The 72089-nt window shown below is 46.0% G+C and overlaps 1 protein-coding gene and 1 long non-coding RNA gene across 3 annotated transcripts; one reads left to right on the top strand and one right to left on the bottom strand.

The window, feature by feature from the left end:
- The first annotated feature begins 37077 nt into the window (after positions 1-37077).
- LOC109784748 (cyclin-L1-1) lies at positions 37078-48976 on the top strand. 2 transcript variants are annotated; one of them, XM_073502410.1, is made up of 22 exons: positions 37078-37566; positions 38260-38341; positions 38437-38577; positions 38904-39070; positions 39490-39751; positions 39845-40032; positions 40262-40303; positions 40403-40478; positions 40843-40916; positions 42481-42834; positions 44087-44169; positions 44272-44436; positions 44522-44661; positions 44712-45023; positions 45185-45324; positions 46561-46625; positions 47416-47484; positions 47581-47681; positions 48047-48325; positions 48489-48631; positions 48742-48795; positions 48877-48976. In XM_073502410.1, the coding sequence occupies exons 1-22, from the start codon at positions 37415-37417 to the stop codon at positions 48959-48961; spliced, it is 3174 nt and encodes a 1057-aa protein (XP_073358511.1). In that variant the 5' UTR covers positions 37078-37414; the 3' UTR covers positions 48962-48976. The 2 variants fall into 2 exon arrangements, with proteins under 2 accessions (XP_073358511.1, XP_020198935.1); XM_020343346.4 differs by lacking the exons at positions 40843-40916; positions 42481-42834; positions 44087-44169; ... (9 more) ...; positions 48742-48795; positions 48877-48976 and having other exon boundaries at positions 37101-37566; positions 39845-40175; positions 40403-40841.
- A 12830-nt stretch (positions 48977-61806) lies between these two features.
- Positions 61807-64844, bottom strand: LOC120965917 (uncharacterized). Its single transcript, XR_005758891.3, has 3 exons — positions 64038-64844; positions 62295-62478; positions 61807-62145 (listed from the first exon to the last, which is right to left on the bottom strand). It is a non-coding gene; the product is annotated as an uncharacterized lncRNA (long non-coding RNA).
- Between the last annotated feature and the right edge of the window lie 7245 nt (positions 64845-72089).

Genomic DNA, 72089 nt, shown 5'->3' with positions numbered 1-72089 from the left:
CATCGTCGATGTAGAGCTTGCCGCGACGACTCTTGGTCATCCAGCCCACAGCGTATCCCTTGAGCCCTTCGAAGCTTCCCTTCAAGAACTCAAATCCACCGTGCGTCAGCCCCACGGTGGGCGCCAACTGTCGTGGAATTATCACGGCAGATGTCCTCGTACAAGGACTTAGTCGTGGAGCCATCGCAGCTAGGAAGCTTAAAGGGGTTAAACGGGACAAAGAACACGAGGGTTATACTAGTTCGGCCCCTTACGGTGAAGGTAAAAGCCTACGTCCAGTTGAGGTGGTATTGCTTAGGGTTTCGATGACCAGGGAGCTTAATCGCTATGCCCGGCTCTCGATCTGTTGTCTCTCGTCCTGAACCGCCGCCGGGTCGTCCCTTTATATAGAGAGGTTGACGCCCCGCGGCTCTCAGAGTCCCGGCCGGCTTATAACAGTATCCGGCTCAGACTCTTAACTACTCTTGCCTTTCATTACAAGTCTTGCCATAACGGCGGTTTATCACTACGGGCCTTAAGCCGCCTCCGGGTCTTAAGCCCACTATTGATCCGCCATCCTCTAACCTGGTACTGGGCTTCACGTGATGATCATTATAACATAACCCGGCCCCTCCTGGGCGGGTGACTCTAATGGTTATATCCTCAACACTTCTGGAGGAGGTTGGAAAGAGGCTTTGCAATCTTAGAGAAATTCTCAACGAATCTTCGGCAATAGCTTGCAAGACCAAGAAAACTGCGGACCTGCTTGACATTCTGAGGAGGTTCCCAATTCACAATTGCGGACACCTTCTCGGGATTAACAGCGATGCCCTTGGCAGAGATGATGTGACCAAGGTAAAGAACTTCATCAAGCCAAAACTCACATTTGGAAAACTTCGCATAAAATTGATACTCTTTGAGCTTGTCGAGCACCAATCGCAAATGTTTGGCATGATCCTTCTTATTCTTGGAGAAGACCAAGATATCATCGAGATATATCAGGACGAATTCATTGGTATAGGGGTTGAAGATGAAATTCATCATCCGAGAGAATGTTGGAGGAGCATTGACAAGACCGAAAGACATGACAGTATATTCATAAGAACCAAAGCTTGTTCTGAATGCTGTCTTGGGAATATCCTCTTCACGAATGCGAATCTGATGATAACCCATACGAAGGTCAAGCTTGGAGAATACTTTAGCACCTTGAAGTTGCTCGAATAGCTCATTGATGTTGGGAAGTGGATACTTGTTCTTGATTGTCTTCTTGTTCAATGGACGGTAGTCGACACAAAGTCGGTCCGTGCCATCCTTCTTCTGGACAAAAACAACACCACAACCCCACGGAGATGAACTCGGTCTGATCAAGCCCAGACGCTCTTGTTCATCGAGCTGTTTCTTCAATTCCTTCAGCTCCTTGGGTCCAAGCTTGTATGGACGCTTGCAAACGGGTTCAGTGCCCGGCTCAAGATCGATAACGAACTCAACTGGCCGGTGAGGAGGCATACCCGGAAGCTCTTCTGGAAAGACATCTTGATACTCACAAACGACTGGAATTTGAGAGATGGCATTCAATTCGCCCTTCTCATTGAGAGAAAATAACCGAATGGTTTCATCACGATCGGCATAGATGATGACATCCTTAGAAGAATGTGTCAATTGAATCTCCCTGGCAGCACAATCAAGTTGAGCCTCATGCTTAGAAAGCCAGTCCATCCCGAGAATTAGATCAATATCCGAGTCACCAAGAACAATTGGAGAAGACAAAAATTTATAGTTCCCCATCTTGATGGAAACATCTGGAACCACCAAACTAGAACTCAAAAGTTTACCCAGAGAAACGACATCCATGGGTTTACCCAGATGTGAACAAGTGAATTCATGCTTGGCAAAAAAGGGTCTTGACATGAAACAAAGCGAAGCACCAGTATCAAAAAGAACTTTTGCAGGAATATCATTAACTGAGAGATTACCCATTATCACATCAGTAGATTCCTCCGCTTGAGCTGCATTCATCATGTTCACCTTTGCAGACTTGGGATTATGCTTGACCACTGCATTGCTGGAAGATCTCACAGGAGGAGGAGGCGGAAGGCGCCTTTGGTTGAAGCATTTGTTAGCATAGTGACCTTTCTGCTGACACTTGTTGCAAGTCACCTCTGAGAGTGGACGATGATAAGGAGCATTCGACTTTGGAGCTTGATTCTGAGACTTGTTCTGATAGCCAGGGTTGGAAGAGTGGGAAGATCCATGGCCACCTTTGTTCTTCTGCTGGTAAGGCTGACGAAACGGAGGAGGAGGAGGCAACCAGAACTTCTGTTGCTTAGCAGCCACTAGTGAGGAAGAAGAAGACTGAACTGCGTCTCTGACTCTCTTCTTAGAAGCCTCACACTTGAGCTGAGCAGCCTCTTGCTTCAGTGCCATGTTATAGAATTGATCAAACTGAGTAGGCTCAACAAGAACGAGAGCTAACTGCAGATCCTCTCTAAGGCCACCTCTGAAGTGATAGATCATGCTCTTTTCATCAGGAACGTCTTGTTTAGCGAAGCGAGCAAGTTTCTGAAACTGGATGTTGAATTGATACACATACATGTTACCTTGCTTGAGATTGCGGAACTCCTCACGCTTGCTCTCAACAACACTTTGTGGAATGTGGTGCGCTTTGAAGTCCCGACAGAAGTCAGTCCAAGTGATCACACGACCTCCTCTGGAATCTTTGTATTGTTGATACCAATCAGCAACTTGGTCCTTGAGCTGAAAAGAAGCGAACTTGACATAGTCCTCGGGCCTGACATTGCTACATTCCAAATGCTTGTTGATGTCCACGAGCCAATCATCGGCATCCGTGGCCTCGGCATAGCAGCTGAAAGACTTGGGCTGATTTGCGAGAAACTGGTTCAGGGTAGCGAAGTGAGGCTGATTGTTGCCTTGACCTTGATTTCCTTGATTGCCTTGCCCTTGGGTGCGTTCTTGCAAGAGTTGCAGAATCATCTGAGCATTGGCGTTGGTGGCTGCCATGATAGCTTGCCATGCCTCCGGAGGCGGAGGTGGTGGTGGAGGGTTCGTCTGACTCCCTTCATTGCGTTCCGGATTCTGACGCGTTGGCGGATCCATCCTGAAGAGGGTGACATCCGTTAGCATCTTGATAGACAAATAGACAAGTAGAATCAACGGATAGAAATTGCAACATATAGTCTTCACAATAAACATTCGAACGAGGATGAACGAATGAATTCCATAGTAAATCATCACACTTCCATAAGTTGAGAAGCCACTTAGAAAAAGGTATGGAATCAACATTTGACTTCGAAGCAACTCGAATACCACAATTCAAAACAAAACAAAGTATTGGCTTGCAGAATAAGCCGGAACAAACATATGATAGAGATTTCGTCCGAAGTTTTCGTGGTGGGGCCCAGACGGGCTCGATCGTACAGCACCATCATGTACAAGGCAGTGCACATGACATATGAAGCGTCCCCGAGTCGGCATAGCCAAGGACTCTTTAAGACACTACGAGACCACTGTAAAACCAACCGTGGAAAGGCGGACCACTAGACGTCGAACCCCAATATCATACCAGCGTCTGTCGGAAAGATATCCTAGGAGCTACTTGAATTCCCACTTATAAACTCCCGAAACTTTCTGGTTATGCAATCTGGTGTTGGGGATACAGGGGACACAAAATATATCACCCAAACTAGCAATCCCTAGATCTAGCTGTATCCATCCGTCAACACATAACCAAGAAACCTTCGGAAATCGTTTACCTCAACCTTCGAAAAACATCCGTTATACGAGTTAAGGCAAATACTCCCGAACTCCCGCCCCAGTACTGGGTGGCGTCGAGGTGATCTCACCAACAACTGCATAAAAGAGATTTCGATGTCGGCGAAACTCAGGTATTCCAGAACTGCAACGATAAAATTGTGACGACAACACCTTGGAGCTCAACTCCCCGGGACACTGCCACAACCCCTAAATGTTAGGAGGCACCAAGAACAATGTTCTCGTCACAAAACCATCGGAACGATTCCAAGATACCCGCGTGATCCTAAATTTTTTTTAGTGAAATTTGAGAGAAGACTCAAAACTTCTACGTCAGGAGACCTCACCAGAGCGACGAAAGGACTGAGGAGTAAAAAGAATCCTACTCTCCGATATATATAATCCTAAGACTCAAACCATTTTTGTTCTAGACTCAACAACGCCAGCGATTCGATCAAGCAGGGGGCTCCTAAGTCGGGGATGGCTCTGATTACCAACTTGTAACACCCACGATGCGGCTATATCTCCCACGTGTCGAGGCACAACTTAGAGGCATAACCGCATAGTGGTTTTGTCGCAAGAAGGGTCATCTTCACACAATCCCATGTAATGAACAAGAATGGGATAACGAGAGTTGGCTTACAATCGCCACTTCACACAATACATAAATATGATTCATACATCATCCAAAATCCACACATAGACCGACTACAGTCAAAATCCAAATGAAAATAAGATAACCCCAAATGCTAGATCCCCGATCGTCCCAACTGGGCTCCACTACTGATCAACAGGAAAAGAAACATAGTAACGACCACGTTCCTCATCGAACTCCCACTTGAGGTCGATTGCGTCATCTGCACTGGCATCGTCGGCACCTGCAACTGTTTTGGTAGAATCTGTGAGTCACGAGGACTCAGCAATCTCACACCCGCGAGATCAAGACTATTTGAGCTTATAGGAAAGGATGGTGTAATGAGGTGGAGCTGCAGCAGGCACTAAGCATATATGGTGGCTAACATACGCAAAATGAGAGCGAGAAGAGAAGCAACGGAACGGTCGTCATCTAGTAATGACCAAGAAGTGATCCTGAACTCCTACTTACGTCAAACATAACACAAACCGTGTTCACTTCCCGGACTCCGCCGAGAAGAGACCATCACGGCTACACACACAGTAGATGTATTTTAATTAAGTCAAATGACGAGTTCTCTACAACCGGACATTAACAAATTCCCATCTTCCTCATAACCGCGGGCACGGCTTTCGAAAGATAATACCCTGCAGGGGTGTCCCAACTTAGCCCATTATAAGCTCTCACGGTCAACGAAGGATAAACCTTCTCCCGGAAAGACCCGATCAGTCTCAGAATCCCGGTTTACAAGACATTTCGACAATGGTAAAACAAGACCAGCAAAGCCGCCCGATGCGCCGACAAATCCCGATAGGAGCTGCACATATCTCGTTCTCAGGGCACACCGAATAAGTCAAGCTACGAGTAAAACCAGTCCTCGAGTTTCACCGCGGTGGCCCCGCAGGCTGCTCGGTTCGGACCAACACTCGAAGGAGCACTGGCCCCGGGGGGGGGGTTAAAATAAAGATGACCCTCGGGCTCGCGAAAACCCGGGGGAAAAGGCTTAGGTGGCAAATGGTAAAAATCAAGGTTGGGCCTTGCTGGAGGAGTTTTATTCAAGGCGAACTGTCAAGGGGGTCCCATAAATCACCCAACCGCGTAAGGAACGCAAACTCAAGGAACATAATACCGGTATGACGGAAACTAGGGGGGCAAGAGTGGAACAAAACACCAGGCATAAGGCCGAGCCTTCCACCCTTTACCAAATATATAGATGCATTAATTAAATAAGAGATATTGTGATATTCCAAAAATATCCATGTTCCGACATGGAACCAACTTCAACTTCACATGCAGCTAGCAACGCTATAACAAGGGCTGAGCAAAAGCGGTAACTTAACCAAACAACGGTTTGCTAGGAAAGGATGGTTAGAGGCTTGACATGGCAATATGGGAGGCATGATATAGCAAGTGGTAGGTAGCGCAGCATGGCAAAAGAACGAACAACTAGCAAAGCAAAGATAGAAGTGATTTCGAGGGTATGGTCATCTTGCCTGCAAGGTTCTCAGAGTTGTCGAAAGCTTGATCCTCGTAAGCGTACTCAACAGGTTCCTCGTTCACGAATTCGTCTTCCGGCTCTACCCAACACAAGAACACAAGCAATGGAACCACAATCAATCACGGGGAATGCACAAGCAACATGATGCAATACATGAATGATATGCAAGATATGATATGCGATGCATATGCGTGCTCCGAAAGAAAAATGAGGAACAAGGCAGTAACTTGGAAAACCAAGCATGCCACTGGAAAGATGAGATGATTTCGGTTGAAATCGATATAAAGATCACCGGAAACGGATACACGGTTTGCAAATGGCAAGCAAAACAAGAATGACACGAATCTGCGATTAACAGCATGATAGCACTTAGAATGCAACATGTAACAAAGCTACAGCACTCCAACGTAGCAACAAAGCATATGGGAGTAATCTACAGGAGATGATTGACAAAAGAGGAACACTGAGCTATGGCTAGATCACAACATAACAGGCTCAAACAAGCATGGCAAAAGTGCAAAAGATAACAGGTTCACAGACTTAGTGAAATTACTGGACATGACTGAAACAGCATCAGGTAGCAATGTTCAGAGCACGAAATCAACATGCTACAGGAACTTAACATGGCAAAACAAGGCATGGTATGAATCTACTAAATTCATAGGACAAAAATCCCTTACTGACCATAAGCCAAAAAGGACCAGAAGATATGATGGCAGCCATGTAAACATAGCAAGTTTCGTTAACAGGTTCCAGACTTGGCAGAAAACAGAGCATGGCAGAAACAATAATATGAAGGCATCTTGGTGAGCTTGATGCACTCATCACAAAGCAATGCATGATAAAACAAGCATACCTACAGCAAGATGGCATGTTTATGAAGCTATGCATAGCAAGAGCAAATACATAGCATGTATGAAACAACTGCAACAAGCTTGGCAAAATTGAATATCATGTAAACAATCTGCCAGAAATATTTTATAACAAAAGTAGAGCAATATTGAGTCATGCTATGGCACTCCATAATTGCAAAAAAGGGCAGGAATAGATCAATTACAACAATATCTACAAAACATCCTTACTGAACATCACCAAATAAGCATAGGTCTCTCTGTAGACACATGGATACATAGCAACAAAATAACAGCAGACACACAGTAAATTTACTAGGTCCCTGAAATCAGAAACATCAAGAAGCCAAGTTTGCATGCTTGTGCTAGTCACCACAGAGATCAAAAAAATACATGGCATACACCTCTGTAAAGATGGAATGGCATACAAAAAAACACATGTAAAGCTTATGCCCATAAGATGCACAGATTAAATGCAACAAAAATAACAAAACCCTAAGTTCTGATAAGTAACAGCAGTTAACAGCAACTAGCACTCTTGCACCAGCGATTTGGACATCAAGATGGACTCAAATGAACATGGTGCAATGGAACAAAATGAAGAGCATCTCGAGGCAAACATTTTGATATATTACACGCGCGAAACGGAGCTATATGCAGAGAGTTATGATGCAATGAACATGAGCATGTACTGTCAAATCTCTGGGACTTGGGATTTCGGGGAGAGGAGAAAAGTCAACCGTGGCTTTGACTGGGTCGGGATCGGGCCCGAGCTCGAGGCTCGCCGGAGCGGCTTGCCGGGGCAGAGGACGGGGCGACCGGCGACGGGACGGAGAGGAGGTGGAGGAGGCGCCGCGGGGAGGAGGAAGACGGGGCGCGGCGGAGGACGACGACGGCGGGGTCCGGCGACCCGCGGGCGGCGGCGGCCACGCGCGGCGGCGGCAGGGTCGGCGACGAGCAGCGGCGGCGGTGGCGGCGGAGGGCCGCGGCGGTGCGGGGCCCGGCGGGCGGAGGCGGAGGCGTGCGCTTGTGCGCGGGATCTGGGCCGGGAGGGCCTCCCGCGGGCTCGCGCGGCGTACGGCGCCACGTGGCAGGCGCCCGTTGGTGGGCGCGGCGGCGCTGGTTCGTCCGGCGGCGGCGGACGCGTCCGGCCGCGGAGAGGGGAAGGGGACTAGGGTTAGGGTGGTTTTTGCCCGAGATTTTAGAGGGGGGAGGTATTTTTATAGGTAGAGGGAGCTAGGAGACTTCAAATGGAGTGCGGTTTTCGCCCACACGATCGTGATCGAACGACCTAGAGTATGGAAGAGACTTAGAGGGGTTTTGGGCTGTTTAGAGAGGGGTTTTGCTGCAACACACAAAAGGACTTTGCGGTTGCCCGGTTAACCGTTGGAGTACCAAACGACCTCCAAATGGAACGAAACTTGACCGGTGGTCTACCGGTGGTATACCAAGGTCACTTGACAAGCCTCGGTCCATTCTGAGAACGTTCAACACCCGCTCACGAAAAGAAACGAAAAGGGGTGCGCCGGAGGAGGTGGGAGTGCCGGATTGCAAAACGGACAACGGGGAAAATGCTCGGATGGAAGAGACGGACACGTATGCAAATGCAATGCACATGATGACATGATATGGGATGCATGACAAGAACAAAATGCAAAACGAAAAACAAAACCCAACCACGAAGGGAATATCATAACACATAGCCGAAAATGGCAAGAGTTGGAGTTACAAATATGGAAAGTTACATCCGGGGTGTTACAACACTCCACCACTACGAGAGGATCTCGTCCCGAGATCTAGGACTGAAAGAACTCCGGATATTCGGAACGGAGGTGGTCCTCGCGTTCCCAGGTGGCTTCTCGGTCGGAATGGTGCGACCACTTCACTTTCAGGAATTTGATTGACTTGTTGCGAGTCTTGCGCTCAGTTTCTTCAAGAATAGCAATGGGGTGCTCATGATAAGACAGATCTTCTTGGAGGTCAATCTCTTCGAAGTTGATGGTGCGCTCAGGAGTCTTGAAGCACTTGCGGAGCTGTGACACGTGGAACACATCATGCACGTTCGCGAAGTTGGAAGGAAGCTCAAGTTGATAGGCGAGGTCGCCTCTTTTGCCAATGATCTTGAAAGGACCCACGTATCTAGGGGCAAGCTTCCCTTTGATACCTAAGCGACGAGTGTCTTTCATTGGAGAGACACGGAGGTAGACATGGTCTCCGATCTCGAAAGCCAAATCACGGTGCTTACTATCATAGTAACTCTTCTGGCGCGATTGCGCGGCTTTGAGATTTTCACGGATGACTTTACACATTTCTTCAGCCTCTGTGATTAAGTCATTGCCAAGAAGTTGGCGTTCACCAGTCTCTGACCAATTGAGAGGAGTACGACACTTTCTGCCATAGAGAATCTCAAATGGGGCCTTGCCCGAACTCGCTTGGAAGCTATTGTTGTAGGAGAATTCGGCATATGGAAGACAATCTTCCCATTTCATGCCAAAGGAAATGACACAAGCCCTGAGCATATCTTCAAGAATTTGATTGACTCGCTCGACTTGGCCACTAGTTTGAGGATGGAAAGCTGTGCTGAAGCGATTGTTGGTGCCCATGGCCTTCTGGAAGGAGTCCCAGAACTTAGAAGTGAAGATGCTTCCACGATCCGAAGAAATCAATTGTGGAATGCCGTGCAAGGAGACAATCCTGGAGGTGTATAGCTCTGCCAACTGAGCTGTTGAGATGGATTCTTTGATTGGAAGGAAATGAGCCACTTTAGTAAGCTTGTCAATGACAACGAAGATAGCATCATTTCCACGCTTGGACTTTGGAAATCCTTTCACGAAGTCCATTTCGATATGGTCAAACTTCCATTCTGGGATGGCAAGAGGTTGGAGGAGACCAGCCGGTCGTTGGTGTTCTGCTTTCACTCTTCGACAGACATCACATTCATTCACGAATTGAGCGATTTTTCGCTTCATTCGAGTCCACCAATACGATTGCTTGAGGTCATGGTACATCTTCGTACTTCCAGGATGAATGGAAAGAAGAGAATTGTGCACCTCGTTCATTATGACTTTCCTTAGATCACCTTTAGGAACCCCAATCCGGTCCTCGAAGAATAAAGTGTCTCTGTCATCAATGCGATAGCACTTGTATTTGGAAAGACCCTTGTCAATACCATGTTTCACCTTCTTCACCATGGTATCCAGGAGTTGTGCCTCACGAATTTGATCTTCCAAAGTAGGAGAGACTATGAGGTTGGCAAGAAAGCCTTGAGGAACAACTTGGAGATTCAGCTTGCGGAAAGCTTCACAAAGATCCTGTTGGAATGGCTTGAGAATTAAGCTGTTGCAATAAGCCTTCCTTCTTAAAGCATCTGCAATGACATTAGCCTTACCTGGAGTATATTCAATACTCGGATTGTACTCTTGAATCATTTTGACCCATAGAGTTTGTCTGAGGTTGAGGTTGGGCTGAGTGAAGATGTACTTGAGACTCTTGTGATCGGTGAAAATGTCCACTTGTCTTCCCAACAAGAGATGTCTCCATGTTATTAATGCATGGACAACTGCCGCCAACTCAAGATCGTGAGTGGGGTAGTTCTTTTCATTGGGCTTCAACTGACGAGAGGTATAGGCCACAACTTTCTTCTCTTGCATTAACACAGCACCGAGACCTTGGAGAGAAGCATCACAGAAAACTTCGAATGGCTTGGATTCGTCAGGAGGAGTTAAGACAGGAGCTGTGACGAGTTTCTCTTTGAGAGTGTTGAAAGCAACGTCACACTCAGGAGACCAGACATACTTCACATGCTTCTTGTCGTGGAATTATCACGGCAGATGTCCTCGTACAAGGACTTAGTCGTGGAGCCATCGCAGCTAGGAAGCTTAAAGGGGTTAAATGGGACAAAGAACACGAGGGTTATACTGGTTCGGCCCCTTACGGTGAAGGTAAAAGCCTACGTCCAGTTGAGGTGGTATTGCTTAGGGTTTCGATGACCAGGGAGCTTAATCGCTATGCCCGGCTCTCGATCTGTTGTCTCTCGTCCTGAACCGCCGCCGGGTCGTCCCTTTATATAGAGAGGTTGACGCCCCGCGGCTCTCAGAGTCCCGGCCGGCTTATAACAGTATCCGGCTCGGACTCTTAACTACTCTTGCCTTTCATTACAAGTCTTGCCATAACGGCGGTTTATCACTACGGGCCTTAAGCCGCCTCCGGGTCTTAAGCCCACTATTGATCCGCCATCCTCTAACCTGGTACTGGGCTTCACGTGATGATCATTATAACGTAACCCGGCCCCTCCTGGGCGGGTGACTCTAATGGTTATATCCTCAACATTAGGCCCCAGATTGATTTGAACCAGTTCATGTCAATCTTCAATCCCTTCGAAAGAAAATCTTCCGGCTTCTGCTTGTGCGAAAGTTATAACCCGCCGTGACGTCATCTTCTGGATTCTTGGTAACCCGCCGTGACGTCATCTTCCATTAAATTCATTTTTTATTCTGTCATATCCCAACGGATCTTATCCTTAATGACCATCCCGAAAATCGAGGCGTTTCTGTGGCGAGATAATCACGTCTTGGCCTCCTCGTTTCTCGCGCCCATTTACCAGCCACCCGTATAAATAGGCCCGGCCCATAAGCCTTCATTCACTCCTCTCCTCCATCGTCTTCCTCCTCTGACGCCCGAGAGCTCGAGCTCCGCCGCCGCCGCGCCCCTTGTCTTCCTCAACCTTGGCCGCTGCATCACCCTGAACTGGTCCAGAGAAACGGCGGCGACCTCCGCATCTCATCAGTGCCAGTAAGTCCTTGCACCTCCCTACTGTAGATTCGCATTAGGGTTCTGTCGTTCTTCCCCTGTTCTTCGTAGTTCATCCCAAGTTCTTCACAGTTCCGCCACCGCGACCTCTTTTGATCCGGAAAGCAGGATAGAACTCCTGTGGTAGTGGTTTCGCACCCATTTCCAGTACAAGCAGATCCCTCTTGCTTGCAAAAAGACCTCATTAGAACTTATGAACTTCTCTGTGCCAGTTTTTAGGTCTAGAATTTTTTTCCTTTCTAGACGACCGTTTGATCCAGAATAATTACTGCAATTTGTGAAACCTGTTTGTGCCACACTTAGTCAAAAATTGCATCTGTTAGCTATGGCGCTCATATCTCCGGTTTAAAAGAGGCCATGCGCTGTGAAATTTCCGGCTCATTTATGATAGAGTTTTAAACAACTTGAATTACTCATGATGCCCACAGCGGCTTACCCACAGCGGCTTAGATAACCCGACAATTAGCCATATATCATTAGGCCCCTTCATAAGCCGCCATCTTGAATACTGAACTGGAATCTTCCTCCGGCTTATATTTGAATCGGACATTTCCTTTTGTCATAGGCTTTCGTCTTTCACAATGCCGCCCAAGGCTCCCAAGGCACCCATTACGTGCAACTGGGTGAGGTCCAACGTTACTGATGACACCTTAGATGATTTCGTGAAGACGGGTTACCTGCCTAAGAAGGAGGTCATGTCCTATCGTGCCCCTGACCCGTCGGAAGAAAGACCTCAACCAAGAGATGGAGAAGTTGTGATATTTGCTGATCACATGAGCCGGGGTTTTGCACCTCCCGGCTCAAAATTCTTTAGAGACGTTCTGAACTTCTTCGATCTGCGACCTCAAGACATTGGACCCAATTCCGTGTCGAACATTTGTAACTTTCAAGTGTTCTGCGAAGTATACCTTGGAGAAGAGCCCAGCCTACTGCTCTTTAGGGAGCTGTTTTATCTGAACCGCCAGAACGAGTGCGCCAACGGGCCTAGCTTGGAACTTGGTGGAATTTCAATCCAACGACGGAGAGATTGCCTCTTTCCTTATGCTGAACCACCAAGCCACCCAAAGGACTGGAACCAGACATGGTTCTACTGCCAGGATACTTCTCCGGCCGATGAGAACCCTCTGCCCGGCTTTCGCGCCCTGCATCTGGAGTCAAATCACCCCGTGCCAGACAAATTATCTCAAGCTGAGCGACAACCGCTTATCCCCACCATCAACAAGATTAAAGCTCTTCTGGGAAATGGTCTTAACGGTGTTGATCTGGTCCGGGTCTGGATTGCTTGGCGGGTGATTCCCTTGAGCCGCCGCCCCGGCTTAATGTGTGATTACACGGGCCGGAAGGATGATCCTCTGCGGCACAGCCCCAACGACCTACCTGAGGATGTTGTTGACGACATGACCAAGTCCCTTCTGAACGAGAGCTTAGCAGACTGCGGGAGGACAGGCTTAAGTCCCTTCTGCAAGGCTAACCCGGCTCCGGCGGTAAGCTACTGATCTGAGCACCTTACTTTCCAATTTAACAATTTTCGTCTTAACCTCAGGAAACCTTTGTTGTATTTTTCAGGCTAATGACAAGTTCTGGAAGGTCAAGTATGACCATGAGGCTGCTAAAAAAGCCAGGAAGGTTAAGAAAGCCGCCAGGAGAGCCGCTCCCCGCAAGAAGGGGAGTAAGCCTAGCGCCTCAGACCTGCTTCCGCTGGATGACACCTCCGAGTCAGAGGTAACCCTTCATTCTTATGCTCTTCTCTTGTTTTTTTGTTTGTTCTTAACCATCTTATTGACATTGATTATCAGCAGGAGGACACCGGAGCGAGTAACCCGGTGATTGAAGAGGTAACTATACTTTCCTCCGACTCGGAGCCCTTGCCAAGGCTGAAAGTCCGAAGAGTAACCCGGAAAGTAAGATTTTCCCATCCTTTAGCCTATCAAGATCCTCAATTTCTTTTGAAGCAACAGATTCATGAGAGCCGGAGGCAAACCCGGGCCAGCAAGGATGCAGACCTCTCCTCCGGCTTACCCGAAGCATCAAGGAAGCGCTGGACCGAGGTTATCTCCAACTTATATCCTTTTCATCCTTTGGCGGGCATCACTCGCCAACCACTCAATTCTTCTGATTCAAACTATCAGGAAACTTCACCTTCCTCCGGTGACTCCATGCAATCTAACTTGCCGGCTTTCAAGACTGCACCCGGGTAATGATGATCATCTCATTTTGTGCTTATTTTATTTATGTTTTTCGCACTAACCTTTTGACTTTCAGTGCCCAAGCCAAGCTTAGCAAGAGGGCAAAGAAAAGTAAACCGGTCGAAGAGCCGGACTTAACTGAACCCAACGCCTCTGCCTCTGAGCCGCCATCTGCACCAGCTCCAGAAACCGCCGCTCCAACTGAAGAACAAACCATGGCGGGTTCTGACAACCCGAAGATTCCCAGCTCAGCTCAACCGGCCGATGACCCGGATGTGGTGATTACCCGGACCGAATATCTTGAGCCGGGAAGACCCACTGTGCTGGCCAGATGATTTGCCAAAGAAGAACTGCTGGAGCGTCGTAGGGCCAGACTTGATATCACTGACTATGCTAACTTGAGCATTGGAGACATTGTTTCTGGTTACATTGGTCAAGTGCACAATAGCTGGGACCTGGAGATTGACATGGTGAAGCAGATACAGCAAAAATCTGAGGTACAACTCTCTTGCTTACTCCATAGTCATCCTTACCATGCTAGCCCCCAAGTCTATTACTTATGATAGAATATGTTGTAGACTTAACTTCCGGCTTACCTTCATAAACCGGCAATTATAAATAGAATCTTTCAGCATACATTAGCCCCCAAGTGCCAAGTGTCTTTGCTTGCAAAGTGCTTGGGACTTTAATGTTGCATGATAATTACTCAAACTGTAACCCAGAATTTGTACAGGCTGCCTGCAAGAAATTTTGATCTAAAATCTCTGAGCTGAAGAACCGCCTGAAGACCCAGGAAACTGAGACCCGGAAGGCCAATGCCAAATTTGAGTTTAGTGTTGCCGCACAAGAAAAACTGAAGAACAAATTTGAAACAGAAAGAAAGACTTGGGCCGAGGAGAAGACTGCCTTGCTCAGCCGGGCCGAACAGCAGAGGCTGCTCTGACTGAGAGAACCGCCGAACTCTCCGGTTTAAAACGCCATGTGTCACAGATGGTCTCCGCAATCTTCGGTAAGTCATTCTGCAAGCTTTTAACAAGTTTACATTCTTTATTTCTCATAAGTCCCACCATTGCCATCAGCTCACCTGACTTTGTTATACAGGTCCCAGAAGCTCCAATCTTAATCAGAATGTTCTCACCAACCTGATGGCTGTTTACACCTTGGTGGAGCAACTCTACACCGGGTCACAGCGTGCTTTAGCCGTTGTGGCTCTGTCCAACGAGGTTCCGACTCACCTGGCGGACGTACTCAGGCGGCTTGCCGTTCTTCCTCAACGCTTCCAAGAGCTGAGACGGGCTTCTGCAAGAGCCGGAGCTATAGCTGCTCTGAGCCGGGCCAAGGCTTTTCTCCCGGAGCTAGACCTAGCCGACATCGCTCTTGGATACCCCAGCCTGAAGGAAGACGGGACCCCCTTCGACCAAAAAGACTTCGCCGCCTGTGTGAAAAGCGTGCGCCCGGTGGCTACCTTGATTGGGAATGACACAGATCTTGCCAAGTATCAGCCGGGCTATGACGCGGAGAATCAGAGGATCCCAACTCCACGCTATGAAGCAGTCAGCCTGATCTCGCCGACTCGTAAGCACACCTTTGCCCCAGAAGTTGACCCGGCCGGGTTAATTGATGACGAGGCTCAATTTGAAGCTTTGAGCGGCATTGACTGGAAATCATCAACCTTCCAGGTCATGGGAACAGCCGGAGGAGTGGAGACGGATGAGCCGGGAGCTTCAACCCAACAAGCATCTTGATTTCTTAGGCGGCTCATGGTTATACCTTAAAAACAATGCCTCACCTTTTGGACTCGGGGAGTCTTGTAATAGAGTAGGATAAACACTTAATTTTGTCGTGCCATCGTGCACGTGTAGAGTGCTTAACTCCGTTGAAGCTGCTTCTTTATATTCCTCCGGGTTATGTTCGATCATCTACTTTCCTTAAGTTAAAGAGCTGTTTTTAACTGTCCTGCATAGAAAACAAATCACAAGTCTCTGGGCGGCTTACCGCACCGAGAGTCATATATTTTACGTATAACCCGGAATATGTACCAAAGTCATCAAAGACCGGCTCTCAATTATATTCTTGAGGTAACCATAATAGCATACTTGCAAGCCTTCAAGTATACTTCCGGTTTATGTAACCCAAATAATGAAGTTGAGAACTCAACTCCGGTTCACCAGCATCGATAATGCTTACTGTAAGCTTATCAACATTGTTAATCAAAGTTAAGCCGGCGGAGTAAGAATCGCCCTTGCACACTGTTGATACGATCAAAAGAACTTGTTGCAAACCAAAAGATCAAAACTTAAGGGCTTCTGATTCGAATACGACCAGAGAACCGTCCCAAAGGGGTTAAGCTAAGATTCGAATGCGATCATATAGCCCCCAGTAGCGTTGGCGTTGCCGATCAAGAGGGTACCGACAGCTATGTTCTCTTTGGTTCGAATACGACCTATGTGTGAACAGGAAGCCCCCAAATGACCTTGAGAGTTGTTTAACGACGCTGATTCGAATACGATCCACGTCGGTTCCCAAAGGGGGTTGAGCTATGATTCAAATATGATCAAGAAAAACTCCCCAATGAGCTCGGCACTTTGCCAATCAAGTGGGTATCGACAGCTATGTTCTCTTTGGTTCGAATACGACCTATGTTTGACAGGAAGCCCCCAGGTGATCATATTGTTAACGGCTAGATTCGAATACGATCGTAAGCCGGATCCACCTCCAAGTGACCATGTAATGTTGTAATGGAAATAACGCATTTACCTTTGGAGGAGGAAAGGACAGAGGTCCTGCTTTATTATTTATCATAATATATACATGGCTATAGAAATATGTACATTATGAGAGCCGGTGGCTCAAGTGTAATAAGGCCGACGCTGAGCTATGTTCCACGGCCGACGGGTCTCTTCCTCCGACTTACGTGAATCTTTGTGCTCCCTAACATCGATAAGGTAGTATGACCCGTTGTACAAGTTCTTGCTGACCACAAAGGGCCCTTCCCAAGGTGGGGATAACTTGTGTGCATCTGTTTGATCTTGGATGAGCCGGAGCACCAGATCACCTTCCTGGAAGACCCTGGACTTAACCCGGCGGCTGTGATAGCGGCGTAGGTCTTGTTGGTAAATCACCGAGCGAGCTGCTGCCACATCACGCTGTTCGTCCAACAAGTCAAGAGCATCTTGGCGCGCCCGTTCATTATCCGCCTCAACATAAGCCGCCACTCGAGGCGAGTCATGACGGATGTCGCTAGGGAGGACCGCCTCTGCTCCATAAACCATGAAGAAAGGCGTGTAACCCGTAGACCTGTTAGGAGTAGTATTGATGCTCCATAACACGGAGGGTAACTCCTCCACCCAACAACCCGGCGTCCGTTGCAAAGGGACCAAAAGCCGGGGCTTGATGCCCTTCAAGATCTCCTGATTAGCTCTCTCAGCTTGACCATTGGATTGAGGGTGAGCCACTGATGAAACATCAAGTCGAATATGCTCTTGTCGACAAAACTCCTCCATGGCGCCCTTAGACAGATTGGTACCATTGTCAGTTATAATGCTGTGTGGAAAAACAAAGCGAGATATCACCCTTTTCATGAACTGAACCGCTGTGGCCGTGTCACACTTGCTAACTGGCTCTGTCTCAACCCACTTTGTGAACTTGTCAACCGCCACCAAGAGGTGGGTCTTCTTATCCTTGGACCTTTTAAAAGGCCCGACCATATCAAGCCCCCAGACCGCAAATGGCCAAGTAATTGGAATCATCCTCAATTCTTGAGCCGGCACATGAGCCCGTCGCGAGAACCTTTGGCAACCGTCACATTTACTGACCAAATCCTCTGCATCAGCATGAGCCGCCAGCCAATAGAAACCATGACGAAAAGCCTTAGCCACAAGGGATTTTGAGCTGGCATGATGGCCACAATCCCCCTCATGAATTTCACGTAAAATCTCTTGACCTTCCTCAGGGGAAACACAACACTGGAAAGTTCCAGTGACACTGCGATGATGTAGCTCGCCATTGATAATTATCATTGACTTAGACCGCCGGGTTATTTGTCTGGCCAAAGTTTCATCCTCAGGCAATTCTCCCCGGGTCATGTAAGCCAAGTATGGTACTGTCCAGTCTGGGGTAATGCGGAGAGCCGCCACCAACTGTGCCTCCGGGTCAGGAACAGCCAGGTCTTCCTCTGTAGGCAACTTGACAGAAGGGTTATGCAAGATGTCCAGGAAAGTATTAGGCGGCACCGGCTTTCGCTGAGAGCCTAGCCGGCTTAATGCATCAGCCGCCTCGTTCTTCCTGCGATCGATGTGCTCTACTTGGTAACCCTGAAAATGTCCAGCAATGGCATCGACCTCGCGGCGATAAGCCGCCATGAGAGGGTCCTTGGAATCCCACTTTCCTGACACTTGTTGAGCCACTAAATCTGAGTCGCCAAAGCACCTTACCCGGCTCAAGCTCATCTCCTTAGCCATCCGAAGACCATGGAGCAAGGCCTCGTACTCAGCCGCATTGTTAGTACAGGGAAACATCAACTGTAGCACATAGCAAAATCTGTCACCTCGGGGGGAAGTTAATACAACTCCAGCCCCCGAGCCCTCCAATTGCCTAGACCCGTCGAAGTGAATAGTCCAGTATGTATTATCCGGTTTCTCTTCAGGCACCTGCAGCTCTGTCCAATCGTTGATGAAATCCACCAATGCTTGAGATTTGATAGCAGTGCGTGGCACATATTTCAGACCATGAGGCCCAAGCTCTATAGCCCACTTAGCCACTCTTCCTGTGGCTTCTCTGTTTTGGATGATATCTCCTAGGGGAGCAGAACTAACCACAATGATAGGGTGACCCTGGAAATAATGCTTAAGCTTCCGGCTTGCCATGAACACCCCGTAAACAAGCTTCTGCCAATGTGGATACCGTTGTTTGGACTCAACGAGCACTTCACTGACGTAGTAAACCGGCCACTGAACCGGATACTCCTTACCCTCTTCCTTGCGCTCCACCACCACAGCCACACTGACGGCTCGTGTGTTAGCGGCTACATACAGCAATAAGGGCTCCTTGTCAATCGGAGCAGCAAGAACTGGGGGCTCAGCCAGCTGTCGCTTCAAATCCTCAAAAGCAGCATTAGCAACATCATTCCAGACAAAGTCATCTGTTTTCTTCATCAACTGGTACAGTGGCATGGCCTTTTCACCCAAACGGCTTATAAACCGGCTCAAAGCAGCGATGCGGCCCGCCAGACGCTGGACGTCGTTTATGCACGCCGGCTTAGCCAGAGAGGTGATTGCCTTGATCTTTTCCAGGTTAGCTTCAATGCCTCTGTGAGAAACCAGAAAACCCAAGAGTTTGCCTGCGGGAACACCAAAAACACACTTGGCCGGGTTAAGCATTATCTTGTAAACCCGAAGATTATCAAAGGTTTCTCTAAGATCATCTACCAGGGTCTCCTTCTCCCTGGATTTAACCACGATATCATCCACATAGGCATGAACATTGCGCCCAATCTGGTTATGAAGACAATTCTGCACACAACGTTGGTAAGTCGCCTGTGCACTCTTGAGCCCAAAAGGCATAGACACATAACAAAAGGCTCCAAAGGGAGTGATGAACGTCGTCTTCTCCTGGTCTTTAACTGCCATTTTAATCTGGTGGTATCCAGAATAAGCGTCCAAAAAACTTAAGCGCTCACAACCCGCCGTAGCATCAATAATTTGATCAATACGGGGGAGAGCAAAAGGATCAGCCGGACAAGCTTTGTTTAAATCCGTGTAGTCCACACACATCCGCCAGGTGCCGTTCTTCTTGAGCACGAGCACCGGGTTAGCTAACCATTCTGGATGAAAAACTTCAACAATAAACCCGGCCGCCAAGAGCCGGGCCACCTCCTCACCAATGGCTTTCCGCCTCTCCTTATTAAACGGCTGAAGGAATTGCCTGACCGGCTTAAATTTCGGATCAATATTGAGAGTGTGCTCAGCGAGTTCTCTAGGTACACCTGGCATGTCAGAAGGTTTCCATGCAAAAATGTCCCTGTTCTCACGGATGAACTCGATGAGCGCGCCTTCCTATTTCGGATCCAGATTGGCACTGATGCTGAACTGCTGAGATGAGTCACCTGGAACAAAGTCAACAAGTTTAGTCTCATCAGCTGACTTAAATTTCATTGCCGGCTCGTGCTCCGTGGTCGGCTTTTTCAAAGACGTCATATCTGCCGGGTCAACATTGTCCTTGTAAAACTTCAACTCCTCTGTCGCACAAACAGATTCAGCGTAAGCCGCGTCACCTTCCTCACACTCCAAGGCTATCTTTCGGCTGCCATGAACCGTAATGGTCCCATTGTGACCTGGCATCTTGAGCTGCAAATACACGTAACACGGCGTGCCATGAACTTGGCGTAAGCCGGCCGCCCAAATAAAGCATGATACGGACTTCTTATCTTAACCACCTCGAAGGTTAATTTTTCCGCCCTGTAGTTGTACTCATCTCCAAAAGCCACTTCCAGCTCAATCTTACCAACTGGATATGCCGACTTACCAGGCACCACACCATGGAAAACAGTATTGGATTGGCTGAGGTTCTTATCGATCAACCCCATACGACGGAAGGTCTCATAATAGAGGATGTTGATGCTGCTGCCTCCGTCCATGAGCACTTTAGTGAATTTATATCCCCCCACCTAAGGGGCCACCACCAGGGCCAGGTGACCCGGATTATCAACCCGGGGAGGGTGATCTTCCCTACTCCACACAATAGGCTGCTCAGACCATCTTAAATAGCGTGGAACCGCCGGCTCAACAGCATTCACAGCCCTTTTATGAAGCTTCTGATCTCGCTTGCACAGACTGGTGGTAAACACATGATACTGTCCACCATTGAGCTGCTTTGGATTGGTCTGGTATCCCCCCTGCTGCTGCTGATGACCCTGGCCGGACTGCTGATTAAAGCCCCCTTGAACATTCTGAGAATTGGAATTTGAACCGCCGCCCGGGCCATGGAAGCCGCCAGCGCCTGAGCCGCCGCCCGGGCCACTGTTGCCATTGAAAGCATTGGAATTTTTAAAGGCCTTCATGATTGCACAGTCCTTCCACAGATGAGTGGCCGGCTTTTCCCTAGAGCCATGCCTTGGACAAGGCTCATTCAACAACTGCTCAAGCATCGGGCCTGACACGCCGGCGCGGGGAGGTGGTCTCCCCTTGCGCCGGTGGTTGTTACACTGTGAACTGGCGTTGGCCACAAACTCCATACTGCCATCAGCCTTACGCTTGTTACCTCCCTGGTTCGCCGGGTTATGCTGGGGGCCCTTGTCATTGCCATTCCGTTTTCCCTTCCCTGTCCTTTCATCATCCGACGCGGGATCCTTGGTACTATCAAAGTCGGCGTACTTAACCAGAGCCGCCATCAGCGTACCCATATCATTGCAATCGCGCTTGAGCCGCCCGAGCTTCATCTTCAGGGGCGCAAAGCGACAATTCTGCTCTAACATTAAGACTGCAGAGCCGGCATCCATCTTATCAGATGAATGTATTATCTCTTTGACCCGGCGAACCCAATGGGTTGTAGACTCACCCTCCTGCTGCTTACAGTTAGTCAAATCCACAATTGACATAGACTGCCTACAGGTATCTTTGAAGTTTTGGATGAACCGGGCTTTTAGCTCAGCCCAAGACCCGATAGAATTCGGTGGCAGCCCTTTCAACCAAGTGCGGGCAGTCCCATCTAACATCATGGTGAAGTACTTGGCCATTGCCGCTTCACTGACCTCCAGCAACTCCATAGCCATCTCGTAACTCTCGATCCATGCTCCGGGGTTGTAAATCAGCTGTGTAATTAGGTACCTTCCTCGGCCCTTTGAAATCCTTGGGCAGACGTTCGTTACGGAGAGCCGGCACCAGACAAGGAACACCCCCAGTCCTCGTAGGTATACCCGCGTCGATAGAAGCCGTCGGATAAGCCGGGAGTGGCTGGTAAGCCGTCAACTAAGCCGCCTGCTCCGCCTCTCGTCGTGCTCTGTCTTGGTCTACCACGTTAAAAGCTCCGTTATGAGCCGGGCCGTGGCCAGGAGGCAAGTCATGGCGTTGGACATTGCTTGAGCCGGTCACTGAGACCATGTGTCTGCTATAACTCGGGCTCCGGCCTAGACGAGGGGTTGAATGAATCCTGTCCCGGCTATAAGAATATGCCTCCTGCTGCGCCAGAGCCGTCTGAAGGAGTTCTCTGACCCGGCGGGTTTCAACCGCCGCTGGAGAGTCGCCATCGATTGGGAGAGCCGCCAGTTGCGCCGCCGCGGCGACCATGTTTTCCAACGGGTTGGCATAATGACCCGATGGTATTGGCACGTACTGAGGCGGGGTAGCGTTCACCCGGGGAGGCCCCATCACTTGGGGCTGAATTGGTGTTCCAGCCCCGGGCGCCGTGATCTCTGGCGGGTTACTGGGCCCGGCACCAGGCGTGTTGAAGAGGTTTCGAGGATCGTAAACCAGAGGGAGTCGAGATTGGGCCTTTTGATGCCTCCTTCTCATGACCTCATTGGACGCGTTTTGATCCATCGTGAGCCGGAAAGACTGTGCCTGAATCAGCTGAGTCTGGGCGTCGAGAGTCGCCCTCTCTGCAACCATCCTGATCCCTTCCGCCGCCAGATCCTCCTTGGCTTTTGCTAGATCCAACTTTAACTGTGCCACCTCCGCATCATGTTGCGCTTGATCCGCTGGGGCGACCGTAGCGGTTAACAGGGCCGTCATCTTGTCTGTGAGATCCATCAGCACCTGAGCCGGCGAGGGCACAGGGCTTCCTGCCCCGGCGGTGGGGTTTTGAACAGGTTGTGTGCCAGCCATGAAGATTCCAACCCGGTCGGCGGCTCAAAGGGGTCCGGAACACTATCGCCATCGGAACAACCCCTGAGCCTACCATCTTGAAGTTGGTATAACGAATCGGTGTCCTCTGTGGATGACTTGCCGTCAGAGCGAGCGGCCGTCTCATCACCAGATCCAGATCCTTCAGAGAACTCTCCATGGACGCATCCCACGAAAGCACGCTTCAAGGCAGGCAAAGCCCGGGCGGGTCGTGCATGTTGAGCCGTATCGATGAGATCGGCGCAGAGGTCCGGCTCACCAATCTTGCCAATAAAGACATGGATTCCGCCGAAGGGGACCCGGTACCCGTACTCAATTGAGCCGGCGTCGGGGCCCCAGTTTGCATCGTCGATGTAGAGCTTGCCGCGACGACTCTTGGTCATCCAGCCCACAGCGTATCCCTTGAGCCCTTCGAAGCTTCCCTTCAAGAACTCAAATCCACCGTGCGTCAGCCCCACGGTGGGCGCCAACTGTCGTGGAATTATCACGGCAGATGTCCTCGTACAAGGACTTAGTCGTGGAGCCATCGCAGCTAGGAAGCTTAAAGGGGTTAAACGGGACAAAGAACACGAGGGTTATACTAGTTCGGCCCCTTACGGTGAAGGTAAAAGCCTACGTCCAGTTGAGGTGGTATTGCTTAGGGTTTCGATGACCAGGGAGCTTAATCGCTATGCTCGGCTCTCGATCTGTTGTCTCTCGTCCTGAACCGCCGCCGGGTCGTCCCTTTATATAGAGAGGTTGATGCCCCGCGGCTCTCAGAGTCCCGGCCGGCTTATAACAGTATCCGGCTCAGACTCTTAACTACTCTTGCCTTTCATTACAAGTCTTGCCATAACGGCGGTTTATCACTACGGGCCTTAAGCCGCCTCCGGGTCTTAAGCCCACTATTGATCCGCCATCCTCTAACCTGGTACTGGGCTTCACGTGATGATCATTATAACATAACCCGGCCCCTCCTGGGCAGGTGACTCTAATGGTTATATCCTCAACACTTCTGGAGGAGGTTGGAAAGAGGCTTTGCAATCTTAGAGAAATTCTCAACGAATCTTCGGCAATAGCTTGCAAGACCAAGAAAACTGCGGACCTGCTTGACATTCTGAGGAGGTTCCCAATTCACAATTGCGGACACCTTCTCGGGATTAACAGCGATGCCCTTGGCAGAGATGATGTGACCAAGGTAAAGAACTTCATCAAGCCAAAACTCACATTTGGAAAACTTCGCATAAAATTGATACTCTTTGAGCTTGTCGAGCACCAATCGCAAATGTTTGGCATGATCCTTCTTATTCTTGGAGAAGACCAAGATATCATCGAGATATATCAGGACGAATTCATTGGTATAGGGGTTGAAGATGAAATTCATCATCCGAGAGAATGTTGGAGGAGCATTGACAAGACCGAAAGACATGACAGTATATTCATAAGAACCAAAGCTTGTTCTGAATGCTGTCTTGGGAATATCCTCTTCACGAATGCGAATCTGATGATAACCCATACGAAGGTCAAGCTTGGAGAATACTTTAGCACCTTTAAGTTGCTCGAATAGCTCATTGATGTTGGGAAGTGGATACTTGTTCTTGATTGTCTTCTTGTTCAATGGACGGTAGTCGACACAAAGTCGGTCCGTGCCATCCTTCTTCTGGACAAAAACAACACCACAACCCCACGGAGATGAACTCGGTCTGATCAAGCCCAGACGCTCTTGTTCATCGAGCTGTTTCTTCAATTCCTTCAGCTCCTTGGGTCCAAGCTTGTATGGACGCTTGCAAACGGGTTCAGTGCCCGGCTCAAGATCGATAACGAACTCAACTGGCCGGTGAGGAGGCATACCCGGAAGCTCTTCTGGAAAGACATCTTGATACTCACAAACGACTGGAATTTGAGAGATGGCATTCAATTCGCCCTTCTCATTGAGAGAAAATAACCAAATGGTTTCATCACGATCGGCATAGATGATGACATCCTTAGAAGAATGTGTCAATTGAATCTCCCTGGCAGCACAATCAAGTTGAGCCTCATGCTTAGAAAGCCAGTCCATCCCGAGAATTAGATCAATATCCGAGTCACCAAGAACAATTGGAGAAGACAAAAATTTATAGTTCCCCATCTTGATGGAAACATCTGGAACCACCAAACTAGAACTCAAAAGTTTACCCAGAGAAACGACATCCATGGGTTTACCCAGATGTGAACAAGTGAATTCATGCTTGGCAAAAAACGGTCTTGACATGAAACAAAGCGAAGCACCAGTATCAAAAAGAACTTTTGCAGGAATATCATTAACTGAGAGATTACCCATTATCACATCAGTAGATTCCTCCGCTTGAGCTGCATTCATCATGTTCACCTTTGCAGACTTGGGATTATGCTTGACCACTGCATTGCTGGAAGATCTCACAGGAGGAGGAGGCGAAAGGCGCCTTTGGTTGAAGCATTTGTTAGCATAGTGACCTTTCTGCTGACACTTGTTGCAAGTCACCTCTGAGAGTGGACGATGATAAGGAGCATTCGACTTTGGAGCTTGATTCTGAGACTTGTTCTGATAGCCAGGGTTGGAAGAGTGGGAAGATCCATGGCCACCTTTGTTCTTCTGCTGGTAAGGCTGACGAAACGGAGGAGGAGGAGGCAACCAGAACTTCTGTTGCTTAGCAGCCACTAGTGAGGAAGAAGAAGACTGAACTGCGTCTCTGACTCTCTTCTTAGAAGCCTCACACTTGAGCTGAGCAGCCTCTTGCTTCAGTGCCATGTTATAGAATTGATCGAACTGAGTAGGCTCAACAAGAACGAGAGCTAACTGCAGATCCTCTCTAAGGCCACCTCTGAAGTGATAGATCATGCTCTTTTCATCAGGAACGTCTTGTTTAGCGAAGCGAGCAAGTTTCTGAAACTGGATGTTGAATTGATACACAGACATGTTACCTTGCTTGAGATTGCGGAACTCCTCACGCTTGCTCTCAACAACACTTTGTGGAATGTGGTGCGCTTTGAAGTCCCGACAGAAGTCAGTCCAAGTGATCACACGACCTCCTCTGGAATCTTTGTATTGTTGATACCAATCAGCAACTTGGTCCTTGAGCTGAAAAGAAGCGAACTTGACATAGTCCTCAGGCTTGACATTGCTACATTCAAAATGCTTGTTGATGTCCACGAGCCTATCATCGGCATCCGTGGCCTCGGCATAGCAGCTGAAAGACTTGGGCTGATTTGCGAGAAACTGGTTCAGGGTAGCGAAGTGAGGCTGATTGTTGCCTTGACCTTGATTTCCTTGATTGCCTTGCCCTTGGGTGCGTTCTTGCAAGAGTTGCAGAATCATCTGAGCATTGGCGTTGGTGGCTGCCATGATAGCTTGTCATGCCTCCGGAGGCGGAGGTGGTGGTGGAGGGTTCGTCTGACTCCCTTCATTGCGTTCCGGATTCTGACGCGTTGGCGGATCCATCCTGAAGAGGGTGACATCCGTTAGCATCTTGATAGACAAATAGACAAGTAGAATCAACGGATAGAAATTGCAACATATAGTCTTCACAATAAACATTCGAACGAGGATGAACGAATGAATTCCATAGTAAATCATCACACTTCCATAAGTTGAGAAGCCACTTAGAAAAAGGTATGGAATCAACATTTGACTTCGAAGCAACTCGAATACCACAATTCAAAACAAAACAAAGTATTGGCTTGCAGAATAAGCCGGAACAAACATATGATAGAGATTTCGTCCGAAGTTTTCGTGGTGGGGCCCAGACGGGCTCGATCGTACAGCACCATCATGTACAAGGCAGTGCACATGACATATGAAGCGTCCCCGAGTCGGCATAGCCAAGGACTCTTTAAGACACTACGAGACCACTGTAAAACCAACCGTGGAAAGGCGGACCACTAGACGTCGAACCCCAATATCATATCAGCGTCTGTCGGAAAGATATCCTAGGAGCTACTTGAATTCCCACTTATAAACTCCCGAAACTTTCTGGTTATGCAATCTGGTGTTGGGGATACAGGGGACACAAAATATATCACCCAAACTAGCAATCCCTAGATCTAGCTGTATCCATCCGTCAACACATAACCAAGAAACCTTCGGAAATCGTTTACCTCAACCTTCGAAAAACATTCGTTATACGAGTTATGGCAATACTCCCGAACTCCCGCCCCAGTACTGGGTGGCGTCGAGGTGATCTCACCAACAACTGCATAAAAGAGATTTCGATGTCGGCGAAACTCAGGTATTCCAGAACTGCAACGATAAAATTGTGACGACAACACCTTGGAGCTCAACTCCCCAGGACACTGCCACAACCCCTAAATGTCAGGAGGCACCAAGAACAATGTTCTCGTCACAAAACCATCGGAACGATTCCAAGATACCCGCGTGATCCTAAATTTCTTTTAGTGAAATTTGAGAGAAGAGTCAAAACTTCTACGTCAGGAGACCTCACCAGAGCGACGAAAGGACTGAGGAGTAAAAAGAATCCTACTCTCCGATATATATAATCCTAAGACTCAAACCATTTTTGTTCTAGACTCAACAACGCCAGCGATTCGATCAAGCGGGGGCTCCTAAGTCGGGGATGGCTCTGATTACCAACTTGTAACACCCACGATGCGGCTATATCTCCCACGTGTCGAGGCACAACTTAGAGGCATAACCGCATAGTGGTTTTGTCGCAAGAAGGGTCATCTTCACACAATCCCATGTAATGAACAAGAATGGGATAACGAGAGTTGGCTTACAATCGCCACTTCACACAATACATAAATATGATTCATACATCATCCAAAATCCACACATAGACCGACTACAGTCAAAATCCAAATGAAAATAAGATAACCCCAAATGCTAGATCCCCGATCGTCCCAACTGGGCTCCACTACTGATCAACAGGAAAAGAAACATAGTAACGACCACGTTCCTCATCGAACTCCCACTTGAGGTCGATTGCGTCATCTGCACTGGCATCGTCGGCACCTGCAACTGTTTTGGTAGAATCTGTGAGTCACGAGGACTCAGCAATCTCACACCCGCGAGATCAAGACTATTTGAGCTTATAGGAAAGGATGGTGTAATGAGGTGGAGCTGCAGCAGGCACTAAGCATATATGGTGGCTAACATACGCAAAATGAGAGCGAGAAGAGAAGCAACGGAACGGTCGTCATCTAGTAATGACCAAGAAGTGATCCTGAACTCCTACTTACGTCAAACATAACACAAACCGTGTTCACTTCCCGGACTCCGCCGAGAAGAGACCATCACGGCTACACACACAGTAGATGTATTTTAATTAAGTCAAATGACGAGTTCTCTACAACCGGACATTAACAAATTCCCATCTTCCTCATAACCGCGGGCACGGCTTTCGAAAGATAATACCCTGCAGGGGTGTCCCAACTTAGCCCATTATAAGCTCTCACGGTCAACGAAGGATAAACCTTCTCCCGGAAAGACCCGATCAGTCTCGGAATCCCGGTTTACAAGACATTTCGACAATGGTAAAACAAGACCAGCAAAGCCGCCCGATGCGCCGACAAATCCCGATAGGAGCTGCACATATCTCGTTCTCAGGGCACACCGAATAAGTCAAGCTACGAGTAAAACCAGTCCTCGAGTTTCACCGCGGTGGCCCCGCAGGCTGCTCGGTTCGGACCAACACTCGAAGGAGCACTGGCCCGGGGGGGTTAAAATAAAGATGACCCTCGGGCTCGCGAAAACCCGGGGAAAAAGGCTTAGGTGGCAAATGGTAAAAATCAAGGTTGGGCCTTGCTGGAGGAGTTTTATTCAAGGCGAACTGTCAAGGGGGTCCCATAAATCACCCAACCGCGTAAGGAACGCAAACTCAAGGAACATAATACCGGTATGACGGAAACTAGGGGGGCAAGAGTGGAACAAAAAACCAGGCATAAGGCCGAGCCTTCCACCCTTTACCAAATATATAGATGCATTAATTAAATAAGAGATATTGTGATATTCCAAAAATATCCATGTTCCGACATGGAACCAACTTCAACTTCACATGCAGCTAGCAACGCTATAACAAGGGCTGAGCAAAAGCGGTAACTTAACCAAACAACGGTTTGCTAGGAAAGGATGGTTAGAGGCTTGACATGGCAATATGGGAGGCATGATATAGCAAGTGGTAGGTAGCGCAGCATGGCAAAAGAACGAACAACTAGCAAAGCAAAGATAGAAGTGATTTCGAGGGTATGGTCATCTTGCCTGCAAGGTTCTCAGAGTTGTCGAAAGCTTGATCCTCGTAAGCGTACTCAACAGGTTCCTCGTTCACGAATTCGTCTTCCGGCTCTACCCAACACAAGAACACAAGCAATGGAACCACAATCAATCACGGGGAATGCACAAGCAACATGATGCAATACATGAATGATATGCAAGATATGATATGCGATGCATATGCGTGCTCCGGAAGAAAAATGAGGAACAAGGCAGTAACTTGGAAAACCAAGCATGCCACTGGAAAGATGAGATGATTTCGGTTGAAATCGATATAAAGATCACCGGAAACGGATACACGGTTTGCAAATGGCAAGCAAAACAAGAATGACACGAATCTGCGATTAACAGCATGATAGCACTTAGAATGCAACATGTAACAAAGCTACAGCACTCCAACGTAGCAACAAAGCATATGGGAGTAATCTACAGGAGATGATTGACAAAAGAGGAACACTGAGCTATGGCTAGATCACAACATAACAGGCTCAAACAAGCATGGCAAAAGTGCAAAAGATAACAGGTTCACAGACTTAGTGAAATTACTGGACATGACTGAAACAGCATCAGGTAGCAATGTTCAGAGCACGAAATCAACATGCTACAGGAACTTAACATGGCAAAACAAGGCATGGTATGAATCTACTAAATTCATAGGACAAAAATCCCTTACTGACCATAAGCCAAAAAGGACCAGAAGATATGATGGCAGCCATGTAAACATAGCAAGTTTCGTTAACAGGTTCCAGACTTGGCAGAAAACAGAGCATGGCAGAAACAATAATATGAAGGCATCTTGGTGAGCTTGACGCACTCATCACAAAGCAATGCATGATAAAACAAGTATACCTACAGCAAGATGGCATGTTTATGAAGCTATGCATAGCAAGAGCAAATACATAGCATGTATGAAACAACTGCAACAAGCTTGGCAAAATTGAATATCATGTAAACAATCTGCCAGAAATATTTTAAAGCAAAAGTAGAGCAATATTGAGTCATGCTATGGCACTCCATAATTGCAAAAAAGAGCAGGAATAGATCAATTACAACAATATCTACAAAACATCCTTACTGAACATCACCAAAATAAGCATAGGTCTCTCTGTAGACACATGGATACATAGCAACAAAATAACAGCAGACAGACAGTAAATTTACTAGGTCCCTGAAATCAGAAACATCAAGAAGCCAAGTTTGCATGCTTGTGCTAGTCACCACAGAGATCAAAAAAATACATGGCATACACCTCTGTAAAGATGGCATGGCATACAAAAAAACACATGTAAAGCTTATGCCCATAAGATGCACAGATTAAATGCAACAAAAATAACAAAACCCTAAGTTCTGATAAGTAACAGCAGTTAACAGCAACTAGCACTCTTGCACCAGCGATTTGAACATCAAGATGGACTCAAATGAACATGGTGCAATGGAACAAAATGAAGAGCATCTCGAGGCGAACATTTTGATATATTACACGCGCGAAAGGGAGCTATATGCAGAGAGTTATGATGCAATGAACATGAGCATGTACTGTCAAATCTCTGGGACTTGGGATTTCGGGGAGAGGAGAAAAGTCAACCGTGGCTTTGACTGGGTCGGGATCGGGCCCGAGCTCGAGGCTCGCCGGAGCGGCTTGCCGGGGCAGAGGACGGGGCGACCGGCGACGGGACGGAGAGGAGGTGGAGGAGGCGCCGCGGGGAGGAGGAAGACGGGGCGCAGCGGAGGACGACGACGGCGGGGTCCGGCGACCCGCGGGCGGCGGCGGCCACGCGCGGCGGCGGCAGGGTCAGCGACGAGCCGCGGCGGCGGTGGCGGCGGAGGGCGGCGGCGGCGCGGGGCCCGGCGGGCGGAGGCGGAGGCGTGCGCGGGCGCGCGGGTGCGCGGGATCTGGGCCGGGAGGGCCTCCCGCGAGCGGAGGCGGAGGCGGAGGCGCGCGCGGGGGCGCGGGATCTGGGCCGGGAGGGCCTCCCGCGGGCCTCGCGGGCTCGCGCGGCGGCGCAGCGTACGGCGCCACGTGGCAGGCGCCCGTTGGCCGGGCGCGGCGGCGCTGGTTCGTCCGGCGGCGGCGGACGCGTCCGGCCGCGGAGAGGGGAAGGGGACTAGCGTTAGGGTGGTTTTTGCCCGAGATTTTAGAAGGGGGAGGTATTTTTATAGGTAGAGGGAGCTAGGAGGCTCCAAATGGAGTGCGGTTTTCGCCCACACGATCGTGATCGAACGACCTAGAGCATGGAAGAGACTTAGAGGGGTTTTGGGCTGTTTAGAGAGGGGTTTTGCTGCAACACACAAAAGGACTTTGCGGTTGCCCGGTTAACCATTGGAGTACCAAACGACCTCCAAATGGAACGAAACTTGACCGGTGGTCTACCGGTGGTATACCAAGGCCACTTGACAAGCCTCGGTCCATTCCGAGAACGTTCAACACCCGCTCACGAAAAGAAACGAAAAGGGTTGCGCCGGAGGAGGTGGGAGTGCCGGATTGCAAAACGGACAACGGGAAAATGCTCGGATGCAAGGGACGGACACGTATGCAAATGCAATGCACAAATGACATGATATGGGATGCATGACAAGAACAAAATGCAAAACGAAATACAAAACCCGACCACGAAGGGAATATCATAACACATAGCCGAAAATGGCAAGAGTTGGAGTTACAAATATGGAAAGTTACACCCGGGGTGTTACAGATTGTGTGGAGAGTGGCGAAAGAACAGACGAGCTCGCTTGCTCTTGGTACGTAGACCAACGGCTGAACGACGCGTCGCTAGAAGAATTAAATGTGACAGTATAGGCTGAGAAGGATACATAGGGCCGGCCCTGAGGGGGGGGGGGCAGCAGGGGCGGCCGCCCCAGGCCCCCGAAAACCAGGGGCCCCCTCCCACGTACATACACAGTAGTTAATTAGCCCAAGGCTGCCTCCAGAAAAATAGTTAATTAGCCCAGGAAGACGCAAGGCCTGAGATGCGCACATAGTCAGATAGCCCACGAGGCCACGAGTACGTTATCAATCCCTTCTGATTGAGAATTCATTGACTGCTTCCCAATAATTTCGGCTGATTCCTTTCCGCCCAGATCGTGAGCCGCAAGCCGGCGATTCCGGCCTCATCTAGGTCGTCCTCACCATCACCCCAAGTCCGGTCTCCGGTGGACCGTCGAACTCCACTCTACGACAGATCCGCTGACGCTGTCGCTTAGCTTGGAGGCCAGGCAATGGGGAGATCGATCCATGCTTGTTGTTTCAGTCTAAAGCCTGATAACTTTTTGATTTTTCAGTTAACTGGTAATTTTTGTTCATGGCAGGCAGAGGCAACTTAGAATACTATCATGAGGATTATGAGAGTCAAGGGTGAAGGGCCTCACGATCTACCATCTAAAGAGTCATCTTCAGGTGTGTATGCATCGGTACAATTAGGTTTAGTTTGAGTACTCTCTTTCTCTCTCTCTTCCTCTCCTAATGTGTGGTTTGATTTGTGATTGTATTTATCTTATAATAAAATCATAAATTTCATGCATGGAAGCAGCAGCAAGAGTTCTGTGATCACTCGGTCAAGGATGGTAAAATGATAATATCTAGTGCACATTCTTGCATTTTTTATATCATCTTAGTTCAAATTGTTGGATGAAACCATCATAATTTTATTTTCTTTAGAATCATATTTGCTTTATTGAAGTAGACATTATTATGAAAGCGAAGAGCACACTAGCATGTGCGCCTCTTTATTTGAAGATATTCTCTCGTAAATGAAGGAGATATCTTTGAACGCCTTGCTTCTTGCCATAATCTCATTGATGGTTTGCCCATAATGCCACACCGAACCATCATGGGTGTATCGATGACCCGGAACCAGTACTAACGGTTATCCCCTTACCACTGAGCAAATTCACCACCATCAAAAGTGCTTCCTTTGTCCGAGGGTCCAAGATGCCAGCATGGTGAGTTGGTGACACTTGCTGCTCCCATGAAATCACACTGATGGCTCCTTGCGATTGACATAATCACAACCTTGCCATCGCATCATCTACGTCCAGCTTCACACAACCAGCAGGAGGATGGATCCAAGATGAGATCGTAACAAGTGACTTTGGGTCGAAAAATGCTAGAAGAAAATTTTCAAGGGGCCCCGAATTTTAGTTTCGCCCCGGGCCCCCAAAATGTCATGACCGGCCTGAGGATACAACCGGCCGAACACTACTGTACGGTGACGGCTCCATCCAACATGACGACGCGATGACGGTACATTTCGGACATGTTCTGTTGGTACATGTATCGATACGTCGTTACATAATGATTTGAGGCTATGGATTCAAGTTCTCATCAGGTGCGGTTGATAGCTCTGTTCCTCGCGCCGCTTTTTGCTGCTAATGACAACCGCTGTTACTAGATGCGCAGCCTCATAATCTTTTCCTACGTTTGAGCAGATTCCCGCTGCAGGATCTTCGAGGTGCCGAAGCTACGACTGAGGGCGAACGCAGCCAAACTCTAGTTTTCCCGGCCGCCGAGTCAAGCATTAGCGATGTTGGTGATGCGGCGCTGACAGTTAGGGACTCAGCTTGGCGGCGCCGAACTCAGAAGACTCGGCGTTTCTGCGGATGCCGGGCTACTTGCTGCTATGTAGTATTTCCTTTGGTTCTGAATTCTGCTGGTTGTTACTACGCTAGTAAATTTGCTGCTCAGGTCATCGACTTGCTGGGGCTGACCAAGCATATATTGAAGCCACGGGCCAAAACTGCAACCAGCATGGGTTGTACTACCAGCGCACTTGCTGCACTTGCAAAAGGATCAGCTCTTGGGTGAGTCAACGCAGCACCGGAGGAACACTTGGGGCAATCCTATTTGTCGTGCTTGACAAGGTGCTGCGTGAAGCTGATCTAGTTGATACTGCAGCTTGAAGATTGTACAAAAAAAATTGTATCTGAATAAGCGAATTTTTCTGTACACTGGGATGTACTGATTTTTTTCCTGTAAGAGTATACTATGTCATAGTGAGCTGACTGAATAAAATTGTAGGAGTTTGTGTACTGGCAGGGGAACCGGGAACTCATTCAGATTTCGAATGTTTTGATTTTCAAAGCTGTTTGTGAGGGCAACCGGTCGATGCTTGTACAGGATGGGTGGCATTGGAAGGATAAAAGGACTACCGCCTGACCAGCTGAAGTGTTGAGTGGGTTACATGTAGCAGAAGACGCGGCGAGCGACGGAACGATGTTTCCCAGCGAAGGACCGATCAATGGGCAGTTATGTGTGCTCTTTATACACGTGCTGCACCTACCGAAGCGTACAAGTACAATGGATTATTATAATTGGGTGTGGCCGTCAGGTCTCGGTCAGAATCCAAACGACGTCAAGGTGCCCTTGTCCAACCTGTTACATTATCATAATTGGCTATGTTTCACAAATCCTTCAGAGGCCGTGCGCTCAGGCATTCAGAGGTCCCAATAAATAATAACAAGAAAATCCGGAGATCGAAGATTCCACTGAAAGTTAAGATCTTCATGTGATACCTTCGAAAAGGAGTGATGCTAACCAAAGATAACTTCGCTCGTCGCAACTGGCATGGAAGCAAGAAGTGTGGCTTTTGTACTCATGACGAGACAATCAGACACCTCTTTTTCCAGTGCAAGTTTGCACGTTCTACATGGTCAATCATTCAAATAGCGTCTAATCTTTGTCCGCCCATAGGTGTTGCCAATATTTTTGGTCACTGGCTGGATGGTATTCCTTATAGATTGAAAACGCTAATAAGGGTGGGAGCGTATGCCTTATTATGGTCGCTTTGGCTATGTAGAAATGATCTGATTTTTAATGACAAACACTCTTCTCCTTTGCAGGTTATTTTCCGTGTACGCAATCTCTTCGTACGTGGTCTATGCTTCACTGTACGGAGTTCCAACCGCTGTTCAAGGCGGTGTGTACGCAATTGGAGCGAGTGACCATGGAGGTTTTTTCCCAACATGGGTGGCAGCATAACCTCCGTATCGGCCCATCACATCCTTCAACATAGGCATAGTGACGGTCTTATTTGACTCTACTAGTGCCGATATGCTATCTTTTTATTTTCTTTCAGACTATTTGTGTTTGGCCGTGTGCATCCTAGCTATGCAGAGGTCGGGTGTTACTTATCATGATTTGTATCTTCTTGATGCTACGTTTTGAGTTAATAAAGACGCCCTTTATCGGAAAAAAAATGTCCCACAAATCCTTGCTGTGTCAGATCTGCATGAAACGTGAACGGTGAATGATTCCGTGACCAGGCAAGGACGAGCGCGCCTACGAATTTTCGGAGATTGTGTGGTTATATTAAATATGGTATTGTTGTTAATGTTTGTGAGATGGTTTTGTGAACTTAGTTTATTTGCACTGGACTTGTCTTGATTTCCATGAATATTACATCCGACTTCTTTTTTTATTTTTTATTTCTATTTACCTAGTTGTAGCGTGGGGAGAAAATAGGGCGCTACTACTACGTTATGATAGTAGTAGCGTTGGTGGAGAAAGATGCGCTACTACTAAGTATTTTAGCTGTAGCGCTTGTTTAGAAACACGCTACTGCTAAATAATAGCTGTAGCGCCCTAGCAGTAGCGCGGGTGTGTAAAAAACCAGCGCCACTAATAAGGTTTTCTCTAGTAGTGCTGCGTCAACATATATCCTGAAACAAGTTTTACTCCGATGTACATTGGCTTCCAATAACTTGACAACCAGGCTAATTTTATCTAATAAGTAGATGACTAATAACCTGGCAAGCAAGTGATAGTAATCTGGCAAGTACTGATGGAAAAAGGTTATCAAAACATACTGACACAAGATCTAGTTTTGAATACCTCACGATAAGAAAGCAATTGGTGAAAATGAAAAGAATAAACCAATGTGTATTCGATGACAAAGAAAGGATGTCACACGTGAGTTGCGCCATTGCGATTGCGGTGCAAGGATGACAAAAGTGAGCGCCTAATCTTCTTGGTGCGGTGGTGTGCGGCAAGATGAGGTTGGGAGGGGATTAGGGCATCTCCGACGTGGATCCTCAAAACGTCCGCAAACGTCCGAATCAAGGTGTCTAGACGATGTAAGATATCCAACACATTGCCACATCGGTCTGCAAACACCTTCGCATGTCCGAATTCGGATTCCCGTAAATCGGAAGCAAACCAGTGGGCTTTGCGAGAGTCCGGATATCTGTCTGACCAAATCTAAAGCCATCATGTACGCCTCTCCACTTCATTCGCGCAGGATTTGGCGGGAAGTTGTTATTGTTTGGCCAAAGAAGAATGATTAGCAGATGCATTTGGCGGAAGACTGTTTAGCATGTGACCACTTTAGCACGTATTAATCAAGCTACACAATTTAGCGGAAGGCTACTAAGACCAAAGTATCAAATGGCGGAAGATTACTAATCATGTTACTCCACAATTTGGCTTGGCAAAATACTACTAAGACCGAAGTGCTAAATGACAGAAGGCTACTAATCATGCTGCTAAACAAAATGCATAATTTGGCGGAAGACTGCTAAGACCAGAGTACATAATTTGACGGAGGTACTAATCATGTCTACTAAACAAAATGCATAATTTGACTCAAGGCTACTAAAACCAAAGTGCACAATTTATTATGGCTACTAAATGAAATGCACAATTTAGCGGAAGATCACTAATCTAGGTTTCTTAAAATTAATACAAAATGGACATTTAAGATGCAACGTTGGATGGCCATCTGACATCATATGAGACACAAATAGCGTGTCCGCTTTAAGGGCCGGTGTTGAAGATGCCCTTAGTTGCTAGGAGGGGAAAGCTACCTAGACGAGGGCGAGGCTGTTGTAGCAACACCCAACGGTTGCAATGCTCGGTGCTCAGGAGACGCGAAGATCAGGGAGCACGAGTGGATGTAGTGATTGGTTCTTCAGATTAGTAAGAGGGCGGCGGATCGTCATGAGGCAGAGTTGACCTATTCCTAAAACTTCAAGGCAAAGCGAACCGGATCTCAAAATATCCTAAGAAAGACCCTTTTCTATGACACCTCGGGCTAGGGTGCTGTGCTAGATAACACGACCACTTAGGTAGAGGTAGTTGTCTCGTGTTCAACGTGATGCTTCAGGCAGACATCATGAAAAATGGCCATTTTTAAAAAATATTTTTATTCCGTATTTTTGTGCGTTGAAGTTTCGAAAAAGTTAAGGCTGTCAATTTTTTTTGAGTGGTCTCAATTTTTTTACTCAACCGACCGACGTGTAGTGTGACTGCGTGAAGGCAATTCAGCAAGCCCGAAGTATCCCTGGCAATTCAGCAAAATTACCGCAAAATTGCCATCCCAGCCGATCCCATCCCCTTTCCTCCAGGGGCGAGGATTCCACCCCGCTTCTCCCTATCGCGCGACGCCGCCGCCGCCAACCCCCCGCTCGCACGCCGTCGCCTCCTTCCCTCCCCGAGCTCCTCCAGCCTCCAGCCTCCTCCCTGCCCCCCTGCAACGCCGCCACCACCTGCCCCCTCCTCCGTCGCCGACTCACCTCGCCTCCCCTCCCCTCAGCAGCCGGCCACCACTCCGCGCCTCTCCCCACCCCCAGCCGCCACGGCGCGCCGCCCCGGCCGGGCGGTTCCTGCCCCGATTGGACGCCGTGCGCAGGGGGGGACATGATTTACACGGCGATCGACACGTTCTACCTGACGGACGAGCAGCTGCGCGACTCGCCGTCGCGGAAGGATGGGATCGACGAGGCCGCCGAGACGACCCTCCGCGTCTACGGCTGCGACCTCATCCAGGAGAGCGGCATCCTCCTCAGGCTGTATCCTTTTGCACCCCCTCTCCCCCCCGCCTCCCTTTGTTCCCGAATTTTGCAAGTTCATAAGTTTTCTAGGGTTTGGTGGTAAACTTCCATGGGAAATCGAGCACATTCAAATGCAAGTTTTGCGTGCATTAGGGGGATTCGCTTAGGGTTGCATAGATGAAACACAGCTCATTTTGAGACCTTCAAATAGGTTAGCGCGAAAACAAGGTTTTTTTATTACTTCAGTGGATTAACAATTAATTACAATAGATCGGATAGCATAGAGAGTTGATGTCATCTGCAATGTGATTTGGCTACGAAAGCAGTAAAGACGTGGCTCCATCATACTCCCTCCGTTCCTAAATATAAGTCTTTGTATAGATTTCACTATAGACTACATACGGAGCAAAATGAATGAATCTATACTCTAAAATGCATTTACATACATCCGAATGTAGTCTATAGTGGAATCTCTACAAAGACTTATATTTAGGAACGGAGGGAGTAGTTGATAATACACTAAAGTAAAAACTTTGTTTTCATAATAACCTATTTGAAGATAGCACAGTGAATTATATCGCAAAACTTCACATATATCAGTTTGTTAATCTTATTGACGAGTTATGATTAAACAGACATAATTATTGCACTATTGTGTTTTGTTCTTCTACATTTGATTATGTGTGTTGTCGATTCCTTCACTCAGCAAAGACCTCAAGCAGTGATGGCCACAGCACAAGTACTGTTCCATCGGTTTTACTGCAAGAAATCATTTGCACGATTTAGCGCTAAGGTAAATAGGATTGTCTCCAGTTTACTACAGCCTAACCATTCTCGGACTTTTACGAGCTGAGCTAATGAGCCTCTTCGATTTTCTTCTTCTTGCAGAGAGTTGCTGCTAGTTGTGTTTGGTTGGCTGGGAAGTTGGAGGAGAGTCCAAGAAGATCAAAGCATATTATATTTGTCTTCCATAGAATGGAATGCAGGAGAGAAAACCTACCAATAGAATTCTTGGATGTATTTTCAACGGTATGTTTTGTTCAAGTAACCAGAACTTTAGTCCCCATATCCTATTTTCCTGGAAACTTTTGTACCTTCAGATTTCTTAATATTTGTGGCAGAAAAAAACTTGAAACTTAGAATGGTATCTCTATGCAACAACAAGTTATTTTCCTCCAACTTGCCAATAAGATTAACATAATGACATCTGCTGAATCATATGTTGTTGTTGTTGGAGGATAGTTAATTGAAAGCTGCTACTCTCATCTTAGTTTTTGCATTATTGCTGCTGTATCATATGTTGTTGTTGTTGGAGGATAGTTAATTGAAAGCTGCTACTCTCATCTTTGTTGCAGAAATATACAGAGCTGAGGCATGATCTGATAAGGACTGAACGACATCTGCTGAAGGAGATGGGGTTTATTTGCCACGTTGAACACCCGCACAAGTTCATTTCGAACTACCTTGCAACACTCGAAGCCCCTGAGCTGACACAAGAAGCGTGGAACCTTGCCAATGATAGGTACTATGTTCGATCATGGATTATCTATATTCATGTTGCGTGTCTGATCTGCAAATTATTTATCCTAATATGTTAATCGATGCTCCTGCTACAAGCTGTGATGTGGTACTGCTGCAGCCTGGTCTGGGCCCCAGGTGCACGTGCACTTGTTCGTAGGGAATGTACTTGCTAAATCTTTCTTTAAGGGAGATGAAATTATAGTGATCTAAAACGTCTTATATTAGTTTACGGAGGGAGTAGTTCATTAGATGCTTTCCTGTTTTCTTGGTATAATGCTTGCTCATTAAACCTTGCATTTTACTTGATATCAAGTTTCATTGTTCATCTGCCTTTTCTTCTTTTGAGGGATGTTTGCATCTGCCGTTTCATTTGTACTTAGTTATCCACTCTTACTAACAAGTCTTTGTTTGTTATATCAGCTTGCGGACAACTCTTTGTGTACGGTTTAAGAGTGAAGTAGTAGCATGCGGAGTTGTGTATGCTGCAGCTAGGAGGCACCGGGTTCCCCTCCCAGAAGAGCCTCCTTGGTGGACAGTCTTTGATGCCGATGAGGCAGCAATTCAGGAAGTTTGCAGGGTTCTTGCTCACCTCTACAGCCTCCCAAAGGCACAATATATACCAGTGTATAAAGATAATGATTCCTTCAGTGTTAGAAGGGCCTTGGATACACACGCGTCTAAGGTAAGGAGCATCACTACAAATTATGTTGTTTCTTTTGAAGTTATTTTCTAAGGTAAGGTAATGATTACTGGATTCATTTGCACTTCTATACAGGAGAGTCCAGCAAGTGCCGTTGCTAGTGATAGGGGTACTCCTGTACCTTCGAGTTCTAGCCAGGAGAAGAATTCACTGGCCAAGGCAGGACGAGAGAAAGTGAAGGAAAACAGTGATACCAAGGATAAGCTGTTGCCTGCTGAGCTAAATGGAAAAGGAGACCAGGCAGCGAATTCGAAGAGTGACAGGTCAGAGCCTAATGTCGACCGTGCAGAGGAAAGAGAAAGAAGTAGATCAAGAGGCCGTGACCGTGATATTAGGGGTAGAGATTCTGATCACGAGAGGGAGCGTGATAGAGCCAAGAGACACCGTTCGAGAGACAAAAGTTCAGGTACTATCATGAACATTTCTGTTGGGACTACACTGTTTGAGATGTAATGCGTTGTACTCATATTGCATTATCCCCCTCCAATGCAGGATACTCGGACAAGGAGAAATCAAGGCACCGTTCGTCACGCGGTATGTACATTTGCTCTGCAAGCCTCACTTCAGCAACCCCATAGTGTCCCCCACTAAAAAAATCATGTTTCTCATCTGTCTTGTTTGTTGCCTCTCCAGACCGTGCCGGCTACTACTCGTCTGGAGACAAAGATCATCGGCACAGGCGCCATTGATCCAGCCGAGCTTCCCTGTTGTAAGAACATCCGCAGAGCGAGAGAGCACGAAGCTCCTGACGAAGCGTGAGAAGAATTTGGTTTCATCTGGTGTTACACTGTCTGTGCCATTAGCAAATCAGGGCCAATATGTATCACTTTGCAACAGATAAACAGAGCGCTTGTCCATAATTTACCTGTAGTTTATCAGAGGGAACAAAGACAAGGTGTCTCCCTGCCACTTTTGACATGAATGGCTTTTGTGAGTGAGTGATTGTCACGGCATGATAACTTGGTTTCTTGTTGCCTGGGGCCGCATGAAGAACTTCCTAGCTGATATGCATTGATATTGTTGTACTTTGTTTCTGGATTAATGTGGATATGTTGTAATTCTTGTGTTTGAAGATGCCATGTGATCTCTTGGCTAATTTATACTCCCTCCGTCCTAAATTACTTGTCTTAGATTTGCCTGGTCGGAGGTAATACTAATATAAATTTCATGTAGGAATTAAGATGTCTATTTTAACCTAATTACACATTCGCTGCTATGGTTTTGAAACGGGGTTGTGCATGATTATAATTGTTGTAGTAGATTGCATGAGAATTATGTTGCCAAGCGTTTGAATTAAAGTCTAAGTTGGTTTTGCAAATGCCTAACCGCAAGAAGAGAGTCCATTTTAGAAAGATGAGGAAAGGATAAGGCGCCATCCGGCTGTAGCAACTACGGCGGCCTCTGAGTTTTGCAGTGGATAGACCAAGCAAATCAGCGTCACGCAGCTTGCCCATGACTGCCGGCCGTAATCTGTCCCCGCCAAAGAAAAGAGAGATCTAATCTGTCCTAGGTGTTGTAAGTCGGCAGTTGTTGAAAGTTCAGGTTCAGATGTGGAAAGTTCAGGTTCAGATATGGAAAGTTCACATTCACAAACGGGAATAAGAAGCCACAGCAAGTCCGTGATTCCCCTCAAGCCTAATTCTTTCCTCAAATCCATCGTCTCCTACTCGGCTGCTTCATCTCGCCGCCAGCTCTTCACAGAAGATCCACCCCCGGCCGGCGCATCCCGTCCCCGTTGTGGATCGGCGCGTGGAACCAAATTACGCGGCTGTAAGCGTCTATTTCCTCAGTTGCTAGTACAGTATTTCATCGATCTCTGTGACTCCAAATATATCCTCTTCATCTTCTTTTAGATCTCGTCTACTTCTCGTAGACCCTTTCTCGCTAACCAGTAGTGACCGCCAGTAATTCGACCTCCTTTTTATTTTGACATAAGACACTGCATTTTATTGATTCCCAATTTGGTGTTCCATACTACTCCCTCCGTTCCATAATTCTTGTCGTGGTTTTAGTTTAATAGTTCAAATTTGAACTAATACCACGACAAGAATTATGGAACGGAGGGAGTACTTACGACACAATTTTTGTAATTAAACAAAAGGGGGAACTTTCATTCAGAAATCAGTTAACCCAACAACTCTCTCACCTCCTCCGGAGATTTTCTGAAACAAGCCCCTCTCCCTCCTTTTCTTTATACGTTTCCTCTCTCCAGCCGCAGCGAAAATCCTAATAGCCGACCTTCTCAATTTCCTGAACCGATTAGATTGTACCCCTTATGTAACCACATGCAAGCAAGTTGGTTATTCCTGTGAGTAGTGACTATGGCATCACAAGGAGAACTTGTTGAAGTCCAATCTGTCTTCACAAGAAAGACTGGATATGCATTGGCTGCAATAGCACTAGAAAAATATATTTTGGAGAACATTGCATGCCAAGATATTTGAAGTTTTTATATCAAGTATGAGACATTTTATCAAAAAGTTGGATTCATACTTATGATCAAGTTCTCGTATATTCGTTTTAGCAAAGATCTAATTCTTAGAAGGGGCAAAAAATTATATTAATGATGTATGAAAAAAGCTTGTTTCTAGAAGTGTTTCTTTTTCTACGCATAGCACCTACTTTTAAATTTTGCTTTGGGCCTCCAGTATCTTACTAGGAATATGGCGCTCTACTAAACATTTCTATCCATTTATTATTATTTTCTCCAGGACTGCAAAGATGCAGAAAGAGAAGAGGAAGAGGGGCCATGAAGCCAGTCGCGACTCATTGGTTTCAAGGGCTACGCCTCGCGAAACACGCATTATAGAGCGAGAGAAGAGGAAGAGGGATCAAGAATTCAGTCGTGGCTCATTGGTTTCAAGTGCTACTCCTAGCGAAATACGCATTATAGAGCGGGAGAAGAGGAAGAGGAACCAAGAATCCAGTCGTGGCCCATTGGTTTCAAGTGCTACTCCTCGCGGAACACGCATTATAGAGCGAAAGAAGAGAAAGAGGGTCCAAGAAGCCAGTCGTGGCTCATTGCTTTCAACTGTTACTCCTGACGGGGAACCATTATTTCAGCTGTAAGCATCTATTTTAACTTGCTATTCCCTCCGTCCCATAATATAAGAGCGTTTTTTACACTACACTAGTGTAAAAAACGCTCTTATAACATGAGACGGAGGAAGTAATATTTAGTGGTAGTTGTGCATGGATCAGTTCGAGTCGAGTATTTGATTGATCTCTGCCACTCGAAATATTTTCTTCTTCCTCTCCTTTTGAGATCTCACCTACTTCTCGACTCTCTCCCACTACCTTTCCATCATAACCAGTAGTGCTAGGAACTGGCTGCAAGTAATTCCACAAACACATGCAGATAGTACTCCCTCCGTTTTTATTTACTCTGCATATTAGAGTTGACTGAAGTCAAACTTCGTAAAGTTTGACCAAGTTTATAGAAAAAAAATATAAACATTTACAGTAACAAATCTATATGATGTGAAAGTACATTTAATAATAAATCTAATAGTATTGATTTGTTATTGTATAATTTAATATTTTTGTTTATAAACTTGGTCAAAGTTTATAAAGCTTGACTTTGACCAAAGCTAATATGCGGACTAAATAAAAATGGAGGGAGTACTTCTGTTTTGGTTTCCAACTGACGCTGGGGAAAGGCCCTTAATTTTGTCTTCGATACTGGTAACTAGTATTAGTAATAATTGAAAATTTATTATACAGATTATGAACAAAAATGAGAATTTTCTTTTGGAAATCAGTTAACCCAACAGCTCTAACCTCACTCTCTTTGGAGATTTCCTCAAACAAGCCCTTACTCAATGCATTGGCTGCAATTGCACTAGGAAATGATATTTTAGGGACCATTGCATACTAAGATATTCCATGTTTTTATATCAAGGAAAGTTAGAAGGATGAGGCGTTTTATCAAAAAGTTACTCCCTCCTTTCGGAATTATAAGATGTTCTAACTTTTTTATGAATCAGATGTATATAGACGTGTTTTAGTATGTATGTTCACTCATTTCAGTCCGCATGCAATTCATATTGAAATTTTCGAAACATCTTATATTGGTGAAAGGAGGGAGTATTTTAGTACTTATGAGTTCTCATATGTATCTTTTAGCAAAGATGAAATTCTTGCAAGGGACAAAAAGTTATATTAATGATGTGATAAAAAAACTTGTTTATATAATTTTTTTTCCATGCGTAGGGCCTATTTTTCAATTGGCCTTTTTAATGTCGCTTTGGGCCTCTAATATTTACCAGGGATACGATTCTCTACTAAGCATTTCTGGCCAATTATATTTTGCTTCAGGCCGACAGAGAAGAGCAAGATGGACTATGTGCTTTCAACTGTTACTCCTCGCCAAAGACGCAATATAGAACGAATGGTGCAACGTGAGTCAGTGATTTCATGTTTGTTGGTTCTTCCTTCTCTTGCATATATTGCTTTACTATTATAGAGAGCTCTGGTCGTGGTTTACCATGTTCTTTAATTAGTCAACAAGACCATGGACAAGTGCAATGAAGATTATTTGGAACGATTTGGATGTCCTGATCCACCTGTTCCAAGCCGGAGTTTTGTAGAGAAGCCATTTGGCTATACAGATGCAGTTTCTGATGATTCATTGACTTCCAAGGTTGTCTCGCTTGCTTTATATGATGGTAATTATGCGTCTTTCTGCTTCCCATTTTTCTAATTTGTATTTAATCATCACTAGTTCATGATCTAAATGACGATTTTATACAGGAGATAAGATGTTATTTGCATGCTCGGGCTTAGCTTTACAACACAAGGGAACTACGTTTCCAGTTGTGTCAAGATTTGTGACTTCAAAACGTTTGGTTTCAGAATTTGAAAAAAACAGAAACAGAGCGGATAATTTGAGGGTTGGTGCTGCTAATCGCCGTGTTCTCAGTTTTTGCCTTTGTTTTTCAAGGTAAATGTGATCGTTTGGGCTGATCCACTACCCTTTTCAATACAGATTAATGTGCGCCTTCCCAACAAAGCAAGTTTCGATGGGTTCTTGGGGCTATATGATAGTCATATTGCGATTGTCACGTCCTTCCGCTTCGCAAAAGTACTTCCTGTAGATCTGCACTCTCATATAGATTGGCAGCATGATCTAGTAGCTGTTGGGCGAGCCTTTAGCTCGGGCACTTTGATGAGCACTGCCAGGAAGCCTATTGATATCCTATCACAGCAGCAAGCTACAGATGCTCTGATCCCTTTCCCTTGTCCTATCACAGAGGTAAGCTGTTTGCTATTTCCTACTTTTTTGGCATGATGAAAAAATGTGGAACAAAATTATTGCGCCGTAATTCCAACTCCATTTATTTTGTCATTCTAACTTTGGGCACCAAAGTCATTTTTCCTTTGCGATCCTTACTGCTTTATTCTTTTTGGCTCTAGGCTGGACTTGGAGGGCCAGTTATTAATCTAGCCGGGGACGTTGTGGGATTGAGCATTGAGGTTGACATCGATAAGGAAACTACCTGGTTCCTACCACGTGTGGCGCTTCGCGTACACTTGGAATATTTGGAGAAGCTCACGTATGTCTCCTTTGCTTCTAGTACTTATGATTATGAGCTACATCATCCCCAATTTGCGTATCTATATTTGTTTTGTTCAAAACACACCTCCTGTTCTAGTTCCTCCCTTGTAAGGCGAACCATATTTTGATACAAGCATTGAAGGGATTTTAAGCGTTCTCACAAATATCATATAAAGAGTTGAATAAGATAACATATTATATGCAACTATCGTAAGAAATAGACCTCACACTTAGCAAAATATTAACTATTTTGTATTTGCCCTACAACCATACGAGTGATCACAACATGACAGAAAATTAGGGGAGTACTCTTCATAAATAATTGTCCACGAATAAGCATATCCTCACAAATTAACATTATTCATTCTTATCTAAGTTGTCAACTAAAACCTGGCAACTGAATAATGGAATCACTTGTCAACCCTCAAACACTTGAAAAAATACAAGTGAAAAAACCCATGACCAATTAATTAGATCTCAATAACGAAGTGGTAATACGAAAAACAGCTCCCTGTTGATACTACATACACTGCTGCCTACATTTTGGTGCTTCAAGAGGTCATAGAAAAAGCCAGTAGGGCTTTGGGAGTTCATAAATCTAAAATAACAAAAAATAGATACAAATGTACAGCACCTCTAATCTTACCTACTATTTATCTAATAATTTGATAGACCGACATTGTAAATGTGTTGCACATTTCTCGGAAAAAAATGTGTTGCACTTAGCTTGTCTGCCACATCCATCCATTGATTTATGGATCCATGGGTGGGTAACACATACTCCCTCCGTTCCAAATTACTCGTCGTGGTTTTAGTTCAAATTTGAACTAAAACCACGACGAGTAATTTGGAACGGAGGGAGTATATATGTGCCTCATAGAACTGGGAGCGGATTTACCTTGCTGTGGCAGCAGAGCTTTTGATTACAAACAAAAGATAGGAGAAGAATATTGTCTTAGTGTTGAAGTTGGTAAATATTCTTTCAAATGAGGAAGAGAGAGTCATTTGTTCAAACTAAAACATGGACAATGTGGCTCATATTTTTGACCTATGTATCTGCTCTATCCTCTTGACTTCTGTTTAGTATTGATAAGCCTGATTTCCATGTCTTCTTTCATACCTAGTTTCCTTCTCTACGATTTGGCTCACGTGTTGGTTTTTGCTGTTTTGCTGTTGGACTGGCACTTCTGTGCATCTATTTATTTCGTGAAAACTCAACATTGTTCTATTGCAGCCCAAACTCTACGAACTTCCGTGAATATACCTTGCCTGATGGTGTTTACAGCATAGTCCCATCAGGTATGAATCAATCTTCTAAAATGCTATCTGTTGATGATATGCAGAGAATGATATGTTGATGTTAAAGAGAAGTGCATATTTCAACCTCCAGCTCTTGCCCTAGTCTAATCTACAGCCCTCTACTGTAATACCGTCTAAGAATCAACTCCGAACTCTTAAAACCGGCCAAGATTCAACCCTCCCCTCCCCACACCCTGGTTTTGACTTTGTTGACCATCCAGTCAGCAAGCCACATCAGCAATTTTTTTTCCAGGAAACAAATCTGTGAAATGAAAAAAAATCTAGAAAATGAAATATTTATAAAAAAATCTATAATATAAAAAAATCAACTTTCCCAGAATGCTTAGTATTGTTTTCTTGACTCTACATTTTTTTTCAATTTTTTTGGAATTTTTTACAACATTTTTCAAAAAATTGGGCAGAGCATCATGGGAAAAAGTTATTTAAAAAAATGATTTTACAGTTTTTAAATTTTCTAGATTTTTTTGATATTACAGTTATTTTAATCTTTTAAATTTTCTAGATATTTTTTTCTGGAATTTTTGATTTTTTTGCTGACTGGATGGTCAATGGGTCAAAACCGGTCAATTGGGTCAAAGGCAGGATGTGGGGAGGGGAGGGGAGGTTGAATGCTGGCCGGTTTTAATAGTCGGGGTTGATTCTTACACGGTACTATTGTTGAGGGTTGTAGATTAGACTAGGGTAAGAGTTGGGGCTTGAAATATGCACATCTCTCGATTTTATTGTACACATCTCTTGAGTACTCATATTGATCATTTTATTGCTTCAGGATTTATGGCAGATGTGAACTATTTAAAATCATGTGGATATCCTCAGCCACCACCACTTGTGCTCGAAGGTAAGTCATTGCTTTCTATATTGGCGACTTATATCTTCTATAGCTTTTTTCTAGCTATTGCAGTGATATAACTTCCCTTCTTGTTTCCATAACCAGGCGGTGGGAGATTGTTTAATACATTTGAAGAGGAATTTGGTCAATTATATGGTTATAAGGACTACGATTGCAATCTTGATCATCGTAGCTCTGGGGAGCAGGTCTGGGCTAAACTTCCAAAAAAAGTTGTTACAAATATTGGCCGGCGTGTTGTCTCACTCTCTTCATATGATGGTGATTTTATAGTCATATGTTGATCATTTATTTATTCTATTATCTGTTTCCACTGAAGAATGGCCAAAGTTATTTGTGTGTAGGAGATGGGAGATCTTTTTCATGTACAGGCCTACTTATAAAGTGGCATAAAAATGGTAAGCCTGTTATCCTTACTTCGGCCAGTTTGGTTAGAAGTCGGGTTGATGAAGACAAGATTGATGAGAAACTGAAGGTTGCTGCTCCTAGTTACTTTCCTTGTTATCTGGAGTGAGATGATGGCTAATTGAGTTGACTTTATCTACCGTTTCAGATTAAAGTACTTCTCCCACCGAAACAGGTCGTTGATGGGACACTGGAACTGTACCATTCAGATTATAACATTGCTGTCATCAGTCTAAAGAAGCCTCTATATGGTATTCGTCCAGAATATATTTTCAGCACGGCGAAAAGGCCACCAATAGTAGTAGCTATAGGGCGGGAGGCTCAGGATGGATTATTGATGGGGACAATCGGTAAAGCGGTCAAGAAGTTTGCGGATGAGAAACTTCCTTGCGAAGACCTTAAGCTGTCTACTTGTAAAATCAAGAAGGTACACTGGTGAATATCTCCCCTCACCCCTTTTAAATGGTAACCGATATAGATAGGTGCAACAGAATCTATGCGTGTTTTCCCTGTAATCTACTGATACATTTACCTAGTTATGGTAATCTACCCAAGCCATTACAACTTCTCCATTCTGTTTCTTGTACCAGGTTGGGATTGGAGGGCCCCTTGTTAATATTGTTAATGGATTGTTTGCTGGCATGAACTTCTATGGTGAAACTGATGTAACTCCTTACCTGCCGAGGGCAATCATCGTGGAAGTTTTAAGCGGGATTGATCTCCCATCTCAAAGGTACATCTTTCCCTGTTTTGTCGTCTCATTTATATCCATCTCGGGTTCTTGTTGTCTAGATATATATCCATTCGGCGTGCTTACATTAATATTCTCTTTCTATGATGAAGAGGAATGGACCATGCCACTGACATAATGGGTGACGCGGCAGTTAAGAAAAACAGGTATTTGTGCTGTTTCGCACTGCAATTTCATTTAGTATTTGTTTTAACATGAATTTGCACTGAAAAGAATTTGGACGACAGGTGGCCGGTGCCTAAGCCATATTGGTACCATCCCCTATTCGATGATGATGCTCCGTTGCACTTTTATGGAAGGCAACTCCAGTAGTGCTATACTCATCTCGTTATCCCAGTTCCACTTGCCTAGCAAGTATTTTAAGGTGATACTTTGTAGATTTATTACTCCGCCGATCAGAGGGAGTATATTATTATGGTGTTCTGATGGTTTTGCATAATTAAGAATTAGAACAAAGAAGCTGCAGACACTCGTCTCGATTGTTGTCACCTTCACTTTGTTTGACATGGAATTCTAGTTATTATTTTTGTGCATGTGGTGGTGCCAACTGTGGAAATATGCTTGAATGATCAAATACTGAAGACAAGATATTTTTCTTTTTAATTTATTTAGTGAGCACCCCAAATCGTGTCTTAACTTTCTAGAAGGCAGAGGGTAAAACTCAAGAATATAGGCAAGCTCCCACCACATGCCGATGAGTAGCGAACAACACTCCAACTCGAACGCACACAATACAACTCCAACGCATAAGGGCATGTCCTACACTGGCCAACAAGGATGCGTCCCGACCGAAGTTAGTCACCTCCAAAGAGCAACAACTCGAAGCAAAATCTCTTTGCCAATGCACCAACCACTCTTGATTGCTAAAAAGAGTTGGCAGGTGGGTGGCAAACTAGGGCGACCTCAAGAAAGTCGCCGTACTCGACTTACCCGTGACATCGTACATAGTGTCCTTGACGAACAATGCAGAACCGCGGCGTACACCAAAGGAACGCAAACAAAGACCTCCCTCCCAACAGAGGAAAGATGTCAAGGACATCGCCATCGCTGATGTGAATCAGAATCTAGACTTTTGCGTAGAGATAACCAAACAAGTGAGAGAGAGCAAGATGCCGACACACCACATCGTCGCCTCCAAGAAAGGGAAACGACACCCACAGTTGTTGTCGTCGATGGCATCGACCAAAGACGAGTAGGACATTCATCCAAATCGTCTCACCTACATCCCTGCCCACCGAAATGGGGTGGACCATCCATGTTAGTTCACTCTGCCGCCATTGCCGCAACACCTAGAAGATGAAGCTGCATCGCCTCGCCCCAGCAACACCACCGTAAAAAAAACAACCAACACCTCCACACCTAGCCACCACTGCAACAATCTACATCACCATGGCACCAAGCAGCCGTCGAGGCCCGACGACTCCACAACGCGATCTGCACCAAGGTCACCTCGAAGACGCCCCACAAGGCAAGATCGAACCCACCGCACCGCCCAGAGTTGCGGCCAACCACCAACAAGCCCTTGCAAGAAACACCACATGTTGTGCCAACGGTGGCCCCAAGACCCTACAAACGTCGGAGCACCAGGCCACACCCACGGCCAAGCCAGTGACACACTATAGCTGGCCAAATGGGCCGGGCCAACCAGGCCAGCCCGCGAGCACGCTGGCACGGCCCGCCATGGGTCAGGCACGGCACGGGCTAAATGGGTCGGACCCGGCACGCGGCACGCCCTAGGCCGTGCTTGGGTTGCTAGGCTAAGCACGCGGGCCGGCACGACACGGTCCGATTATCTTTTTATTTTTTATTTTTTATATATATCTCTATGCCCAACTGGTAAAAATAGGCTAAGAAATACTCGGTGCGCCAAATAGCAGGCAGACTAGTGGGCCTGGCGTGCCAGTGGGCCGGCCCGATTAGAAGCTGGGCCATGCCTGGGCTGCAGCACGCGGGCTGGGACGACACGGCCCGTATAATAATCGTGCCTCGGTGGGCCGGGCCGAGCCGACCCGTCTGGCCAGCTATGAGCGACACCGCACGCCAATAGGCCCGCCCAAGCCTAGATTAGGCCCGGTCGTCCAGCCACCACGAAACGCGCGGCCACCGGCCTTTGCGCTCTGTCGCGTCACACCTGCGAGCTCCCTGCACCATATTATGCTTGCCTCCGCACCACGCCAACTCAGCGAAGAAGCAGCCCCTCACGGCCCCTACTTCGGGTGAGAGGAAAATGATCCGGCCGCCGCCGACACAGCCCAGCGCGGCGAGGGGAGGAGTGGTGGGGAAGGGCGGCACCCGACGACTAGGGTTGTGCACCCGGGTCGCCCATCGAACGCGGGGCCTTTTTTTTTTACTTCGTCTATTTGATGGACCTTTGTGTTTCAAGACAAGATATCCACGTTCAGTTGTTTCTAAAACAACTAGGGTGCGAATAAGCAAGGCGTGACTTTCTCTTATTTAGAAAACCAGAGATAACGAACACTGCAAAGATTTGGAACTGTAGAGCAAAAATTGTAACTCATGTACTGCAAAGTTGGCTTATTGACACTTACTTTGGCCATTTTTACTCTTAAAATTGTCGTGTTGTTTTCACCCTTTTAATTCGTACCAATGGTCTTATGAGGCCACCTTGAAAGTGACCTAACAATTAAGCTAACCCACTGGTGAGATCTTGATTGCGAGATACCCCTTCTTCTCGTGGCATCCAGGAGAGAACGCGATTAGGGTTACCTCACTAACGTAGGCACCGCCATCGGTGTGCCCCGTCTCCAGCAGCCTTAGGAGCATGGAGGCGCAATGGAGCTTGGTCCTTGCTGGTGGGAGGGATCTTGCTCCGTTTTAGCGAGAGTTTTGAGTTTGGTTAGGATTTGTGTCCTGCTCATGGTGACAGGGCGGAGGCAGCTCCCTGAAGATGGAATAAGGTCCTCCCCGCCTGGCCTTCGTCCCAACAGTATGTCTAGCATTGTTGGAAGCCATATGGAGGTGTGTCTTCGGCGGATCTCACAGGATTCATTTGGTGTTGGTCTATGGTGGGTCTGTTTGGATCCAGTTTTTTGTACATGTGTTTTGAGGTTGGATCCTTCTGATCTATATTTCTCTTCATCGGTGATGATTGTTGTTCTGGTGTGCCAGTCCTATGGGCCCTTAGTATGACGACTTCCTGATTGGCTAGTACAACAAGGTTCACTTAGCTCCAGTGAGGATGGGGCGATGACGATGGCGCGCCTTTGGCTCGCTTCAGTGCGTATGGTTGCCGCTAGGTGGTCTACGTATCTAGATGTGATTTTTTTTACTTCTAGTGTTCTATGTACTGCCATGCATGGTTAAGGATGAATAGATCGAAGCTTTTCCCGCAAAAAAACCCATCGACATGTTTGGTTGGCTACCTCAATGTATTGACAGTACCCCCCCACACAAAAAAAATCCTCAATACATTGGAATGCTAACATTCAATGGCTTCAAAAAATAATTGGAGTTTTGAAAGAGAGTTTGTCATCTTGCATAGTGTCCGGTGAAACTCATCAATTAGTTCATAATTGACACTGCATTGGTACTGTGGTATTATCCGCTAGCCCGTCTAGTTTGCATCCCTACTTGGGCCCTACATAGAAGCTTTTTGGAAAAGGTGAAATTGGCTATTTATCCAGATACCGACTTAGATAATATATCCAAAGTTGGTTGTCTATGGGGTGTGATGAGATCGAAAGGAATGCATGAACACATGGGGGTAGGTGTGGAGAAGATAATGTAGGCCTGCTGATTGGAGCAGGAACACTTTATGTTTAGGGGACCTAGAGAAACATATTGAGAAGATTAGAAGGAGCCCCATTGATGTTGTAGATGGAAGCAGGAGGAGAAGCCTGCTGACGCCATGGTGGACTAGTGTTCGGGAGTGGGAGTTGGGGCCGGTGGTGGTTCTGCTCGAAGGAAGTGAGCCTCCTATGAGGATAAAGCAGAGATGGAGTTGCAATGCCCGTGACCCACTGCCACATGTTGTTCGTGGGAGGCGGCGGAAAAGACCGCAAGATCACCCGGATGAAGGGAATCAATTTCCTTGCTAAAACTTGCCCACTCTTAATTTCGTTAGTTGCTAGATCTTGATACAATTTCAATTAATTAAATATAACTTGTCAACAGTGTGAGTGCCTTGGGGATTCTTCCTCGTGGATGATATTGTTGGAAATATGAGCAATTTACCATATGATTTTATTAACGGAAATCCTAGATAAAGCATGACTAAAGTAGCAGAGATAAAGCAAGTCATGCGATCTGACAAAGAGAAGGTAGATAACATCTGCAAATATAAACTAGAACCGAACATCTGTAGAGTAGACAGTAGACCAAGTAGCATATATGAAGTAAAACCTATCATGTGTAGGGCAAGGACTAGAACAAGGAACTGCGGCAGAACCTCTAACAGGAAAAACAAGAACACGTACGGGACAGCAGCTGCAACAGTAGCACTGGACTTGGGGTCGGTGTCCTCGGTAGCCATGTCGTGGAGGAGGTTGTCGACGTCGGGGAAGTAGTCGTCGTCGGGGAAGTAGTTGTCGGAGTCCGGGGTGTCCGTGACGAAGAAGTCAGTAGTCGCGCAGAGCGCTCCCCAAAAACCTTATCACCCTTCTCCCGTACAGGACTCAAAGAGGTGCGGTTTCGGAGGCCTACTGTCCCGACCTGCGGTGCACGCCGCAAGCCGGGATGAGGAAGATCGTAGCAGCAGCGCAGTGTTCAGGAACCGGTGGCGAGAGGAAGAATGAGTTCTGGTACGTCTCTCTGAGAGGAGCGACCTCCCTTTTATAGGCGCAAGAGAAGGAGGCGAGAGGCTGCGTCGGGAGCTGAAGGGAACGAGGGAGATGAAACAAACAGATAGCAGCCGAAGGGTGCAACATTCGTATTTAATATCCACTACAGCAAAAACTTTCCAGCTCCCGAGTGACCTTTCGTATACCCGTAGTGCGTGGCAAAAATTTAGACATCGGCTCGGCTCATTCCCGCAACCCGCGGCGCAGCGCGGCGTGACGAGGCGGGCAGCGGAGGAGGAGCGTGCGTGGATGCCCCTCTTGTTCTCATGCTCATACATATGGGGAAAGAACCTCCCTTATAAAGAGGTCCAACTCCCTCTAAACTAGCAATGTGGGACTAAACTTTAGTAGTGTCCCTTTCCTTGCACGAATGGGCTAAGTGGGCCTCTAGGATTTATTAGGAATTTTTGAAATTTTTATTGGGCTAGGCCCATAAATAGATAAAATTCCAGCAATCCCCCACCAGATCCTAGAGGCACATAGAATTTGCCTTTAGTTCCAAAACACTGTTTTATATACCGGTACTGCAGTGGAGACTGTTAAGTTGAACTTCCACCTAGAACTCTATGCTACACTAGTAAGCAACTTGAACAGTGGACTGGGCCTTGATCTGCAAGTTTTCTGCGAATCTAGCTTCACATAAAGCCTTGACCGATACGTGGCTACCGTGGGTCTTCCCCGCGAGTGGAGCTTATGCGTCATACTCCGAAACCTTTCATGAGTTTACTAGAGAGAACCCTACTCTCATAGATTGAGACGTTTAACAATCAGACTCATATAGGTGTGTTCTTCAAAAGATGTTCTGCAGGACAACATCTCTGCTTAAATGAGCCACTTAGAACACATTAAGATATACATCAACCTGCCATACAGTTTTAGGAGAGTATTGCATCTTCATGGAGTGGTATTGTTAATAGTAAGGATACTCTCCTCTCAGTTGATCAACAACTTGTCTTCCACATCTAATTCACGGGATCTCCGATCACAAAGAATAGGTTACCACTGTGAACAACTCATATTGTGGGTCTCATACCCATCTCCCTCGATGCATTATCTATCACATTACGTGATAGACCCTTAGTAAAAGGATCTGCCAGATTTTTAGACGTTTGGATATAATCCAATGCAATAACGCCGGAGTTTCTCATTTTCCTGACAGACTTTAACCTTCTCTGAACGTGTCTTGATGACTTCATGTTATCCTTTGAGCTGCTCACTTTCGTGATCACAGTTTGATTGCCGCAGTTCATAAGGATACCCGGTACAGGTTTCTCAACAACTGGCAAGTCATTCAAGAGCCGGCGAAGCCAATCTGCTTCGACCGTAGCTGTATCTAGTGTTGTGAGTTCTGCTTCCATTGTTGACCTCGTTAAGATGGTCTGCTTACAAGACTTCCAAGAAACAGCGCCACCTCCATGAGTGAATACATAACCGCTCGTGGCCTTTATCTCATCAGCATCTGAGATCCAGTTTGAGTCACTATACCATTCAAGCACCTTTGGGTGCCCAGTGTAGTGAATTCCATAATTCGCAGTGCCTTTCAAATAACGCAAAACTCTCTCTAGAGCTTTCCAATGCATATCTCCTGGTTTTGAGACAAACCGACTCAGTTTGCTAACAGCAAAAGAGATGTCAGGTCTTGTAGCACTGGCTAAGTACATAAGCGAGCCAATAATCTGAGAATATTTCAATTGATCTCTAGCAATTCTTCGATTCTTTCGAAGTAACACACTCGCATCATATGGTGTTGGAGAGGGCTTGCAGTCACTATAGCCAAAGCGACTCAAGATCTTTTCCACATGGTGAGATTGAAGCAATGTAATCCCACCATCATCGTCTCTCAACAACTTGATGTTCAAAATGACATCAGCCACTCCTAAATCCTTCATCTCAAAACAACGAGATAGGAAATCCTTGACCTCCTTAATAACATTCAGATTTGTTCCGAAAATCAGTATGTCATCAACATACAAGCAAAGAATAACTCCTTCGCCCCCACCATGGCGATAGTACACACATTTATCAGCTTCGTTTACAACGAAGCCTGCAGCGGTTAAAGTTCTTTCAAACTTCTCATGCCACTGTTTGGGTGCTTGCTTGAGTCCATACAAGGACTTCAGCAACTTGCACACTTTTCCTTCCTGACCATCTAGTACAAACCCATCTGGTTGTTCCATATAAATTTCCTCGTCCAACTCTCCATTTAGGAAAGCAGTCTTAACATCCATTTGATGAACAAGAAGACCATGTGAGGCAGCTAGTGAAAGTAGAACTCGAATAGTGGTCAGTCGAGCCACAGGTGAGTAAGTATCGAAGAAGTCTTCACCTTCCTTTTGGGTATAACCCTTAGCCACGAGCCGAGCCTTGTACTTTTCAATAGTACCATCAGGCCTAAGCTTCTTCTTGAATACCCATTTGCATCCTATAGGTTTGCACCCATAAGGACGATCAGTTATCTCCCAAGTTTCATTCGCCAAGATGGAATCCATCTCGCTACGAACCGCTCAGATGCATAGGCCTCTGAAATAGAACTGGGAGTGTCATCTATGAGATACACAAGAAAATCATCACCAAAGGACTTTGCAATCCTCTGTCTCTTGCTCCTAGTAGGAACTTCATTGTTCTCCTCCACAGAATTTCCAAAGTGTTCCATCGAAATGGCAGGTTCGGTAATTGTAACTAGTTCCTGATTCGATGAACTAGGTATCTCCTGATTAGACGAGGTAGACATATCCTTCATGGGAAAGATATCTTCAAAGAAAGTCGCATCATTCGACTCCATGATCGTACCGACATGCATGTCAGGTACCTCAGATTTTACAACCAAGAATCTATAGCCAATGCTATGAAAATCATATCCCAGGAAAACACAATCCACAGTCTTTGGTCCAAGCTTCCGCTTCTTCGGAATTGGAACATTGACTTTCGCCAAACAACCCCATATTCGCAGATAAGAGAGTTTTAACCTTTTCTTCTCCCATTCCTCGAATGGAGTTATCTCTTTGTTCTTTGTGGGGACTCGGTTTAGGATATGACATGCCGTCAATATCGCCTCCCCCCACCATGCCTTGGAGAGACCCGATGTGTCTAACATGGCGTTAACCAAATCAGTTAGAGTACGGTTCTTTCTTTAGGCCACCCCATTTGACTGAGGTGAGTAGGGAGGCATCCTCTCATGGATTATACCATGTTCCGCACAAAAAGCATCAAATTCATTGGAAAAATACTCTCCACCACGGTCGGACCTAAGCCTCTTGATTTTTCAATCAAGTTGGTTTTCCACTTCAGCTTTATAGATCTTGAAAAAGTTCAAAGCCTCATCCTTAGATTTCAGAAGATACACACGGCAGTATCTAGTGGAGTCGTCAATTAATGTCATGAAATATTTCTTTCCACCTTTTGTCAAAACACCATTCATTTCACATAGATCTGAATGTATGAGCTTGAGTGGTGCAAGATTTCTCGTTTCCGCAGTCGTGTGAGACTTACGAGGTAGCTTAGCTTGCACACACACTTGACACTTAGATCCCTTGAGAGTGGTGAAACTAGGGATTAAGTTCAACTTCGCTAGTCGCGACATGCAACCAAAGTTAACATGACAAAGACGTGAATGCCACACATTTGATTCACTATTGTTGCAAATATGATTAACAACTTTATTGCAAACGTCTGATAAGGATAAACGAAATAGGCCTCCTGACTCATAGCCTTTACCAACGAAGGTTCCATACTTGGATATTACAAATTTATTCGACTCAAAGACAAGCTTGTAGCCATATCTACACAGAAGAGATCCGCTAACAAGATTTTTATTGACGGAGGGGACATAATGCACGTTCTTCAGCCGCACGATCTTCCCCGAAGTAAACTTCAGATCGACCGTGCCAACACCATGAACAGAAGCACTTGAACCGTTGCCCATCAGCACGGTTGAAGTCCCTGCGGTCCAGCATCCTTTATGTCAGTGTCTCCAATGACAACATTAGCGGTCTTGCCGCCTTTCCCAGGATGACGCTTGTCATAGCGATTAGGGCAACTAGGAGCCCAATGATCAGGATCCCCACACACATGACAAGCACCTTTCTTCTTGTCATTCTTCTTCTTGAAGTTCGTGTGTTGCACAGCCTTGTTCTTCCCATCAAACTTTGCTTTACCATCAAACTTGCCCTTGTTCTTGAACTTGTGGGGCTGGAAGTTCTTCTTCTGTACCAGATTGGCACTAGATCCTCCCTCAATACCTCGAGCACGTGTGTCCTTTGCTCTCGCCTTTTCTTCCACATCAAGAGTGCCAATGAGATCTGGAACGGAAAACTCCTGCCTCTTATGCTTCAGTAAGGTAGCAAAGTTCCTCCATGAAGGAGGAAGCTCATTGATGATACCTCCGGCAACAAACTTGTCCGGTAGCATACAACTAAAGTGCTCAAGTTCTCTAGCAAATGACTGTATCTCATGAGCTTGCTCAACCACGGAGCACTCTTCAGTCATCCTGTAATCATAGAATTGCTCCATGATGTACAGCTCAGTGCCAGCATCCGAGACCCCAAACTTGGCCTCGAGTGCATCCCACATATCTTTTCCATTATCAATTGACGCATAAGCATCAACTATGTTCTCACCAAGAACACTCAAGAGAGCAGCCTTAAACAGAGTATCCATTTTCTGAAAAGCTTGTGCCTGTTGAGCATCAAGCTCTCCGTCAGGTTTGCCAAGAGTGGCGTCATAGCAACTCATGGTTTGAAACCATAAGACTACTCTCACGCACCACCTCTTATAGTGGATACCCTCAAACATAGGAGGTCTCATGGAAGCAGCAAAACCACTTGGTGTAAATTGCCTATAATAAGGTTTTTGGATTGTTGGAAATATGAGCAATTTACCATATGATTTTATTAACGGAAATACTAGATAAAGCATGACTAAAGTAGTAGAGATAAAGCAAGTCATGCGATCTGACAAAGAGAAGGTAGATAACATCTGCAAATATAAACTAGAACCGAACATCTCTAGAGTAGACAGTAGACCAAGTAGCATATATGAAGTAGAACCTATCATGTGTAGGGCAAGGACTAGAACAAGGAACTGTGGCAGAACCTCTAACAGGAAAAACAAGAACATGTACGGGACAACAGCTGCAACAGTAGCACTGGACTTGGGGTCGGTGTCCTCGGTAGCCATGTCGTGGAGGAGGTTGTCGACGTTGGGGAAGTAGTCGTCGTCGGGGAAGTAGTCGTCGGAGTCCGGGGTGTCCGTGACGAAGAAGTCAGTAGTCGCGCAGAGCGCTCCCCAAAAACCTTATCACCCTTCTCCCGTACAAGACTCAAAGAGGTGCGGTTTCGGAGGCCTACTGTCCCGACCTGCGGTGCACGCCGCAAGCCGGGATGAGGAAGATCGTAGCAGCAGCGCAGTGTTCAGGAACCGGTGGTGAGAGGAAGAATGAGTTCTGGTACGTCTCTCTGAGAGGAGCGACCTCCCTTTTATAGGCGCAAGAGAAGGAGGCGAGAGGCTATGTCGGGAGCTGAAGGGAACGAGGGAGATGAAACGAACAGATAGCAGCCGAAGGGTGCAGCATTCGTATTCAATATCCACTACAGCAAAAACTTTCCGGCTCCCGAGTGACCTTTCGTATACCCGGCGCGTCGTGACGAGGCGTGGCGAGGCGGGCGGCGGAGGAGGAGCGCGCGTGGATGTCCCTCTTGTTCTCATGCTCATACATATGGGGAAATAACCTCCCTTATAAAGAGGTCCAACTCCCTCTAAACTAGCAATGTGGGACTAAACTTTAGTAGTGTCCCTTGCCTTGCACGAATGGGCTAAGTGGGCCTCTAAGATTTATTAGGAATTTCTGAAATTGTTATTGGGCTAGGCCCATAAATAGATAAAATTCCAGCAGATATGTGGGGGAATAAAGGCGTATTGATTGATGGATATGATAGGTGGTTCTTTTACGCGCTCTCTTACCTTATTTTTGGTAGACGCAAGTTGTAGCGTGTTTTTATAGAATGCTTAGTGTCGCTCACGTGATATATCCCTTTTTCCATCATTCCTTGAGAATGATGCATAAGTAGATAGATCTGATGTAAGTCTTGCAGAGCATGTCATGTATCCAACTTGTTTTATTTATTTCTCTTTGCCTCCGGTTGTAGCAAATCAGATGGTGGCATTTCAGGATTATGCTTGTTGAATGTTGATGGACGATGTTAGCCGGTTATCCCACATATAGCCTGAGGAGAGATATGGACACGCTTTGCTTTTCCTTAAGCATTCTTAAAGCAATTTGTTAAACTTACATGTCAAAGGTATAATTCACTTTCGTTAATTGTATGAGTTGTATCTTGGTCAAAAAACCCTTGTTGTATGCATTTGTTAAAATTGACTTGCCAGAATTGTACTCCCTTCGTCCCATAATGTAAGACTTTTTTACACTACATTATGGGACGGAGGGAGTAGTACATGTTGTTGTTGCGGATTCTTTTGTGAATTATGTTTTGATACCTATGTTTCCACCCGCATAGCATGCATGTTGCCATGTGCATGTTGTGTAAAGTGGCTCTCAGGATTGATATTATGCGAAGGCTAGAGAAACTGATAGATGTGTGTAGTACCAGTCTTGGGATACTACATTCCTAATCATTGACGGACTGAGTGATAATATTGACTAGTAGAGTGCCCGTGCGTTGCCACGGGCCTTAAAAAAATTAAGAACATTCTTTTGTTGATATTGGGTTATTCATAGCATTAGTATGTCTTCCTATTCATTGTGGGTTGGTTGTTACTGATTGCATATCAAATTTCAAAATTTCGCACGTATAGAAAAGATAGCCAATAACATACAATGCAAAAAACAACAATTGAAATCCTCTTCACTTGTAATCTATTTCGATAAAAATGTAATTCACTAACATATACTGTCAGATCTAATGCAGAAAATAAAGAAAGTGGTACAAAAACATAGAACTCGGTATTGTGCATTACAAATGATAGGTGACACATGGATGGCTTTTTATGCTTAAGACCAATCATCCCATGAAAGAATACAGGCTGCGACACATACCTAACCATTTAGAACCATGGCATCACAAAATATTTTAACATTCCCCCATCTACGATTCAAAGCTTGGACAGGCCCCATCTACTTTTCTTGGCTCAGAAGGACTAAGGCCCCTCCAACTGCACTCAACTTATAGTATATCTCTTCTTTGAAGGCCATGAGAACAGTCATTCAGTAAGATCATTCGTGATCATAAATGGCAATTATAATAAGAGGGTGTTTGTTTCCAGGGACTTATTGGTTTAGGGACTTAAAAAAGTCCCTATAAGTCCCATCTAAACCAAACAGGAGGAACTTATAGGGACTTAAAGTGGGTATTTGGGACTTATGAAATAAGACTCTCAAGGAGAGTCTTATAGGGACTTATAGTTGTAATATGGTCTTTTAGTCCATGTTAAGTCCCAGGAACCAAACAGGTAGGGACTTATTAGGGACTTGGGACTTATAAGTTGGGACTTAAAAAAGTCCTAGGACTTATGAACCAAACAGGGCCTAACTTTGCATATAATTTTTTACAGTAGGCTTTTAACCTAGTGTTTTCCTAAAAAAGATACTTAAGTGAATAAAGCATTGCTCGAGATAACATTGTGAGTTGGTTCGTGCTAAGATCATGCGAACTTTCACAAGGATGTCGACAACGACAACCTCATCTAGTAGATTCTCAAGGAAAAAATATCCTATTCCACACATATACCAAACCTATATTATTTTTTAGTATTAATTAAGGCTTGAGATTCAACTTTGGCTTATATTTTGTTCAATCTGTAATTCCGTATACATGGAAGAATATTGCATTTACAAATCAGAACTTTCTCATTATTAGCAGCAAATATTTTCCGTACAAAATTAAACAAGTCAAACTCTCGGCATGAAATTATGTGTTGGGTCTTGCTTTATTCAGCAAGCTACCATCGACCATATTGAAGTCCATAACAAAAAGACACAAACTATCATGTTAAAACAACAAAGTGAAGTTTATGGATATACGATATTTCTCATTACAATTAATGCCACTAAATTTATTGATCCATCAAAATCATGCATAATTACAAAATAAAATTAATCTGAGTTGAGAGGAATAAGGAAGGATCAAACAAAAGAATGAATGGATCGCGCACATACCGTTCATAAGTTCTTCTTTGGTTGGAAATGGAACCCAGTACGTGTCGGTGTCGCTGCAGCATTCTTCTCTTCGGTGCCGAGGAACCCCATTTGGCCATTACCTCCGGTGCCACCCTGAACATCTTCTATAACATGTCCGCTTCCACCACTGACGTCTTCTTCGCCAGCTCAGTCACGAAGCCCTGTCCACCATGTTTCATTTTGTATTACATTACTCTCACATATGACACATAGTACTATTCAACCATGCATATCAGTGAAAATATCGGAATGGATCTCTAGTACAACAATAACTACACACTTTTTCTAGAGTGACTTATATGCTTGCTACAACTATCTTCTACACACCACCCTTGCAGCAGAATCAGCTGCGGTCTCAGGTTCCTTCTCTCACTAACCACCTGTGTCACAATTTTGTTGTGGTTATTCTGAATAGTTGTCGCTGTCTGCCTCTCTGAGACTTGTGCGTGAGAAGAGGCCACCCCATTGAACACGCATTGTTATACGCCAGGCAAGAAATCTCCGCACTGCACCATGCACCGCCGACCACAATGTCAAGTCCATGATCAAAATTAAGAAGTGTTCTTGGCTTCCAGCCTTGGCCAAAAACTGCCACCAGAACGCCGTGTGGTCTCTCAAGAGGCGGGAAAGATTCTGGGGAAGCACCAGGACATACCTTGTACAACTCGGTGGTCGTGGTGGGTGGCGTTGATCTCGTCGCCCCCTAGCAATGGCTCCGTGGAGGGTTAGGGATTTTTTGGAGCGTGCTTTTCCATTGGATGAGATGTGTGCCTCCCTCCGGTGAGCTTGCGATAATGCGCTCGTGACCGTCGTCCTCCACGCGTCATTGCCACATGAAACTGAATGAAGAAACATTAAGCATATTGCTTCATGAAAAATCAAATACTATTGCAACTAAATATATAACGCATTAATGAGAGTTTCGAGGTTCTTGTGTGTATAGTCAGCCGGCAATAAGGTACAAATATGTTCTTCTTTCATCAGTTTTATGTTTGTAGCACCGACAATACTTTTAAGCCACTGACTATTATAATCTATGAGAGAAACCTCCTGAGCAAACAAACTCGAGCCATGTGAGTCTATTTTATTTTTTATTTTGCAAGAAACCATGTAAAGTCCATTAATATTTGATAGATGAAAAATTGGAAACTAAACATTAACATATTCTAGGGGACCAACACAAGTGAGATATGTGGCCAGTGGTAAAGAATATTTACCACACTCACAACATAAACAAAATTGTTCAACCTGATGTAACATGAAATTATCGGCGTGGACGAGGTCTGTTCAAATTTTCCTAAAGCACAAATTCAAAGTCCTAGTATACTGCTTACTGGAGAAATTATAATATTAGATTATTCTATAATTAAGGCATGTAAAGGTCGGAACACGTTGAATAAATGTCACTTTAAACAAATAGCCTTGATTTTTTCTATAGTTAATTGTCCGTGCGTTGCAACAGAGACATACATATTTGAGTGGCTCAATGACAATTGTCCTGTAAATCTCCCCTCCCTCTCTGATCTTCCTCTCTCTACATATATGCCCATCTCCCTTCCTTTGATCTCCCTCTCTCTACATATATCGCCATCTTCCTTCCTCCGCTCTCCCTTCCTTCCACCCTCTCTCGCTCATTGTAGGCGTCACAGTGAGATGGATCATAGACCGATCTTGCATGAAAAGAAGAGGAAAACTATGGGAAAATAGAGGAACCGCAATGAATCTTGTTCACATACATTTGGTGTGTAGATGGATGGTTGCGACAGTGCAACAACAACGCATGCCAGCATCAAACGGAATATTTCTTACGACGATCGCTTGCAAGACTCGGTAGGGCGGAGGAGCCTTGGTGTTGATGGCTACGGTCTGTGTCGGCTACGTACTTTCCGTTAGGCATGTACGTACGCAGTGGTCGCTAAATGTGCACATTCAGCTCAGAATTCAAGAATCAAGAAATTGTATTACTAATAAAGACTAAATGTGCACATTCCAATGATGAACTACAAGGATGCTACTACAACAGAATCGATATTAAATCGGAATTACAAATAATATAATATAGACCCAAAACTTGTATTACTAATAAAGACTAAATGTGCACATTCCAATGATGAACTACAAGGATGCTACTACAACAGAATCGCTATTAAATCGGAATTACAAATAATATAATATAGACCCAAAACTTGTATCTCCAATAAATCCAAGTAAAATGATATAGAAGACTGAAGAAATTACTGTTATAAGCACTCTTCGAAAGTTCAGAACCAGATACTTGCTAAACTTTGTAAGTTCTTAAACTGTAGAAATCTAGGGTCCTAGATCTTTTTTGTTGGCCAACACAAACAATCTGCAAACTTAATATAAAAGAATGCAAAGAGAAGAAGAAAAGGCAAACCTTATGTGTGAATCAATGGATTGTGTGCCCGGCGGCCAAGCCACAACCATCCACGCAGATGAGCCTCGTCCAAATTCTTGTACTGTACATTATACGTCCGTTCCATCACGATTGGAACATCCAGACATCAAATAAATGCCAGCCAGCGAGATCCCTAGCCCTCACCGAGCCGACTGCATCATCACCGTGATCCAGCCAAGGAGCCGCCACGCTTGGAAGGGGAAGGACCACGCCGACGCCATCGACGCAGATGAGTAGCGCGCGGCCTGCCCCCACGGGTCCCGTCGCAGAAGATGCCGACGGGAACAGGGACCTGGCCGACATCACCTCAATCATCCCGGACACAGTGTGCCCGGATGGCCGCCTTGGGGGATGGCTGCCACAACAGCGATTCATGCAGAGACGGAAGACGGGGCGCGACAGCGGAGCTGGGAGAGATAGAAGACCGCGGGGCAGCCTGGGGAGGGGGGGCGGCGGCGGCCCTCGATCCGGAAAGAGGAAACGTGAGGCGGGAGGCCCTGACGTACCTGGGGTTGAAACCGCCCTGCCCTGGAGGTGGCGCCGGTGTCTCCCCTCGGACGTCGTCGACAACGTCTCCTCTGGTACTTCGGCGGGGGCGATTCCGTACCACGGCGGCAGCGAGAGGCGCCGCTCCCGGAGGTCGGTAGCGGCGATGCCGTACGTGGGCGGCAGGGAGATCAAACAAGATCGCGGCAGATTGTATGTCGGCGGCGGCAACGAAGCTGGGACTTCGATGGGATCGAGGGGAGCGGGTTTTCTGCGGTGGTGGGATTTTTTGGTGCGTTCGTATGGAGGACTGGAGACGAAACAACCAACGAAAAAAAACGGACGAAAGTGGTGGGACAAAAATTAACCGATGGAAACTACCAAATGAGACATTAGGAGTAGAGATGGGTCTGATGTCGATTGGCACGTGGCGTGCTTGGGAAGTGGCAGACGCCTAGCGTCACTTTGGTTGAACGACTCTAATTATATATTCTCTCTGTAGACAATTCTAAAACATCTAATTCAGACCGAGGTAATATCTTTATTTTATGAGAGGGTAGTCCTTTTTGAAAGCTACAAGATCCATGAGTAGTTGAAAGCCCTAATCTGTCCCCGCCAAAAAAAAACACACTCTAATCTGTCCTAGTGTTGAAAGTTCACGTTCAGATTTTGGGAAGTTTACCCTAGATTTCTTTTTTCTTGGAATGTTTCTGCGGGTACGGCCTGAACTAGTAGAAACAGAGGCTTCCATACACCCCCATTAGTCCCTAAAATAATCGAACCGCGACAAAAGGGGTCTTTAGTCGCGGTTCGGGAGGAGACCCGCGACCAACTATCTGGGCCCAGCGCGCTCGGTCGACAGCTGGCGGACGGGAGGGGCTTTAGTCCCGGTTGGCCTGGCCAACCGGGACTAAAGGTCCTCAGGCTGGCCCGAAGGCCTTTAGTCGCGGTTGGCCAGGCCAACCGGGACTAAAGGCCCATCCCTATATATAGGACTCAGCTCACTTCACTTAGCCACAATTCAGAAGGGGGTGGTGGGTTTGCTTTTGGTTCCTCCTATGCACACAAGGTGTTCGATGAAATGCCCGAGAGCATGAAACAAACATGATATGAAGTGTCCGAGCCACACTTGAGCTTTCTCATTTATTTTTCCTCCGCGATCGTGGTTAGCAACTTGAACCTTTCATGTGTCATTGATAAAATATGCATGTGTGTAGTTCATTGTTTAATTTGTATTATTTCTAGCTAGTTAGTTTAACAAATGCATGATGGTTAATTATATACTTTATATAATAATAATGCAGATGAATCGGCAATGGATGTACGGTCCCCGACTCTCCGGCGAGTTCACTACGGGTTTGAAAGATTTCCTCGTAGTGGCAAATGCGAACAAGCAGCGAGGTTTTATTATCTGTCCATGTGCTGTCTGTAAGAATCAGAAGGGTTACTCCTCCTCAAGAGACGTTCACATGCACCTGCTTCGGCACGGTTTCATGCGAAGCTATAATTGTTGGACCAAGCATGGAGAAAGAGGGGTTAGAATGGAAGAAGATGAAGAAGGGGATGATATCGATGACAACTATCATGATCATTTCGGTGATACTTTCATGGAGGATGATGCTGAAGGTGGGGAAGGGTTAGGTGAAGGTGAAGAAGAGGCACATGATGAGCCCGCTGATGATCTTGGTCGGACCATTGCTGATGCACGGAGACGCTGCGAAACTGACAAGGAGAGGGAGAATTTGGATCGCATGTTAGAGGATCACAAAAAGTCGTTGTATCCAGGATGCGATAATAGTCTGAAAAAGCTGGGCTGCACACTGGATTTGCTAAAATGGAAGGCACAGAAAGGTGTAGCTGACTCATCATTTGAAAATTTGCTGAAAATGTTGAAGAATATGTTTCCGAAGAATAACGAGTTGCCCGCCAGTACGTACGAAGCAAAGAAGGTTGTCTGCCCTCTAGGTTTATAGGTTCTGAAGATACATGCATGCATTAACGACTGCATCCTCTACCGCGGTGAATACGAGAATTTGAATGAATGCCCTGTATGCACTGCATTGCGTTACAAGATCAGAGGCGATGACCCTAGTGACGATGTTGAGGGCGAGAAACCCAGGAAGAGGGTTCCCGCCAAGGTGATGTGGTATGCTCCTATAATACCACGGTTGAAACGTCTGTTCAGGAACAAAAAGCATGCCAAGTCGTTGCGATGGCACAAAGAGGACCGTAAGTCCGACGGGGAGTTGAGACACACCGCTGATGGAACGCAATGGAGAAAGATCGACAGAGTGTTCAAAGATTTTGCAGCTGACGCAAGGAACATAAGATTTGGTCTAAGTACTGATGGCATGAATCCTTTTGGTGAGCAGAGCTCCAGCCATAGCACCTGGCCCGTGACTCTATGCATCTACAACCTTCCTCCTTGGTTGTGCATGAAGCGGAAGTTCATTATGATGCCAGTGCTCATCCAAGGTCCAAAGCAACCCGGGAACGACATCGATGTGTACCTAAGGCCATTAGTTGATGAACTTTTACAGTTGTGGAGCAGACCTGGTGTACGTGTCTGGGATGAGCACAAAGAAGAGGAATTTGACCTACGAGCGTTGCTTTTTGTAACCATCAACGATTGGCCTGCTCTCAGTAACCTTTCGGGACAGACAAATAAGGGATACAATGCATGCACACACTGCTTACATGAGACTGAAAGTGTACGTTTGGGTAATTGTAAGAAGAACGTGTACCTGGGTCATCGTCGATTTCTTCCCCGAAATCATAACGTAAGAAAGAAAGGCAAGCATTTCAACGGCAAGGCAGATCACCGGCCGAAGCCTGCGGAACGTACTGGTGCTGAGATATTTGATATGGTCAAGGATTTGAAAGTCATCTTTGGAAAGGGTCCTGGCGGACAATCAGTTCCGCGGGGAGTTGACGGGCACACACCCATGTGGAAGAAGAAATCTATATTTTGGGAGCTAGAATATTGGAAAGTCCTAGATGTCCGCTCTGCAATCGACGTGATGCATGTTACGAAGAATATTTGCGTGAACCTGCTAAGCTTCTTGGGCGTGTATGGGAAGACAAATGATACAAAGGAAGCACGACAGGACCAGCAACTTTTGAAAGACCCAGATGACCGGCATCCGGAATGGTTTCAAGGTCGTGCCAGCTACGCTCTTACCAAAGAAGAGAAGGTCATTTTTTTGAATGCCTGAGCAGTATGAAGGTCCCGTCTGGCTTCTCGTCGAATATAAAGGGAATAATAAACATGGCGGACAAAAAGTTCCAAAACCTGAAGTCTCACGACTGCCACGTGATTATGACGCAATTGCTTCCGATTGCTTTGAGGGGGCTCCTACCGGAAAATGTTCGAGTAGCCATTGTGAAGCTATGTGCATTCCTCAATGCAATCTCTCAGAAGGTAATCAATCCAGAAGATCTACCACGGTTACAGAACGATGTGGTCCAATGCCTTGTCAGTTTCGAGTTGGTGTTCCCACCATCCTTCTTCGATATTATGACGCACCTCCTGCTCCACCTAGTCGAAGAGATTTCCATTCTCGGTCCTGTATTTCTACACAATATGTTCCCCTTTGAGAGGTTCATGGGAGTATTAAAGAAATATGTTCGTAACCGTGCTAGGCCAGAAGGAAGCATCGTCAAGGGCTATGGAAATGAGGAGGTAATTGAGTTCTGTATTGACTATGTTCCTGACCTTAAGCCGATTGGTATTCCTCAATCGCGGCACGAGGGGAGACTAAGTGGAAAAGGCACGATCGGAAGGAAATCAACGATATGTATGGACGGTCATTCTATGACTGAAGCACACCACACAGTTATGCAAAATTCCAGCTTGGTGGCTCCGTACTTCGAGCAACACAAGAATATTTTACGCTCGGACAACCCGGGGAAGCCTGAATCCTAGATTAGAAAGGCCCACATGGAGACTTTCGGTAGTTGGTTGCGAAAACATTTAATGAATGACAATGATGTTGGAGATCAGCTGTACATGTTGGCCAAGACACCATCTTCGACTATAACGACTTTCCAAGGGTACGAGATAAATGGGAATACATTTTACACCATCGCCCAAGATAAAAAGAGCACCAACCAAAACAGCGGTGTCCGCTTTGATGCAGCAACCGAGAATGGGCAAAAGGTCACATATTATGGTTACATAGAGGAGATATGGGAACTTGACTATGGACCCTCCTTTAAGGTCCCTTTGTTCCGGTGCAAATGGTTCAAGCTAACAGGAGGTGGGGTAAAGGTGGACGAGCAATACGGAATGACAATGGTGGATTTCAACAATCTTGGTTACCTTGACGAACCATTCGTCCTTGCCAAAGATGTCGCTCAGGTTTTTTATTTGAAGGACATGAGTAGCAAACCGAGGAAACGGAAAGATAAGAAAACAATCAGTACATCATGCGATGATCCAAAGCGCCACATTGTTCTTTCAGGGAAAAGAAACATCGTGGGAGTGGAGGACAAGACAGACATGTCAGAATATTATAATATGTTTGGTGAAATTCCGCCCTTCAAAGTGAACACTGACCCAAGCATTAAGTTAAATGATGAGGATGCTCCATGGATACGGCACAAACGTAAGCAAGCAGGGACACAAGGGAAGAATTGATGTGTAATAATTTATTGTACCAAACTTTGTTGAATGGATCATGTGAATTAAAACCTACGATGGCGAATCCGGATGATTTGTATTTGATATATTATTTATATTTTTAAGATTTTAAAATGAATTAGTTTTATTTTATTGAATTTTTTGATATATTATTTCTATTTTTAAGATTTTAAAATGAATTAGTTTTATTTTTCTGAATTTTTTGATATATTATTTCTATTTTTAAGATTTTAAAATGAATTAGTTTTATTTTCTGGATTTTTTGATATATTATTTCTATTTTTAAGATTTTAAAATGAATTAGTTTTATTTTTTTGAATTTTTTGATATATTATTTCTATTTTTAAGATTTTAAAATGAATTAGTTTTATTTTCTGGATTTTTTGATATATTATTTCTATTTTTAAGATTTTAAAATGAATTAGTTTTATTTTTCTGAATTTTTTGATATATTATTTCTATTTTTAAGATTTTAAAATGAATTAGTTTTATTTTTCTGAATTTTTTGATATATTATTTCTATTTTCTGAAAAGTATATGAAAAAGGACCTTTAGTCGCGGTTCGTGACACGAACCGCGACTAAAGGCTCTTTCCGCGCGGGAACGAAAGCGGCGCGAAAGAACCTTTAGTCCCGCTTGGGGAGACCAACCGCGACTAAAGGTACCCTTTAGTCGCGGTTGGCGTCCCCAACTGGGACTAATGCTCTGTCTATATATACAACACTTAGTAAATTTTCCCCCACCTCCCATTCTCCTCTCGACGCCGACGCCCTGCCCCGACACCGATCGACGCCGACGCCGCCAGGCTGCTGCCCCGACGCCGATCGACGCCGACGCCCTGCCCCGACGCCGGCGCCCTGCCCCCAGTGAGCTCCGCCGCCCCCCACTTCCCCTGCCCTACGCCGCTGCCCTTGCCCTGCACTGCCGCCGCCGCCCCTGCCCTGCCCTGCGCGCCGCCGCCGCCCCTGCCCTGCCCCTGCGCGCCGCCGCCGCCCCTGCCCTTCCCCGTGCGAGCCGCCGCCGCCCCTGCCGCCGCCCGCCGCCGCCACCGCTGCCCCTGCCCCTGCGCGCTGCCGCCGCCACCGCTGCCCTTGCCCTGCCCGCCGCCCGCCGCCGCCTGCCTGCCGTCCTCCGCCTCCCGCCGCCGCCTGCCGTCCTCTGTCGCCCGCCGCCGCCTGCCGTCCTCCTCAAACAAAGAAAAGGAAGAAGAAAAGGAAGAAGAAAAGGAAAAACAAAATAAGAAAAGGAAAAAGAAAAGGAAGAAGAAAAGGAAAAAGAAAATAAGAAAAGGAAAAACAAAATAAGAAAAGGAAAAAGAAAAGGAAGAAGAAAAGGAAAAAGAAAATAAGAAAAGGAAAAACAAAATAAGAAAAGGAAAAAGAAAAGGAAGAAGAAAAGGAAAAAGAAAATAAGAAAAGGAAAAACAAAATAAGAAAAGGAAAAAGAAAAGGAAAAACAAAAGGAAGAAGAAAAGGAAGAAGAAAAGGAAAAAGAAAAGGAAGAAGAAAAGGAAAAACAAAATAAGAAAAGGAAAAAGAAAAGGAAGAAGAAAAGGAAAAAGAAAAGGAAGAAGAAAAGGAAAAACAAAATAAGAAAAGGAAAAAGAAAAGGAAGAAGAAAAGGAAGAAGAAAAGGAAGAAGAAAAGGAAAAAGAAAAGGAAGAAGAAAAGGAAGAAAAGGAAAAAGAAAAGAAAAAAGAAAAGGAAAAACAAAATACTTGGCAGTGCTCAAACAAAACTTTTATGCAAATTAGTGCTCAATAATCTGATTTTTTAATTCCTCCTCCTCTATGTCCCCTTAATCTTATTTTTTAATTCCTTTATACTTAATTAATTTTTACTACATGCAGGAGTGACATATGGCGGACGATAGAGCCGAGCCGCTTAGGGATCCGGAGGCTGAACGTTATTTAATGGGCATCATAAACAACGAGATTCCTTATGTGCCGGGCTCAGAATATGAGCAAGAAGAGGATGTAGTCTCTTCTTTTCTGAACCTTGACGGTGGAACAGACATTGTCGATGATCAAGAAGGTGAAGGAACGGACATTGTCGACGGAGGTCAACCGTCAACAAACGACGATCTCGAATTGCAAGTAGCAACCACCTCCGGCGAGGTATATATATACATTGAGCCTCTCGTGATACAAACTTACTGAAATGTGAATACATATGTATTAACGCGCGCGACTCTCTTTCTTTTTTTAGCCCTCGGCCGGATCGAGTACGACAAAGCGTGGCAAATCCAAGGCGATGAAAACAGGAGAAACATATGCCATTGATTTTGTCAGTGAAACCGGCAAGCCCCTACAGCACACCTCAAAGTTTATCAACCAATGCGGAGTCGTTGTTAGAGACATCGTCCCGATCACCGTCCAGGAATGGAAGGAGCCAAAGAAGGCACGTCTTGGTTTCAGTTTTGTCGACAAGAGAACGAAAAAGGATTGCTGGAGAAAGGTTATGGAACATTTCATTCTACCTCCGGAATACTACAAAGTCGATGAATTCGGTAACGAGGTTCCGGGTGGACGTGAGAGGAGGAGGCTAGTTAAAGAGTTCACTCTTCAGAAGATGGGCGAAGCATTCCGGAACTTCAAGAAAAATTTAACCCGTGACTATGTCAACAAGGGCAAGACTCCGGATTTCAATGGACAACATGAGAAACTGAAAGATGATTGGCCAGAATTTGTGAGGCAAAAGAAATCGGAGCATTTCAAGGAAATATCGAAAAAAATAAGGATAATGCGAGTAAGAAAAAGTTCCATCATATTATGGGGCCAGGAGGATACCGCCTTTCGGAGCCTAAGTGGCAGAAGATGGAGGAGGACCTGAGGGTGCGAGGAATCCCTCTAGGTACAGAGGGATGGGACCCAAGGGCCAAAAGCTGGTGGTACGGGCATCGGG

The sequence above is a fragment of the Aegilops tauschii genome, chromosome 6, assembly GCF_002575655.3.
Source record: "Aegilops tauschii subsp. strangulata cultivar AL8/78 chromosome 6, Aet v6.0, whole genome shotgun sequence".
Classification (NCBI taxonomy): Eukaryota; Viridiplantae; Streptophyta; class Magnoliopsida; order Poales; family Poaceae; genus Aegilops; species Aegilops tauschii.
The sequence above is the reverse complement of the archived record's forward strand: the minus strand, read 5'-3'. Positions and strand labels throughout refer to the sequence as shown.

Excerpts from the sequence above, each read along its gene's own strand:
- LOC109784748 (XM_073502410.1), top strand. The coding sequence starts at position 37,415 with ATGATTTACACGGCGATCGACACGTTCTACCTGACGGACGAGCAGCTG. Across the intron at positions 48,326-48,488 it reads CTACTTGTAAAATCAAGAAG|GTTGGGATTGGAGGGCCCCT; the intron begins GTACACTGGTGA and ends TTCTTGTACCAG. Across the intron at positions 48,632-48,741 it reads ATTGATCTCCCATCTCAAAG|AGGAATGGACCATGCCACTG; the intron begins GTACATCTTTCC and ends TCTATGATGAAG.